Genomic DNA, 72,089 nt, shown 5'->3' on the forward strand with positions numbered 1-72,089 from the left:
ATGTTCCACAAATGAAGGGCCATAAAAGGATCATGCTTGCAGGAAAAGGGTGGACAGAACAGGTGACCAAAAATTGACCAATTAAGGTATTCCAACCCATACACATCTTATTTGGTTTAAAACTGAGGCATCATGAGGTGCTGGCTCTCTTCTTTCATGCCTGACATCTGAAGAGGACCCTTCCCCTTTTTCTGCCTTCAATCCCAATCCAGATTCCAGTCCATGCTTTCTTGAATCCAGTTTCCAGCTACTGTGGAGGCCAGTCCAGGACTTCCTGGTGTCCACTTTGCAGCGACTAGCCTGACAGCAGCCACCACACCACACAATTCTGTGATCATTTGGGAGAGTGACTATTGATTTTGTATTTTGCACTGTTTCTCTTATTACTATGTTTACTAGTAAAGCTGTTGTAACTTTCCAACCCATAAGTCTCTCTTTTCCTCCATTCCCTGGTGGGGGGGGGGGTGGGGGTTAGCAGAGAACATCTGGTTAACACCTGTTAATTGCCTGCCCAGTCTTGAACAGTGACACTTCAGAACAATTGGCACAAGGTGAAGGGAAAGCAGAAAATCACCCTCTAAATAACTTCAGCACATAGTCAAAACCATTCAGAAAGTCCATCTGGGAAATTAAAATCAACTGCATGACCTGTGCAAGAAGACAAGTGCAACATATGATAACTTATCTGATACAGAATGGGTGGATGCAGATACAGGAACTTACCAACCATTGCACAAGGAGAGCATGTGCTTGGTAGCACAGCTTGGTTTGGATCCTGCTTGTGTACATCAGGATCCTGGTACTTCCCAGCTCAAGTATTTAGGTTTTCTCCTTGAGGAAACCAAGGCATAAGGAATGATGATGTACTCTCTGGATCTTATCTCCATGTAGGACTGGGAGGAAAGAAAGGAGTGCACTTATGGCTTTACCAGCAGAGGTACAAACCACGTAAACTGCAGCCACCGAAATGGCATATTTTCAGATTGTGCAGTCTAAACTAGGGTTTAGTTTTGATTAGGAAAGAAGCCAGAACAAAAAATAGCAAAAAAATCTCCAGGATTAGAAAGGAAAATAGAGTGGAAAATTTGATCTATAAAAGCATCAGTAACAAAATATCTGCTTGTCCCTGAAGAAACAAAAGGAATCCCCATTTTTCAGGTTCTGCATAACAGGCTTGTGTTTACGAAATGCAAAATTAAACTAAATCCTAAATGTGACTAATATTCTTAAGTTAATTAGAGAAGAAGAAAGTGTTACTTGTGAGAAGAAAACTTATTTTCCTTCAGGCTAGGATTCCAGGTCTAATGGTTCACTGGCTTGCACCTCTGAAAAAATTTTGTATATAGAAAGGGTTTCTGTGAGGCAAGGCATTACAATGCATTGTTTCATATTGCTAAGTTCCTGCAATTTGCAAACAAAGATAGATGTTACTAAAACCAGCTGGAATTGGGACATGACTCATTTTAGGACAAAGAAATCAGTGAAGAAGCCTCAGAAGCAAAGGTATGTGGTGGGCACGGGGCCTCAAAGTGGTCTGTCCATGTTAGAGATTACTTGTTTCCAAGAAATATCTCTTGCCTTGTATGGCTAAATATCCTAGGAAAAGCTTCTGTTTCAATTCAAGAGGTGGTTGAGTCAGTACCAGCCCAAGGGTGTTTCATAAAGACTTGGAAACAGAAGCTGGTGTGGATGCTGGGAAACATGAGTGATCTTATGTTATGAGGTTTTTTTAGCACCACCATTGTTTTCCCTTGTGAAAGCAGGGGCTGTTTTAAGAGACTTTCTTTAATTAGGACCGCTCTCACAGGTATTTTTTTAACTTTGTCCTTTTCTCATTTGTTTTGAAAGAAAACTGTATTGATATAAAAACATCCTTTGAAATGATTAACTGTATACCGAAGTTAGCAATAGTTCACGATCTATGTGGATGACACTCCTGGTCTGTCAGGCTGCCTTTTCTGCAAACAAAAGAGATGTTATAGCAGGGCTGACAACTGTATAATGTCAGGGGCCATATGGACTGCACCAGCTTTGCTAGGATTCACTTATTTTCTTTTCTAGCTGAGCAAACTAGAATTACTAACTTTCAACCAAGAGTCCTAAAAGAGTTGGCTGAGACCTTTCAGCTTGTGACTTTTTTGCTGAGCATACAGAGGGAATAGGGTATTGGTACTAGAGCGGACTTCCAATCATGGTATTATGTTCTCTTCACCACAAATGCTTCACATGTCACTCCACTATCATATGAGTGCGGTGGGTAAAGAAGAATAATATTAATTTCACTCTTTTGAACCTGCCTGAGAAGAGGGTTCCCATTCCACCCAGCCACTCTTTTCATGGGGACACTGGTGTTATTGGTAAGCTGGATGATGTTATCCCCTTTCCTGCGTATTTATTTCCATAGTTGGGAACTTTCAACTCTTGAGGCAGAGCTCAACTTTATTCATATGATAAAACACTTAAATACCTATCCTCATCTTTTTTACTTTTGTGACATGATTACCATTCCCAGTAGCCTCTTCTCAAAAAAGGAAAACAAAAAAGAGATCTGAGTACATTTTCAGAAATGCTGAAAACTCTGAACCTGTTGTCACCTTCAGTGGGTTGAATATGCATAACCTGGCAATGCTGTGTTTATGAACCCATCACAGTGGCTTCAGGTAATCTGTAATCCTTGATTTAGGGTGAGATACTGTGCTGGTTTGACTGAAAATTAGTTAATTTTCTTCATGCAGTTAGAAACTGGTTTTTTTCATAGCTAGCACAGTCATTATTTGGACTTCCTTTGAGAACAAGAGATAACACCCCAGAACAGAGTTAACGATTTTAATTCCTCTGGTCTGAGAGCCAAGGACATTCTAAGTGCTCTGCCCACAGGTGTGAGGCATTGAGGAAGGGGATGGATGGGGCAGAGCTTGACTGACATCCAGACTAATCAATAAGACTTGCATCCCATTAGCGTCATGCTTTGTATTTAGGGAGAGTCAGGATCTTCCAGTTACTCTCTCTCTCATGTTCTTCTTTGGTTTTTTTGTCAGAGCCGGGGCAGTTCTGTTTGGGATGTTAGTTTGGCCTTTTGCCATTTTGTAGGGGCCTCTGCACCTTTCTGCCTTTTTTCCTCTTTTCTCTTGCCAGGATCAGCTGTTTGAGAACAGGTGCTGTATCCTGGGACTGGCAGCTCAGTGTGGATGGAGTTTGTGAGGAATTGCATTGAGTATCTTTTATTTTAGATTCTATTTCTATTTTATATATATATTTACTAGTAGTTTATTAGTATTTCGTTATTTTATCTCAATCCAAGTTTCTCCCTTCCGTTTCAATTCTCTCCCATATTTGGAGGGGAGGGGGTGAGTGAGCGGCTATTGTGGTTGTATTGCTAGCTCGGGTTAAACCACGACAGATACCAGTCCACGTTGTCAGGTTATACTTTTGTAATGCATATGTGCTGCACATAGATATTTTAATTTACTGAGAGTATAACATCTCGCTAAATAAAAATGATTTGTAATTTTAGCCCGAGGTCATTATTGCTGTTCTTTGTTTTGTGTTTATTATAAAAAGCCCATCGAGTGTATCTCAATGGTCCTAAAACCTGCCTTGGGATTGTCTACTCTATTCTGCATCTTAAATTTATAATATTTTCTTCTTCTGGTTCATAAGATGAAACTTTTTGTTAGGGCTTATAGTACAGTGATGCATACTTTTGCAACTGATTTTAGTATTCTGACTAAATATCCTTTTTTAGATGGCTTGTGAGACTAATAGGCACCTCTATAGATTTTTTTTTGTTGATATTGTTGTACCTCAAAGGATTTCTGTAAGCTTTCAGTGTATGTAGTGTAAATGTAACCTGCTGTTTGGATCTGTTAGACTGAGACCCAGGAATCATGAACAAATGTGGTATATTGACCTATTATACTTTCCTGTATACTGCTGCATTGTAAGAATCTGGAACACAATCTTCTCTCGCACACACTGAAAAAAAAGTAAGTAAGAATGATGTTTAATTAGACAAAACTTTTAAAAAATAAACAAAGGTGAAAATCAGATCTCATTAAATTTGAAATAAAAAGCTTGCATGAGTAAGTGAATGTCATATTCTCTGTTAAACTGGAGATATTGACCTTTGTGTGTATTTCCACGAATTCTATCAGGAAGACATTTTGAGAATGAGTGGGTGTAAAAGGCAAAACCATACAAGAAAATCTTCCTAGAGATTTAAGCATAAAAATACCACATATTGCTCAAAAAATTGCTCAACTGCATGTTCTAGAAAGCTTGCAGGCTCAGCTGGAAACATCACACTCCTTGAACATGGTTTGTATGCTGTTCCTTTGCATTTATTACTGTTCCCTGTGGGTTTTGGTATAGGGATCATAAGAATGGCTCTTCTGGGCTACATCAGATGACCAGCAGGACTAGCAGGCTGGTCCAGTTTCTCATTTCTCTCTGGAAGCAGGCTTGTGGGACACCAGAGGACAGCTTGCTGCTGGCTTTGCATCCCCTTGCCAATGGCTGGAAGGAGGCCATCACCAGCACCCATCCTTCATGTCACCATCTACTTAAACCTCATGGGGTGGGGGTTAGTCCCCCTGAGTGGGCCTTGCTAGCAAACCTGATAAAGGCAACAAGATGGGGTCCTTGGAGGAGGGAAAACAGGAGACTGCATGGAGCAAAGGAAAGGAGTGTTTACATATTCTCTCCTTCTCAGGCCAGCCTTCCTTGCTTGTCCCTGTGTGGAGTTGCCCTGAACCGTCTCTGCTGAACACCTGCACACATATCTGTGACCAGATTGGGTACTTGGATAAGGTACAAACAGAGCAAACGTAAACCCAAGCATCTGCTTCCTCCTCTGGGATGAGAGGTCTCCTCCACCTGTACTCCTGGACCTACAGCTGTGTCCTGGGTCATTGCGGGGAGCAACGAGAGGAGGTGGTCTGACTCAGGTGACCACAAACTGACCAGTTGGAGTATTCCATCCCATTCACAACTTCCTGTGTATAAAAGGTGGAGACCAGAAGGACTCTCTCTCTCTCTTCTCTTCTGCTGGGTCTTCTGCTGTTTGCTTCATTTCTGCTTCTTTTCTGCTGTCCCTGCAAGCTGAGGCCTCATGACAGACTGAGTCTAGTTCCGGTTGGCTGCAGGGTCCTGCTGGAGTAGCTGCTGGGAATTGCAAGACTGGTTCTATAATATTTGTTCTGTGCTATTATTCTCTATGTTTATTTAGTAGCATTAGTAAAACGTTTTCAAATTTTCCAACTCTCTTCTCTCTGTCCTTCTTTTCCTTTCCTCTCAAAATCACCTGTCCTTAGTGAAAAGGGGGAGGAGACAGAGGGGCGGAAAATGCGAGGGGGGAAGAGGGTTAAGGAAAATACATCTGCTGTGGTTTTTGATTGTCTCCCCTCGATCAAACCACAAGCAGCTGTCCCCGGCAGGGTCCAACGGGTAGGCTCATCTGCAGTGATGTGAAAAGCTCTGGAAATAAATGCAAATACCGAAAAACATGAGTCCACTAGCCCAGCTGCTGAGTGGTGGAACTGGGTCTACTCCAGAGATCTCTTTGATATCTTCAGTGGTCAAGTGGTCTTATTCTCTTCTGAGAGGCAGGAGGTCACAGAAATGGTGGCAGCTCACCTACTGCACTGACAGTGCTCTGGTGATGTTACTGTTAACCTCGTTGTGTGTGTGGCTGCAGAAGGAAGCATCTGCCTTCCCTGGTGTTTTACATCCTCATGGGCACCTAGTTTTGGATGAGGATTTTAACTTGCCCTTATGGAGGGTGGATCTGGACAGAGATATCAGGGTTTAGCAGATATGTTCAGGCAGTTCACACCTATGCGAGACCACCCCTTTCACATGTATATAGGTGGGAAATGGCATACCAAGCCAGTGTTAATGAACCTGTATTTAATGCTGTAACATCATGTGGGTCTGACATAGGCTGACATCTTCCACAAGCTGCTGCCTCATATTCACAGCTTTTTATGTTACATTTCAGTGCTTGGGATCAGCCTCTTGACAGTTTAACAAAAACTTGGCAGAGGATGTGAACCTTCTAATTGCCCTGTAGAGTTCTGCCTTTCTCAGAAAAAGGAGAGACACACCTTTCTCTCAACCTCAACAGCAGTGAGACCTTTGCTCCAGCTCATTAGGACACATCTTATATACTTACTCTCAAAGGATTTGAACTACCAGCACTGACGCTGTTGTCGTCTTCTTTCAGCTTTTGTACTGGCACCTCCATTCTCCTTCCTGGGCAAGGGTACTCTCTCCAGACACATTCTGGACACTCCTTTCAGCCTTTCCAGTGGAGTCATCCACTCTTCAGCAGGATTCCTGATGTGCTGCACAGTCAGAAACTTTGAGGCTCCTCATGCTATGGACAGCCATTTTCATCCGTTCAGTTGACTGATGATGGAAAAAGAGTGGTCAGCAGAGGATGAGGTCCTTATTGCCTTAGGGATGAAGGGTACCAGGAGGGAGCAAGTCCATGTCTTTAGTAGGTAAAGAGGAACTGTGGCACCGGACGGGGAGGAACCATGCCTGGAGACATGTCTCCCGAGATAGGTGGTGCTGCTGGGAATCTGGCTAACAAAAGCTGATGGTTGGACTGAGACTGTGGACAAGCCTCTGAAGACGGTCCTTGTGCCCTCCCTGGACATGGAGAAAGGCCCAGTAGCAAGGCAGGGGAGTCCGTGCCTGAGCCCGGCAGTGTTTCTTTCTCTGGGCTGCCTTTGTTGATGGGGAGAAAGATACACCTTCTGTTGGTTTTACCCTAACACCAACCATGTTAAACAAAAAAAGTATGTTTATTATTTCATAAACAATTGAAACCTCTGCTTACCTGGGCCCAGGTTAAATATTTTCTATCACATTACAAAAGAGTGACAACAACCCCTGAAGTGTTATTCTATCCCATTTTTAACAACATTACCAGAGAGTCTTGCAGACATGCCAGAATGGGGTGCTGTGACCTCGTACAAAGCATACTCCCCCAGCCACAGAGTCTGCCTGGAGCTTGGGATGAACTATTTCCCTTTCTTCCCCTAATTAGACTAGATTTTCTGGTTCTATTCAATAAGATGGTAGCATAAGTTGTTGCTCACACCTGACCGTAACAGTGTCTGTTCAGCCCCCTTCCCCTGCCATCTCAGCTGGCCCAAAATTCATTCTGAGGGCCTCTGGCATTTGATAATATTTAGCAACAGATCGTATAGAAGGTGTTTTATGATTAATGGTATTTGGAAAAATATCATATACCCTAAGTTTTACACCCTGTCTATTCATGTGCCAGCAAGTGAAGATTTGCAGAGTGAGGTAATGTCTCTAATTAAATCAACAGATACAACTGGGAAAAAGATAAATGCTCTGGAGCAGTTAACATCTTCTTCAAGTCTTAACCAGAAACTGCAAATTTCTAGTGAAGTTCTGTCTGAGAATAGTTGTGCTGAGTTTCACTTAATTTTTAAAATCAGTTTGAAGTAAAAGGCTGGTTGGTGAAAATGTGAGGTGTGATGAGGGGTGCAAGGAGCAAGGAGCAAATAGTCAGTGGCTATCCAGAGTTGTTATGTGAATTAGCTCTCTGGTGATCTTGTGGACCAATTGCCTATCAGCAGCTCTGGACCGTTTTTCCTTTCATTTTCATCCCAAGGGAATTTTCTGTGCTCTGAAATTACAATGCAAGCCAGTCTCCTAGGAGAGGACAGTCAGTAGACTTGCTTAAAAAAAATGTGCCCTTGGTTTGAACTAAAAATAGATGCTCCTGATGAAGCCAGATTTTCATTCAAAATTTCCAAAGGGCCCGAGAGTTCTGATTAATTGGTTTTCCCCAGAAGGTGAACAAAAGTGCTAAGCCTTCATGCTCTACTTCAACCACAGATCCAGATGGAGACAGCTCTTACAGAACAGCAGATTTTTTTTTTTACAGCAGGATGCTTTTAAACTGCAGGTCAATGTAGAAGGAAGAGGCCGTCAGTGAAGGAACCTTGGTGTGGATCATCACAGGCCCAGCAAGTTAGAGCTACACCAAAGCCTGTGTTTCCCAGAAGAAAATAATATTTAAAGAAAAGATCAGAATCTGAACACCCAAAATAACTGAGCAGAGGCTGAGTAGAGTTCCTAAAATGAAAGACGACAACCATAAGGATGCAGCTGTGAGAACAGGTCAGATCTGCCTTGTCTTTTAAAGCATAAGGGCTCTCCTTTCAGAAATGTCCTCTGTTGAGAGTGGTCTGTCCTTTTCTGAAGACAAGGGCAGAACAAAAGCCAGTGTTTGAAGCTTTTAAGGCTTCAAAATTGTTGTGAATTGTATTTTACCAATGAATGTAAGCTGATGCTAGATCAACTAAAATCAGGTGAAGTCTCTGTCTTTGGAAAAGAAGATCAGACTGAAAGGGAAGTTCTTTTGTGTTATAGGCAACAAGAAGATAACTACAGACAGAAGGGACCACATACTGCAGGGCACAAAACACCAACCAGCACCTCAAACTAAATATTTCTTGTGCAAAACCCCAAAAGATTCATAATGTAGTGTGAGAAGAAAAGAGAGGGATCAGTGATGTTTCAGTGCTATGTGTACGTGCCATGGGCAGGTATGTGCAGTTCTCGAACAGCTTCAGATGTTGAACCATGTCTCATTCTGCAGGAAAGACAGAACATCCATAACAGTCCTTGACAAACTGGTGAGAGATGATTCCTTCCTGAGGGTTCTGGAGGAATCAATGTAATCATGAACATCGGGCTAAGTTGTGGCACCCTGCAGATGTCACTGCTGCACCCATCCTGGGCTCCAGAAGATCTTCTGGAGCTCACAGGAGCTCTGAGCTTGCTAGAAGATGCTTTATTGCCTGTGAATCAATGAACTAACTGCCTTTCCACACATTAGATGTTTTGTTGTACAAAGTCTAAGGAAAGACAGAAGAAGATAGGAATAGATATTTAGACATTTTAATGATCTCTTCCCATGCCTAATGGGAAGGAGGTTAAATGCTGAATTTCATAACTCTTCAAAAAATTTTTGATAAGTACTGACTGGAGTGGTTACAAGTAGCCTGTGAAACTGTCCAATCTCTGCTTGAAAGTTCTGAATTTACCAGAGTTGTAAGATCTCAGGGCAATGAACTCAAGCTGGTAATCTACAGATGACTGAAACCACCTCTGTGTAATGATACTTCATGACTAGGCATGTTTGTATCTATGTGATGCAAGCCATGCATGCACAGATCACAATAACTCCAGACTGATATGCAAATACAGATGGAGAGTGCATCAACTAGTCAAATTAATAAAGCAAATACAATTTGCAACTGTTAAAAATTAACAGTGATGTTCTGTGCTTGGCATGTCCTGTGCATTTGGTGTCTGTCTTTGTCTCTACTATCTCAGGAATGTTTTCACCTCTGTTTGCTTATGAGACTGTCTAAAGTTTGTGGACTGGGTGGGATGGAGTTTTCTTTTGGGAGTTTTCTTTGCTATGGTAACCCCTGAGAACTCACAAACTCACAGGCCGGGATATCTCAGATCATAGCTCTTCAGCTTAAACAAGGTCAGCTTCTCTCAGCCTGTTTCCCACGCACATTCACTCTTATATGGACTTCATAAATACTTCCATAAAATATATCTGGCCTGTACTGGACTATTGACACCTTTGAACTACTCAGTTGCTCGAATCATGCAATTTGAATGCACCAGTGAGAAGTTTGCTGGAATCTCTCCCAGCACATCTGGTTCTCACTTAATGAAGTAGAGGTGATGATGAAGGCTCAGCTGGTTCCCAGACAGTACTAGGAACATGTATCCCCAAAAAATCTGTCTGTTCCTTTGTGTGCAAGTACTGCCCTGCTGTGATCACCAAATTGCACATCTGTGCCAGACCTAGGACCTCCCCCCATCTCCCCGTGAACTGGTGCTGTCTATAAGCTAGGATCTGCAATATGGACTCATGCCCAGTGTGTTTGTGCCATGGTGAGTGCACACGGTGATGATAAAGGACTGTTCTTTTAAGTGAGACACTGTTGTTTCATCTGTTCATCAAATCTGAAAGTTGCACCCCTTGGACTTTGGAGCCTGGAGCTCTGTGTGCATCACAGAGCAGGGAAACTCACTTGATTGCCTTCAGTGAATGAACTAAGACGTCCCAGAAACTCAGCTTTTCCTTTGGCTCTTGCTTTTGTTTACAATGAAGATGCCTCTCTGAAGCCAGCCTTGATCCAACCTGGTTGCTCACAGAGTGAAATCCTGTTCAGATGGAGAGGCAAGGGGCTGGAAATTCAGAAAACAAGCCTTATGTGACATGTATCATTGAAGGCCGCACTGAATAGAGGGACTGAGGTTTCCCTTTATTGAGAACTCACTATGAATGTAATAATTGTAGACACAAGAAAAGGAGTTCTAAGGACAGAGTAAACATTCAGATTTTTAACTCATGGACTGTAAATAGAATTAGGATCTGTCTCTCATGTATGTACTCTCCACCCAGCAGCTGATCAGCCGCATGTTCATGCTGCATCAGCAGTTATTGCTGCCCATCCTCCCATACTAGTCTGAGTAGAAGATTGAGCAGATTGGGTGTTGCGTGCAAGATGAACTGCTGACGAGTCAAACGACTCAGCAGTGTAGCTTGATACAACTTCTTTTTTAATCCAAATGCAAAGCTGGAACAATGGTAGTCACCTTCTGCTGATCCTGGCCCATGGATTTCTCCTGCTTTAAGCCAACCTGCCTTGAAAACAGGAAAGGGATCAATCAAATGAACAGCAAGCCACGTAAATCCTGGGAATGCAGAAGCATCCCTGGGGAATGTCCTTGCTCAGCAGGACCTGACTTTAGCTTGCTGGATCAGATGTCTTTTTATCACCTTTCCTTGCCTGAAGCAGAGGGTGCAAAGGAAGGGAGGCACCTGTTTTTAACATCTCTCCCCACAGAAAAGTCTTCTTGGGTACCATAGAGCTAATGTAGATCCAGGAAAAGAGGTGTGAGTTCATGATCTTTGCACGTGTAGTTTGCACACTGATGGCTAGAAAGGCAGAAGCGAGAACGTATTTCAGGATAGGGTTCCACACAGGGGCAGGAAGGAGAGGAAGGGACTACTTTTACAGTAGGTTTTACTGGCTTCGTTTCTGCTCATTCTGAGCTGGACAGGAATTGAATATGTTTTACTTAGGGAAGTTCTATTTTGTAATTGGTGTAATTAGTAGAAAAGTTGTAGAAGATTATCCAAATCTTATCCTTTGTTCCTAGGCAGGCTTAGATTTAGGTATACAGAAAACATTTGTGTTTTCCTACCATTGCAAAGACATAGGGGGACCATGAGCTACATCACAAGTGTAAATGTCCATCTGAGGCAACAAATTTATCAAAGTGCCTGTCAGTATTGCTTGAGCACGAACTAGAGGAACTGTCTAGGATCAAGCAGTCACACTTATAGTCTTTTTGATAGCTTTTCAAACCTTACTTCTGCATTAGAGCAGGCTAGAAAAGTGCCAGGGTGAGAACTAGGAGATGACAACGCAAATAACTAGTGATATTTCAGTTCAGATTGATTTAAACGGTTTGTAAGAAATTGACATATTTTCTTAAAAATATCCTAGTAGTAATTCTGTACAGTAACGTGCATGCGGACATCACAGGGTTGGGGTTAAAGAGGAAAATACACTGCTTTCAACCCAATATATTTTGCTTGTCTTGTTAAATTGGTGCCTCGTTTAGACTGGGCTTCATACACAGATGAGCATTACTTTTGGCTGGGAAGTCTGTCTATAACCATAGCTTAACCGTTAATAGCCTAACATTATTTTTTTTTTAACCCAAGAGGCATAAATAAATTATGTAAGTGTTAGAACCCCTTGATTGTTTGCTTTGTTTTTTAACATTCAAATTCTCTTCTGTAACTTTGGGTCTGCTAACGCGTCTTCTTGTGAAAATCCGTCTTGAGGCTGTTTGCACCTCTCTGCCAGGAGATGGCAGGACAGCCTTGATGATGGCGGTTAACAGTCACCCTAAGCTGTCATTTTGCTGGGTGACTGATGTTTAAGCAGGGGGAAAAATCAGGGAGCTGTTGAGGTATGATACAAACGATCAAAACTTTACAGATTTACAACAATGGCTTTTCATGCTATCTCTAAATTTATGTCCTCATGCTTTGCATATAGTGATGTGTTATGGCTTGATTTCATGTCATCCATCCCTCCGGCTGAAACAAAGTGAAAAGTCAGTTCGAATGTGTCAGCTGGGAGCAAAGGAGGTTGTAAAGGGCTGGGCTGTCAGGAAGACCTTGGGTCAGGAAGGATGGGATGATAGTGTCAGTTTTTAGCTTAGAACTCAGACTGCAGGACTGAATTCCTCAAAAAGAGGTCACAATAAGCACATTTTACAAATCTGTGGGTGGGAGACAGCATCAAGTGGGACTGAAGGTGCTGCACTGCTGCGCAGTCTAGACAAAGATCCTGAACCTACCTGCATGCAAAATGGGACTCTGTATGTCAGGAACAGGGTTACCAGGCAGCAGCACTGGCTGAAAGCAAATCAGAGCTGCTCCAGCTCACGACTGACACCTGCTAAAATGTCGCAGTGTGGTGCTGGAGCACCTTGCAGTCATCAGGCTTCCTGGTCATCCACCAAGCAACAGTGTCAGTACATCACCTAAGATGCACCCAGCCCATGGAGGAGTCAAAGGACCACACATGACACAGCCAGCACAGCAAAGGGTGTTTTAGCTGGCCAACCTAAAGGGCATGGACATCACCCAAGCTGTTTCACAGCTGGAGCAATTTTCTGCTGCACGGGAGACCTGGTTCAAATCCCTCCCTCTCCTGAGCCACCTCCTGGAAACACACCTTCATCGGCAAGTTTTAGGCTGTTTTCCAGAAAGGTGCTCTTGATCTACCAGACTAAACAGTCTCTCTTTAGCTCTATGAGTATTTAACTACTTCATAGGAAGCTGAATAACAGGCAGGAGAGGAAAAGCCTTATTGTAAGACATTTCAGATCTGCTGTTCAGGGTTTTGCGTGTAGGGGAGCAAAGACTGATTCTGAACAAATTAATTGTCTTCTGCTCTTAGCTATCAATCAGCTTTTGAAACCTACAGTTTCAAAAGTAAGCTAAGACATATTACAGATCTTACAGATCTACACAACAAAAATAAGGAAACTAAATACTAAGGCATGTTTTAGACAAGTGCAGAGTTCATTAAGCAACAATCGCCTTAACTCTGTTGTCTAACGATACCGTGATGGGAGAAGAGTAAAACCAATCTACTGTATGTTTCAAAACCCACATTATCTGAAACTATAAAATCTGCAGTCATAGCAGTGGTTGTTCTGTGGTTTCCTTGTACAAAAGAATTAAGATTTAACTAGGTAACTTAGTCATGCTGCATTATTTTTTTAAAGTGTTGATTTTGTTTTGTTTTGCCTGTGAGGTCTTTGCATTTACTGCTGCACACCTTGCCCAGCCTGTAGTCTACATTTGATTAATTCAAGAGTTATAAAAATCTTTTCTTTCAAGATATAAAAATAGCTGCCCTTACATTTTAAGAAAGACCTTCTAACTCATTTTTCACAGATAAGTATAACATTATTGCAAATAAAGATCTTGTGTGAAAAAAATCTCACTTACTGGATCAAGAATCTAAACTATTTAACTGTTTCCAAGATTTCCATTGAAAATGAATTTGTACTTAAAAAGCACATTACTCTGTCTATGACCCTGTAATGATATAGTCAATGATTTTTGTTGTTACATGTTATCTCTGCCCAGGAATTTCTTAAAGCATTTAGGATTTCAACATTACCTGCTTCTGATGGTGAATTAGCCATGAAGTTGCCTCCACAAACCTTCTTGCATATCAAACCAACACACAAAACTAAAAGAAAAAAGGAGATTTTCAGTATTTTCAAGCTGCAGTTTGCATGATGCAGGTGCAGTTGAATCTGGCTTTTGCTTGGAAATATTTCTGCTAGAACCTCACTGGCAGCCGAAAGCACCAAATGCAAAATTTAGCAGCCACTGGATTCATCTCTGCTAAGTTTAAACCTTAAGTTTAAAGAAATTTAAAATAAACTGGTGTTCACCTGGCTCAGCCTACCTACCGAGAAACAATAAACCAAAGATCTCAAAGAAGATCATCTTTTGAGTGGGGGGCAAGGACAACAGAAAGATAACTTGCTTAATATATATAGAAAAAACCCCCAGAGTTATCTTTTAAAACTTTTAAAATACTGCTTGGCTATTTTCTCTGGCATTTTGCTGAGGCAGCCGCTAGTCCCTCAGCCTGCTGTTCCTCTTGGGCAGTCACCCCTTGCCCAGAGCACGGAACCACAGGACCAAGTGCTCTGGCCCAGACCCCATGGAGCAGAAAGGCACAATCTGAGCTGCCTGGACATGACCATGTCACTCCATGGCTCACAGTTTGCAGCAGAGGCAGATGGCTGTCCTGGTTTAGACTAGGATGGAACCAATTATCCTGACAGTAATTTTTCGTTTCAGTTAAATTTCTTCTAAGTAACTGCACTTTTTGAAAGTGACTACAGGTTTTTCAGACAGTGTCTGCTCCTAGAATTGATAATGCTTGATGTTTATATTTGTTACAAAGGTAACAGTAGGATTTATAAGCAGAAAGGCTCATCACTTATCACTATAGGAACCAAGGACGCTGAAAAATCTCTTATGTTCCATAAGTGGAAGTAGATGAAAGGATCACACCTATGGTGGCGAGCGGACAGAACAGGTGACCAAAAATTGACCAATGGAGTATTCCACCCCATACATGTCATACTCAGTTTAAAGCTGAAGGATCATGGGGGGGGTTGTGCTGTTTTCTTTCATGACCAGCATCCTTGAAGTACTCTGCCCATTCTTCTGCCTCCAATCTCAATCTGTGCATTCCTGAATTTGGTTCCCATCTGCTGCTGAGTCTGGTTTGAGACCTCCCAGCACCTGTCCTGGAGCATCAGCAGTGCTCACCACCACACGCAGTTCCATGATCATCATCAGGGAAGCTCAATATTGGTTTTGTGTATTTTTCGTTGTTTCGATTATTATTATACTCTTTTATTATACTCTTTTTCATTGTTATTCTTTTATTGAGGTGGTTTTCATTTTCCTACTCATAAGTCTCTCTCTCTTTTCTCCTTTCACTTTCCCTTCTGGGGAGGAAGTGGTTAATAGAGAACACCTGTCATCTGTTTGAGTGCTAGCCCAACCTTAAATGGTGACAATGGCCCACAAATTACACATCCTCTTCACTTCAAAATGTCTTCTGTGTCCTTGCAGGCTTCCCATATATACAAATAGAGATCCTTTTAAAACACATTTTGATTAATTTCTGCCTTTTATTTTTTTCTGGCTGCTCTCCCAGTTGGGGGAGGCTTCCTCTGCAATCTCAGCTGTGCCACAGGGATAGGGCAGGGCAGGGCTGTGCACAGACCTTTATGTCTCTTGCTGTCACTAGTCACTTGGGTTTTCTGCTTAGGACAATGAATTTCTAGATTTCAATTGAACTGGAGACTTTTTAAACTGGTTTAAGCTTAAAAGCATTCCCGTCTTCATTGGAGTAAGAGGTCAAAGTTGTGACTAGTGGGGAGACGCGCCACGGGATGCTCTGAGGCTCTATGTAATTCATCCCTGAGCAGAACAGTTGCCTCCCTTCAGGAAGAGATAAAAGTTTGCACATTAACACTTGAAGATGTCAGAACTAAGATGATGACGTTGTATAAGGGGAATATGTAGAACAAAGGTCAGAAAAAGGGTTGAACAGCACTAAACAATTAGCAGCCTGGAATGGCATTTGCCTTCTCTCTTTCTTCTGCAGAAATTGCTCTCTGCTGGAAATGAGGTTAATGGCCTTCTCCCCACAGCAGGGATCTTGGATACAACCTGCCTTTCACCAGTTCAGGGATCACAGTAATACAGGAAGCTGTATTTGTAAAAGGAGCTCATTCATCTCACTATGTTAAAAATTGACTCATTTTGCCGTAATACAGAATTATTAATTAACATGTCACTGTTTTTTCAAGGGATGACTAAAGCATCTGAAGTATTCCCTAAGATCTTTGTCCTAGTTCACTTGGAATTAGTTACTCAGAAAAACCCATAGAATGAAAATTGTTCCCTTTGTCTGTGTGTCTGTGTACACATGCACACCGGTTTAGCTGTGGTGATCGCTCTGTGGATAGAAGCTTTTCTTCAAGTCACCAAAACCCTGGGAACTGTATGCCTATCATCACCAGTACCGTGAAAGTTACTTTCAGAAATTTCATACTTGAATTGAATGAGTACTTTGGGATTTAAAATATCAACACATCTTCAAGATGTACAATGCACTCCACTGAATGGCTTTGATTATTCATTGGTTGTTGATGATAGATTATTCATTGATTATTAAAATAATTGATTACTATTTTTATTAGGCAAGATGACTTCTGGGGTTTGGTTCTGCCTTTTTTCACCAGCCCCTCCAGATATGTGATGAACATTACCAGTCCTATTACTCCTAATGGAGGTTTTATCTGAAATAACTAATCAATGCTCACTGCTGAGTGCAACTCTTGGAAGACTTTTCGTGTCTTCCTCATGGCAAGATTATACAGGCTGGGAGCTGACAAACCCAGTACCTACGTAGAATCACACGTGCTCTAGATCAGTAAACTTGTTTTTTTGCTTTTCAACTAAACTTCCAAACTGAAATTTCACCTGCGCTTCTATCTACTGAGTTAATAAAAAATATTATATTTTTCTAACAGGTCCCTGAGATGACATCTTGAAAGAAGAAGACCTTGTGTGAAAGAAAAAAAAAAAAGCCAAGAAATATTGGAAGTTTAATTGGTGGTGTTCTTTTTATTTCTGTCAAGGTAGAAAATCAAAGGGAAATTGGGAAGAGCATCCCAGGGAGTCTTTGCTCAAAGCCATGGCAAGAGTTGCAGAAAATCATTCTAGATGACAGCATTATTATTATTTAAATCTCTGTGGTGGCATTGTTTAAACAGTGGAACTATTAAACCAGGCTTGAGAGTTGGGTGGGGAAAAATTTAATGAAATATAACGCGGGTAAGTGTAGAGTCTTGCATCTGGGTAGGAACAACCCCAGGTTCCAGTATAAGTTGGGGAATGACCTGTTGGAGAGCAGTGAAAAGGGACCTGGGGGTCCTGGGGACAGCAGGGTGACCATGAGCCAGCACTGGGCCCTTGTGGCCAAGAAAGCCAATGGTACCTGGGGTGAATTAGAAGGGGGGTGGTTAGCAGGTCAGAGAGGTTCTCCTTCCCCTCTACTCTGCCCTGGTGAGACCACATCTGGAATATTGTGTCCAGTTCTGGGCCCCTCAGTTCCAGAAGGACAGGGAACTGCTGGAGAGAGTCCAGCGCAGCCACGAAGATGCTGCAGGGAGTGGAGCATCTCCCGTGTGAGGAAAGGCTGAGGAGCTGGGGCTCTTGAGCTGGAGAAGAGGAGACTGAGGGGTGACTCGTTCATGGGGATCAATATGGAAAGGGGGAGTGTCAGGAGGATGGAGCCAGGCTCCTCTGGGTGACAACCAGTGATAGGACAAGGGGCAATGGGTGCAAACTGGAACACAGGAGGTTCCACTTAAAGATGAGAGGAAACTTCTTCCCAGTGAGGGTGCCAGAGCCTGGCCCAGGCTGCCTAGGGAGGTTGTGGAGTCTCCTTCTCTGCAGACATTCCAACCTGCCTGGACACCTTCCTGTGTAACCTCATCTGGGTGTTCCTGCTCTGGCGGGGGGATTGGACTGGATGAGCTTTCGAGGTCCCTTCCAATCCCTGATGTTCTGTGATTCTGTGATTCCGTGATTCTGTGAGATGGGAAAGGAAAGGCAGCCATCATGGTCTTCATGCTTCAAATACCTGCTTCCACAGTGCTTCTCACAGGGCCCTGAGCCCTTCTGAAAAGGGACTCTTAAATAATTAAAATCTGCAATATGCTCACTGGGAAACTAGCAAAGAATGAGTAGACTCTTACTCTCCCGTTAGGCATTCTGCCTAGTTGTATGTCAGACTGCAATGCTTGTCGGTTGATATCCTGGGTCTAGATGGAATTTTCCAACAAAATTTGCATTAAACCTATATTAAAGCAGAGTTCAGACTGAAAGAACAAACCAATTGGGGAGGGTCAAAAATCACCACAGGGATGTTGTTGCATGTGTGATAAATTCAAGAATTTCAAAGTGAATACTGTACATCAAAATAATCCACCCATAGTTAAGGAACAAAATATGTTAAAGCACTTCAGATTGCCCTAAATCTTGCCAAAAGTGATGAGAAGTATTTTTGTGGCTCTGCTGCCAAATCATGCTATTTTTAAAAAGAAACACACATGTTCTGCAATATTTTGTGCCTAAGAAAGTAACTTGGCTGTGAAAAAATCCCTTATCTGGCTGTATAGTTTGTATACTTCCCACTTATCCATATTTGCATGTCTTTCAAGCGTAACCTTAACTGAAAAATTTGAGTTTATTGTACTTTTTTGGAGAAAATTATCTCATAATGGAGTAATTACAACATCCTTGTAAGACTGATTGGTGGAAGACACACTCAGAGAGGAGTTATGAATGGTTCACTGTCAAACTAGGGTGTTGTATCAAGTGTGATTCTGCAGGAGTCTGTGTGAGCCCGCACTATTCAATATTTCCACTTAACACCTTGTATTGAACAGATTTTGCTTACATTTGCAGATGAAACCAAACTGTGAAGGATGACTTCTACAGGGAGACACTTTGGAGTAAGAATAGTCTTTCCTGGCAGCCTGGAGATTCAGTCCTTTGGTTTTTAATGAGTAGTGTTGGTCATGGGCGGGTACCGTGTAACTTCAGCAGGAGTACACGGCTCCACGTAACCACGTGGGAACAAGTGGCCATGGAGCAGTTTTTAAAAATCTAGGGATTACAATGGATTAGAAATTTGATGTGAGACATGAAATTAAAAAAAAAGAAAAAAAAAAGGCAAATAACGTAACTGAGGGCTTTATAGGAGATAGCATTTCCTTGTCCAGGAGAAGAAGGAGCACAGTTCAGTGACAGGAGAGCAGGCAGGCCAGGCTGTCCAGTGGACACTTACTGACGGCATGTACCTAAGCAAGGCCAGATCTCGTACGACAGCCTCATCACACAGAGCTGATGGTGACGTACTAACTCTGTGCAAGGCCTTTCCAGATATTAAGACCAGCTGTTGGTGTAAGGAATCTTTCCAGGGAAGTGTTGCAGAAGAAGGAGGGACGGCAACCTGGTGCACCAATATTTGAGGCAAGACACTTTCATTGCCTGCTAATGCTGAGGTGAATGCCTTCTTCTAGGCCAGAGGAAGGTTGGTCATTAAAAATCACAGACCCAGGTGGCTAGTTTTGAGTGTCGTATTAGGCATCTGGGCGCACAGAAAAGACTGCTTTTGGACATGGCATTTCCCTGCAGCTATCTGAGTTAGAGTGGAAACCACCCTGTTTGGGCTTCCCATGGCCCAGGCTACCCTGCCAGACGCTGCTCTTATGAACATCAAGAGATGGGCCCTCCGGTTCATGATGGACATGGTCAGGCCCGAGACACAATGCCTATGAGGAGAGGTGGGGTGGGATGGGCTGTGTTAGTCGGGGAAAAGGAGGCTGAGGGGGATCAAGCTGTGGGAACAGTTTGAAGGCAGTTACACAGGGGGACAGAGGCAAATGGTTTTCATTGTTTCCAGACAACATAAAAGGAACAACAGCCACAAGGTGTGTTTGTCCTGGTTTTGTTAAAAACAAGACCAGTTTCTCTTTTAGTGAATTTTCCTTTCAGCTAAGTTCTTCTAAGTAACTGCACTTTCCTGAATTTGGCTGCATGTTTTTCAGACACTGTTCGCTCCAGAGCTGATAATGGTAGCAATGGTACGCAGAAGACCCCCAGGTTTAGACTTATTGCTATGGCAGCCAAGGTTACTGATAAATTTTGCATGTCCCGTAAGTTAGAGGGGCGTATTTGCAAGGAGAGGCAGACAGAACAGGTGACTAAAATTGACCCAAGTATTCCATCCCATCCACGTCATACACCCTATAAAAGTGGGAGATCACGAGGGTCTCGCTCTCTTTGACCATGGCCGGCATCTAAAGAGGACCCTGCCTGTCATGCCTGTGATCTGAGGCCTGGTTCCAGACCCTGCATCCCTGAATCCAGTTCTGGTTTGCTGCGGAGTCCAACCCAGGACTCCCAGATACCTGCCCTGCAGCCGCTGGAGCAATTGCGCTACCCCAGGAAATTCAAGATTGGTTTTGTATTATTTTCTCTATTTATTAGTAGCATTAGTAAAGCATTTTTAACTTTTCCAACTTGCAAGTCTCTCTCCCTTTTCCTCCTATTACCTTTGCTAGTGGGGAGGGCGGAGGGTTAACAGAGAGCATCTGCCACGGTTTATTTTCACCCTGCAGTAAAAAGTGACAGTGCTTTAAAAGCTTCAAGCTGGACATCCGGGGAAAAATGTTTCCTAAAGAGGATGGTGCAGCCTTGGTACGGGTCACCAGAGACGTGGAGGATGTCTGTCCGTAGCGAGATTCATTTGACTACACAAAGCCACGGCTATCCTGATCTAGTATTGTGAATAGTCGTACTGCGAGGAGGAGACTCCAGTGATCCTGTCACACGAGCCCTGTTGGGATTATGCAATTTTGTTCTTTGAGGTCACTATATTTCCAGGAATCTGTCTCAGAGCCACAGAATCACTGAGTTTGGAAGGCACCTTTGGAAATTGCCTAGTTCTCTCCACTCAGGGCAGGGTCAACTAATGCCAGTTGGCCAGGACTGTGTCTGCTCAGGTTTTAAATATATCCAAGGATATATTCAAAGAACCTCTCTGGGTAACCTGTGACGATATTTGACGAACTTCACGGTAAGAAATACTGTTAGTGAAACTCTCTGTATTTAAGTCTGTGCCTATTGCCTCTTTTCCTGTCACTGGTACCACTGAGAAGAGTCTGACTCCATCTTCTGAACTCCTTCCCATCAGATATTTATGTATATTGGTGAGACATCCCCTGAATCTTCTCTTTTTTTTAGGCTAAAGAATCCCAGCTCTGTCAGAGCTCCTTGTAGGCATAAAGAGTGCACTAAATAAGGGAGCTGAGAACAAAATACTTGCTGCATATATCCCGTTGTGGTTTGACCGCGGGGAGACAATCAAAAACCGCGGCAGATGTATTATCCTTAACCCTGTTCCCCCTTCCCCCTTCCCCCACCTCCCCCTTTTCACTAAGGACAGGTGATTTTGAGAGGAAAGGAAAAGAAGGACAGAGAGAAGAGAGTTGGAAAATTTGAAAACGTTTTACTAATGCTACTAAATAAACATAGAAAATGATAACGCAGAACAAATATTATAGAACCAGTCTTGCAATTCCCAGCAGCTACTCCAGCAGGACCCTGCAGCCAACCGGAACTAGACTCAGTCTGTCATGAGGCCTCAGCTTGCAGGGACAGCAGAAAAGAAGCAGAAATGAAGCAAACAGCAGAAGACCCAGCAGAAGAGAAGAGAGAGAGAGTCCTTCTGGTCTCCACCTTTTATACACAGGAAGTTGTGAATGGGATGGAATACTCCAACTGGTCAGTTTGTGGTCACCTGAGTCAGACCACCTCCTCTCGTTGCTCCCCGCAATGACCCAGGACACATCCTTATTGTCAAAGCGTGGGGTGGGTCTTGCAGGACAGGGTGGTCCAACAACATGTCCCAGGTGTCTGCATCCCCACAGGTCCTGATTGTATGGATATGAGGTCCTCTGAGGCACTTGGCCAGGACTAACAGTGAAGATAGAAGGATGGAGTCTGGTGATCTTAGAAACAAGCAGAGGCAAGAGGGAATATTCCTAGTTTGTATTTTACCCCACTGAAATGTTCAATGGGAAAGGAAAGCCTTGGTCTTATGTTTCAGTGCAGAAAATGTCTATAGAAAAGGAGTCTGCTGTCTGAAATAAAACACGTGAGCTGCAAATACTCACACAGATGTGGCGTACAAAGGATTGAGTAGTGTATAACATTTTCTGTTTTTTTCAGCGATAGGGAACAGTTTGGGAAAGAGGAGTGTTCTTAGAAGACCCTACTTTCAGGTTTGTTTTCAAGAACAAACAAGGACTGGATGGGATCCTGTGACTGAATTCAGATTCACAGCTGTACAAAACTGATACAGCTTAATAGACTTCATGGGAATTGACTCCATGAATATTCAGAGAATGTACTAAAAATAGCTTAGAACAAACCCAAGATCCAGAATGAATCTTCAGACCCTGATTCACAGCAAAGAAAAGCAGCTTGTATTCTAGGGACCACTTTTTGACTGGGCCCACAAAACTATGACTAACTTTGACACAGCAGCAGATGGCACTTCCCACAAGCCTGTAGTGACAGGAGCGAGATTTCTGCATTCCCATCTCTGTGACCTTTGCTATACCCCACACCTTTAGTACATGCCACCCCTTCCAGGAGGAACACAATGCTTGCAAGTCTGCAGCTTTTACTGGAGCTGTCTGTGCAAAACCCCAGACCTGCAGTGCTGCAGGGTTTAACGAGCCACACTCCAAATCCAGCTCTCTGCATAGTGATTTGTGTCACCTTCCATCACATAGCTTGGAAGCTGTCGTCACTCTGGTAATTCCCAGAGAAATCTGGACTCACTAATTGTCTGATGTAAATATAATCCTCAGAGAGGCTCATATTATCATCCCCTCCCACAAGTCCTAATCCTGTGAGTTGAAATTCCCCATAGCTCCCAGCCTGTGTGACCCTCTAAAGTGGAATAGCACTCTCTCCATTGTTTCAGACTTTGAACATTTATTTTATGGTTTAGTGTGGGGGTTTTTGTTTGTTTGGGGGTTTTTTCTTTTGTTTTTGTTTTTTTCCCAAAAACTGGAGCTGGGAGTCACAGCCACCATGATATGTTCCAGGTCCATGTTCTGTAAAGCTCTTGGTCAATGAAGGCTGAGCTGAAATTTTGATTTAATCTTTTGTGGGGTTACACAAGGCACATCTTCCCAGAGCAGTGGAGCACACCATTCAGGAGAAGTATTAATCCTAATTTTGAGGTCAAGATGAATGTGGGGGACAGGTATCATATAGGTTCTTGACTATCTACCATGATATGCCACAGATGATCAGAAGAGTGGTCTTTTCTTGGTGCAATGAAGGTGAACCGTGTAAGGAGCCATTGAAAGAGGAATGTTGTTTCAACAGCTTGGGATCTGAGGCCTGACCCCAGTGAGTAGGGACTTAGAGATATCCAGCTATCAGATCTTGAATGTAAACCAAAGTCTTTTTTCACTATTCTCAGAATGCAAACTGATTCATGTGGTTAAAAGTTAAGCTAGGGGGAAGGTTAGCCAGAGAGCCAAGAAAGTATACCTTCAGTGGAAATAAATAAATAAGGGGAGGGGATTGTTAACATTAGATTAGTGAGATAGGTAATCTAAGGCAGGGCATCTTGGGAAGCATTGGGTAGTTTGTAAATCCTGCAGTACCCAACCGATGGGGAACAGGAGAGGGAACTGTGGCCAGGATTCGGAGGGGATATAAGCAGCAGCTTTCTGCCTTGTTCCATGTGCCTATCTTCGGGTAGAACACCCAGGTTTGCAAAATCGTTAATAAAATACGCTTTGCTAAGAGATCCTGCCTGAGCCTATTATACCGGCAAGGTAATTGTTTCCTACAAACTGTAGAAAACTGGGGCTTTCATATCCTGACAAGCATCAGTTCAGAGCAAAGCTGGGCTAGGGTGGGTCACTGTACACGTTGAAGAACGCATCAGGTATACCAGCATCACTGATACCTCCAAATCTTCTTTGTCAAGTATTCTCAAAATTTCAGTGAATATCATCTCACAAATCCCTGTGCCAAAGCTCACCAGCGTCTCTGCCAGACACAAAAGAAACATGGCTAACTCAATTTTTCAGTTGGGGGAAATGAGAAATGTTGTATTGAAAAGCTAGTGGGTAAAATGTTATGGTAATGTAGGGTTCCACTAAAAAAAACAAGATACAGTAGGCAAGGGAAGATATGTAAGTGCCCATATATGTGTTTAAGCCACTGGTATGCAAAGCAGTTAGCCCACGGATCTCCTTTAAACCACAACAGGCCACATATAGCTCCCTGAGTTACCAGTCTTTGCTTGCAAAGTATAGCATCATACAAAGGCTTCCAAGGCTTTTCAGTTGGGATCAGTTTTACTGTCTATTCAAGTTGCCTGGGAAAAAGGAAATCTCTCTGCAAATCTCCAGGCTCCTTGTGTCTGACACCAACATTTCTTCATTGATCCCTTGAGACAGGCACCTTTGCTTCATTTCAAAGAAGCATTTCTTCATGGCCTTCAGCCAGATTAACAGTTAAGACTGTATGTTTTACACCCTTTTCATCCTCTCCTGACCTTGAGGTTTATGGCTGGAGTTTATGGAGTTGGGAATTTCTTTGACGCAGACTCATGTTCTGGCAAAGATTTCCAGACCTTACCTTTTCACACTAGTAAAGTCTCTTCAGCAGAGATGAAGCGATGCTGACTTGGAGACCTCTGAAGATGTTGGTTGTGCAGGGATTTCTCCCCCTTTCCACAAGGAACATTTTCCTGGGGCAAAAAGATGAGCTTGAAATGGGAACCCAAATTCTCTAACTTCTTCTAAGGTCTAAGTGCCTCTTTTTCTTAGTGAATTTTCAGTTTTCTTATCAGGTGAAAAGCTCTGAAACTCACTAAGCAGTACTTTCTATATTGTTTTGGTTTCTATCACAGGTAGGGAGAGCACGGTGTTCTGCTTGTTCCCTGGCCAGGAGCCCAGATGAGGGAAGACCACAATAGAACAGCTTCTTGTCCACCTAAAATGTACAATGGGGCTGGATATGGGAGTGTGGGACACGGCAGAGGGTCCATAGCCCACATCACGTGTAGCCCAGCGTACCATAGTAAGGACTATGTTCCACTTACTTGCCCATTTGTGCGTAAAGACAGAAGCGATTGTGGCAGTTGCACATACCCGAGACGAGATAGACCCTTCGATAGAACAGTTGTTGGCTCTTTAGCAGCTTTTGTGCCCCACTGTGTCTGTGCCCACCTACACGCCTAGGATGGCGCTGGCAGTCACCTCCTCACACACCCGGGGGCAGGGTGACTTCACCTCCCCCAGCTGGGGGGCACGAGGGGCGGGACCCTCAGTCGATTGACAGGGTCCTCAACAAAGGATGTGCCCAGAGAAGCTGAGGAGCTTCTGGACCATGTTGTAATGCCCACAGCCAGATCTGACCAGGCTATAAAACGGAGTCCCCACCGAAGACCCCCTTGGAGTGGTCTTCTCGGAGCAGCGAGCCTGTGAACTGAGGCCCTCCCCTTAGACTGTGACACCATCTAAGGAGACTTCCCGGGACTGAGAGTGCCTCACCTCCTCCTGTGCTGAGTGGTTATTTACTGGATATATCCTTGAGTGAGCCCTTGCCTAACCCAGGCGAGTGATTGTTTCTTCTGGGTAACCTTGAGTGAGAGGCCTCTGGTTTTGTTTCTTGTGAGTGAATGTGTGCACGTTGTGGATCCCCGTTATTCTTATGTTGTGGTACCCCAATAATCTCCTCAACTGGTATACAAACCTGTATTTTATGTTGTTGGAGTGCTAAATAATTGTATAAACCCTGTTGCTAGTTGGTTTATTGGCTACACTTTTCCAGCTAGAATAAAGTCTGGTTTGGAAGTTATTGTCCACCTAAAATTGACTTCTGGGGTGCCTCCATGACAGGGATCAAGCCTGGAGATAGCACCTCTTTTCTCATCTACCTGCAGCCTGAGCAGTAATTCCCGTAGTGTGTTTATAAGGATGCCTGAAATTGTGATAGTGAGACCAGGAGAGAAATCAAAAGTGGAAAATTCTGGGAATTCCAGCCATTATGTGCTGTTGTATTATCTCTGTAGTGCGTGATGTAAGCAACAGCAAACAGCTTCTATCATATTCATTAAAAACAAACAAACAAACAAAACGCACAAAACCCAAACACCTTAATAGGCAATTTACATTAATCTATTTGCATGAATTTACAGGTTTTTATATGCGTTTACCTCCACATACCAAATATTTTTTTTAAATATATTTACTACAGTGTCTCACAGTGTAGGAAGAAACTGCATTTGTTCTCAGCTTCCAAACAAAAAATAAGGGCCATTGATTCATCAGGAAATGCTCCCCAGCTGTTCAAATAAAATAAGCATTAGCAAAATACATCCTAAACAACAACAAAAGAGCAAACCATATCTTTAAGCAATGTGATTTAAATCTCTTCCCATTTTAGTAGATGTGACTTCATTTCCGCATTACCTACTCTTTTCAAATATTGCCAAAAAATCAGCACACGTGTCACAGGAATTTCTATTGTAACACATAAATAGGAAAGATTTTACTGTAAAACCTTCCATGGTATTTTTTTTGCATGTGAAAACCACAAAAATTGAACCTTGCCAGACATACAGCCAAAGAGCTTTTCACAATAAAACTAGCTCCCCTAACTTCTTTGGGGCTCTGCAGAAAGCACACACAGTTCTTCCTTTCTCCTACTCTTCTTCACTTCTCTCCCACAGCACCTCCAACCTGACCATGAAGTACTGTGGGCAGCTATCCACGTGGAGCAGGAGAACTCCAAAGACGTGTTGTGGGAAAGCTCACTGTTGACAGCCTCTCTAACTCCCCAGATTCATGCTTGCTGCAAAAATATAAAGACACCTTTTGCCATCTAAATGTTCTCTCTGAGGATATCTGTTTCTTGTGCAAGGCCACTTCTACCTTTTGCCATTCCCATGAGTTATATGGTTCAAATGGGTTTGTCAGGAAAAAAATAAAAGAAAGAAAAAGGCGAACTGGCTTGTGAATACCTTCCTACATGCTAAATTGAGTTATAGATCTTTAGAAAGACATGAGTCAAAACTGTAAAAAGAATTCTGTATGAAAGATAACTGACAGATGAAGATGTACCTACTATGATCATGGATGCAGTTCCAAAAGCAAGATGCCCTGAATTGGGTAATTAACCCACAACACTGCTGTATTTACGGTGACTAACAGCCACTTTGCCAGAAATCTGAACTGTAGGCATTACTTTGCCAGTACTTCAGGTACAGGGAGTGATAAGAAATCTGTTCTATTATTCAGGAATCCTGTATTCTGCCTGTTCATTTTTCAATTAAGAAATTTTAGGGAAATGTCTGCCTTTGCCAGAAATGTCAAAATTTACCCCATATCCACAATAACAGAAACAAAATCTAGTAAAATTGCTTCCAATACAATAAAAATAAATTGTTTATTATTAAACTCTTTTGTATAGAATTCATCTAATAAATCTGACAATTCTGCCATAAAGTCCAGTGCAGTTCCGTCCCGGTTAATACCTGACTGCATTTCACAACATCACATGAATTACAAAGAGAAAACCATGGGGAAGCAGATATCTGAGAAAGCATAAACCTATCTATTAGGGAAGAAACTGTTTTCCTGGCAGTGTCAGGAGAAAACTCTCCTTTCTGCAGCAGCTTTGTGTTCCAGCCTGCACTGTCGACCTTGATTCCCAGTGTAAGACATGAGCCTAGTGAGATCTCCATCAACACTGACTGAAATATGGAGCTCGATCTTCAGCCAAGAACAACTGGAAGGCCTCCAACCACCCACCCCAGATGTATCTGGCATTTTTTTGAAGTAAAGAGGCTGAACCCACCTTGCAGAAAGAAAACACATGGGCAGTGTTTGTTCTAATTCCAGGGAGGTTTGTGAGATAGTGTCCTGAGAATTGCCAAAATGCTGTGTACTGAAGTGGGTATCAACCAGTAATTTTTCATATTGCTGTGAGATGAGTAGTGTTGGTCAGATTTATTCCATGACTCTCCACAGAAATAAATACTCATGTAGTTTGAATCAATTCTCCAAAGCCAAAAACCAGATTAGTGGAAGAGCTGAGCAGAGGATCACAGTCTTTATCTACCTGTACCACATCTACATTTGTCATGAAAGTTCAAGTTTCAATGTTTTAGAAATGCTCCTACTGTTTCTTTCAATTCTAAATTGAGTTCATCTGACTTGACTACTGAGATGACATAAATTTCTGTGGATGATGGGCATCCCACTCCCAGCAGGGGAGAGTTCCCTCAGCTAGATCAGGGTGACTGAGGCTTTGCCAGTCCAAATCTGGAATAGAAGACCTCAAAGAGTGGAAATACTTCACCTCTTTGACGACCTGTCCAAGGGCTGCATAAACATTTGGGAAGAAAGCTTTTCCTAAAAGCCACCCTGAACCTTCCAAGGTAGAATTCGTGGCTATTGCACCTTGTGGTACTATCCGGTAACACTCAGTTTTCATCTGTCCTCTTCATAATTGTCCTCCAAGTAGCCATAACTGCTAGTAAATCAGTCCTTCAGCACTCTCTTAATCTGACTTACCCAGCTCAGATCCAACCATCTCTCCTTATAGTTCCTGTGATCCAGGCATGATAATTCTGGTCACCTTCCACTGAATTCTCCAGTTTTTCAGCATCTCAGGGTCTTCCTGAGCAGCTGGGAAGAAGCCAGGGAAGATACATGGTAGAGCAATGAATTAGAAAGGTCTTGGCCAACTGCTGAGAAATGATGGCCCTGTTGACCTGGGAGACTTGACCCAAGTGCCCTTCAACTCTGAGCAGGAGGCTGAATCCATGGCCTACCTTGTAGCCTTGATCTCTTTTCACAAAAGAACCCAGCTGCTCTGCACTGGACATAATTAATGCTTAGGGCCTTGCTTACAGGAATGGTTTGCTATATCTTTGAAAGAAAATATATTTGAGGTCTATGGTCCCTTTCAGAATCTATCTGATATTCTTCAATGAAGACAAAACAGCAGTGCTTCTATTAAGCTGGCTGGACATTTTTATACAGCAGAAGGCTGGTCTGGCTGAATAGAGAGCTGCAGCTGGAACTTAGGAATAAAAGGAGAATTCATAATCTTTGGAAGAAGGGGCAGGATACTCAAGAGGAATTCTGTGAGGTTATGCAGGGAGAAAATTAGAAGGGCCAAAGCCCAACTAGAGCTGAGCCTAGCTACTGCTGTAAAAGGGAACACAAGATGTTTCTATAAATATATCAGCAACTAAAGGAGAGCTAAGGATCCTGTGATGGATGCGGGGCGAAACATAGTGACAGAAGATGAGGGAAAGACTGAGGTACTAAATGCCTTCTTTTGCCTCAGTCATTAATAGTCAGAACAGTTGTGCTCCAGGTAACCCAGCCCCCTGAGATGGAAGAACAGGGATGGGGAGCAGAATGAAGGCCCAATAATCCAAGGGGAAAAGGTTGGTGACCTGCCACACCACTTGGACACCCACAAGTCTATGGGGCCAGATGGGATACACCCAAGGGTGCTGAGGGAGCTGGCAGAGGTGATCGCTAAGCCACTTTTCATTACCTATCAGCAATCCTGGCTAACTGAGGAGGTCCCAGTTGACTGGAAGTTGGCTAACGTGATATCCATCTACAAGAGGGACTGTAAGGAGGATCTGGGGAATTACAGACCTGTCAGTCGGACCTCAGTGCCAGGGAAGGTTATGGAGCAGATCATCCCAAGTGCCATCACATGGCAAATACAAGACAGCCAAGTGGTCAGGCCCAGTCAACACGGGTTTATGAAAGGCAGGTCCTGCTTGAGCAATCTGATCATCTATGACAAGGTGACCCACGTAGTAGATGAGGGAAAGGCTGTGGATGTTGTGTACTTAGACTTCAGTAAAACCTTTGACACTGTATCCCACAGCATTCTCCTGGTGAAGCTGCATCTCATGGCGTGGATGGGTGTACTCTTTGCTGTGTAAAAAACTGGCTGGATGTCTGGGCCCAAAGAGTTGTGGTAAATGGAGCCAAATCCAGTTGTTGGCCCGTCACAAGTGGTGTTCTCCAGGGTTCAGTATTGGGGCCAGTTCTGTTTAATCTCTTGATCAATGATCTGGAGTGGGGGTTGAGTGCACCCTCAGGGTGGGAGTCTTGATCTGCTGGAGGGTAGGAAGGCTCTATAAAGGGATCTGGACCAGCTTGATCATTGGGCCAAGGTGAATTGTACGAGGTTTAACAAGGCCAAGTGCTGGGTTCTGCACTTGGGTCATAACAATGCCATGAACGCTACAGACTTGGAGAAGAGCAGCTGGAAAGCTGCCCAGAGGAAAAAGGATCTGGGGATGTTGATTAACAGCCAGCTGAATATGAGCCAGGATGTGCCCAGGTGGCCAAAAAGGCCACCAGCATCCTGGTGTGCATCAAGAATAGTGTTGCCAGCAGGACTAGAGAAGTGATCGTTCCACTGTACTCAGCACTGGAGAGGTCCCATCTTGAATACTGTGTTCAGTTTTAGGCCCCTCATCATAAGAATGACATTGAGGTACTAGAGAGAGTGCAGAGGAGGCGATGAAGCTGGTAAGGGGTTGGAGCACAACACTTATGAAGAGCGGTTGAGAGAACTGGGGCTGTTTAGCCTGGAGAACAGGAGCCTGAGGGGAGACCTTATCTCTGTCTACAACTACCTGAAAGGAGGTTGTAGCATGGAGGGTATTGGTCTCTTGTCCCAAGTAGCAAGTGATAGGACAAGAGGAAATGGCCTCAAGGTACACCAGGGGAGATTTAGATTGTATATTAGGAAAAAATTATTCCCAGAAAGGGTTGTGAAGCATTGGAACAGACTGCCTAAGAAATGGTTGAGTAACCATCGCTGGAGGTGTTTAAGAGGTGCACAGGTGAGGTTCTTAGGGACATGGTTTAGTGCTAGTGTTAGGTTATGGTTGGACTCAACGATCTTGAGGGCCTCTTCCAAGTGCTTTACAAGTGTCATACTGCTTCCACTAAGATTCCTTTGTTGATTAGAATGGGGCCTGTTCTGATTCATTTGTTAGGATGTGTATTTTTTTAAAGGTGAATTGTTGATTGTGCACAGGATTTTAATTTACCTATTAGTTTCCTGGGATCCTGAGTGATGTCATTTGTCTGGAAAAGGTCTTTGTAAAAATAGATCTTACTGGGCACAATGGATTCCCTGATGTAATGCTTCGGTGCCTATATGCAAAGATTTCAAAATAATCAGTGAAGGCTAACCTGGAACATTATGAGGTTATGAGTGTTTCCTCCTAGTAAGTGAAACAGGAAGCAATTTTTTAGGGAGAAGATGCAGACAACTGTGGATAGCAGAAAAACAAGTCTTCTATGTATGCATGAATTCTCTGTAGATATCAACCCTGCATTGCTAGATGGTGCAAGATCACCCTGCTATTCTCTGGTGGGGCAACTTCACATCCTAGAGTCTTCAACTGCTGTGACAAAAGCAATGTTTTCTCTCTCTAGATGATCACAGAATCACAGAATGTTAGGGATTGGAAGGGACCTCAAAAGCTCATCCAGTCCAATCCCCCCACCGGAGCAGGAACACCCAGATGAGGTTACACAGGAAGGTGTCCAGGCGGGTTGGAATGTCTGCAGAGAAGGAGACTCCACAACATCCCTGGGCAGCCTGGGCCAGGCTCTGGCACCCTCACTGGGAAGAAGTTTCCTCTCATATTTAAGTGGAAGTCCTGTGTTCCAGCTTATACCCATTGCCCCTTTTCTTACCATTGATTGTCACCAAGAGCCTGGCTCCATCCTTGTGACACCCACCCTTTAGATATATTTACAAACATTAATGAGCTCACCCCTTAGTCTCCTCTTCTCCAAGCTCAAGAGCCCCAGCTCCCTCAGCCTTTCCTCACACGGGAGATGCTCCACTCCCTTCAGCATCTTCGTGGCTGCGCTGGACTCTCTCCAGCATTTCCCTGTCCTTCTGAAACTGAGGGGCCCACAACTGGACACAGTGTTCCAGATGCGGTCTTATCAGGGCAGAGTAGAGAGGGAGAAGAACCTCTCTTGACCTACTGACCACCCCCCTTCTAATCCACCCCAGGTCCCATTGGCCTTCCTGGCCACAAGGGCCCAGTGCTGGCTCATGGTCATCCTGCTGTCCCCAGGACCCCCAGGTCTCTTTCCCCCACACTCCTCTCCAACAGGTCGTTCCCCAACTTATACTGGAACCTGGGGTTGTTCTTGCCCAGATGCAAGACTCTACACTTGCCCTTGTTCTATTTCATTAAATTTTTCCCCGCCCAACTCTCCAGCCTGTCCAGGTCTCTGGATGGCAGCACAGCCTTCCAGTGTCAGCCACTCCTCCCAGTTTGGTGTCATCAGCAAACTTGCTGACAGTCACTCTATTCACTCATCCAAGTCATTGATGAATATATTGAATAGTACTGGTCACAGTACTGACCCTTGAGGGACTCCACTAGATACAGGCCTCCAACTGGACTCTGCCCCATTGATCACAATTCTCTGGCTTATTTCCTTCAGCCAGTTCCCAGTCCACCTCACTACCCGATTGTCCAGGCCACACTTCCTCAGTTTAGCTGCGAGGATGCTGCGGGAGACTGTGTCAAATGCTTTACTGAAATCAAGATAGACCACATCCACCGCTCTGCCATCATCTATCCACCTGGTTATGTCCTCATAAAAGGCTATGAGGTTGGTCAAGCATGACTTCCCCTTGGTGAAGCCATGTTGACTGCCCCTAATGACCCTCTTATCCTTGATATGCCTTGAGATGGCACCAAGGATATGTTGTTCCATTACCTTTCCAGGGATGGAGGTGAGGCTGACCAGTCTATAGTTACTCGGGTCCTCCTTCCTGCCCTTTTTGAAGACCGGAGTGACATTTGCTTTCCTCCAGTCCTCAGGCACCTCTCCCATTTCGCACAACTTAGCAAAGATGATGGAGAGCGGCCTAGCAATGACTTCAGCCAGCTCCCTCAGCAACCATGAGTGCATCCCATCTGGACCCACAGATTTATGGATGTCCAGATTGCTTAACTGGTCCCTAACCCAGTCCTCATCAACAAAGGCAGACTCCTTCATTGTCCTGACTTCCTCTGGGGCCTCAGGGGTACGGGGCTCCTCAGGACAGCCTCCGGCAGAGTAGACAGAGACAAAGAAGGCATTCAGTAACTCTGCCTTCTCTGTATCTTCTGTCACCAGGGCACCCACCTCATTCGTCTGTGGGCCTACATTGCCTCTAGTGTTATTTTTATCTGCACTGTATTTGAAGAAGCTCTTTCTGTTGTCCTTGACCCTTCTTCCAAGGTTTAATTCTAAGGAGGCCTTAGCTTTCCTAGTTGACTCCCTACATCCTCTGACAACAGCCTTATATTCTTCCCAAGTGGCCAGCCCCTCCTTCCATGATCTGTAAACTCTCTTCTTCCACTTGAGTTTGGGCAGCAGTTCCTTGTTTAACCAAGTAGGTCTCCTGAATCCCTTCCTTGACTTCCTACATGTCAGGATGCTCTGATCTTGAGCTTGGAAGAAGCAGTTCCTGAATGCTAACCAACTATCTTGGGCCCCTTTACCTTCAAGGACCCTTTCTCTTGGGATTTCCCCTAGCAATTGCTTGAAAAGGCCAAAGTTGGCTCTACTGAAGTCCAGGGTTGTGATTCTGATCTCAATGTCTACACCAAAACTGGGCAGAGAAGTCCTTCTAACAAGCAGCTAAGATTACTCCAGCAGGCCAGGAATTTGTATGGTCTCCTACATTGGAAAGAACATTCTGGAGAGGGTGTACAGTTTCTGAGGACAGCATGGAAATGGGAAAGAGGCAGAGAAGAGATTAGTCTTCAACTTCTTGTTGGGCAAACATCCGTGGGGCTCAGTGAAGATTTTGCAGGTGGATTGTGTTATATGGTTGTGCTGTTGAGACACTTAAAGATTGTTATTTACTTCCAGAGGTCACCAAAAAGTTTCTGAATGCACTGAGGGACCAACGTAAGCAATGACATCTAAAAAGACTAGTCCCTGCAAGCTTGCCCCAAATCTAATAACTTCTTTTTTTTTTTTTTTTTTTCCCCCTAACGAAAGCCACTTCAGTAGAGCACTAGCCATGTCAAAAAAGAGAAATGTCACAGCCATGAGCACATGGCACACACCAGGTCTTCCCTGCAAGTGTCTTCAGGATCTTTGCTGCCCTCACAGGTAGCCCTCTACACTCACCACATCAGACTCTGCTTCTCTAACATCTGCTTTCACTGCCATCTCTTTCTCCCCTATCTTTTCTTAGCTTTGTGTACAAACATTTATCTGTCCTTTTTCTTTCTACTCCCTTTCACAATCCCTTTTCCTCCATTGGTGGAAAACTCAATGATATATTTTTAATTAGATGAAAAAAAAGGTGCTGCAAGTATGTTCATTTTAAGCATTGCTTTGACTGTTCGGAGTGGGTTCCAGAGGACATTCTCGCAGATGGTACATAGTATAAAACGACCACATCAGCATGTAATGGCTCTAGTTACATTAAAAAATTGTCTCATGTGTCTTGCCGTTGTGTGGAGAGGTAATTGGTGATTGTACCTATGACTATCTTGACCGTTTGATTTATGAACCAGGGAGCACTAGGTGGTTTCCAGTGGACTGGCTTACTGCCATACTGATCATGTTCCAGGCCATTGGAGCGACAGCTTGAATCCGAGCTGCATGTCAGCAGGAGCATGCTGTGATGCCCTAGCTACCCCTGAAGCTTGTGAAACTCCACCACACATGTTCATTCTCTTTCAAGTTCAGTAGTGTCATGTGCATTTCATGAACGTGCTTATGATCTGCTTAGCCTTGGACTCACATAGCAGATAAGCTCCTGATTGCTGCCAGGAGCACCACAGTTTCAACTTCAAAGGATCACACTTGAGAAATCCCCCAAACATCTTGCAAGGACCTCACTCTTTATCTTAGAAGCGAGGGTGTCAGGACAATAGTATGTTACCTGTGTTTCCTCCCTTCAAGCACATGCAAGAAAGAGATGAGGACAACAATTCTGTTACTGAAAGCACTGATTCCTGGAAGAATTAAATTACTCTCTATATATATATCAACCAATGTGGGCTACAAAACTCTAGGAAGCCTGCCATCCTGGGCAACATCCAAGAGACTATGCACACACTTCTGTGTGGGTATCTCCCACTTCTGGATGCATTGCCATAGAAAAAAGTGACCGTTACCCCAGTGAAGTCTGGCCCCTCCTGACTCATATAGATCAGTCAGGAGACCGCTAAGCGTAGATACAGGAGTTTCTGTGGCATGAGATGACACTGGGATAGGGCCAGACTGTGGGCTGACATCTTCCAGATTCTACAAGGCAAAGGGAAACTGGAGGGTCTTTTTATTCCCTACCCCTTTATTTTCCCATGTTTGTACCTCTCCAAAGCCCCTTGATTCCTTCTTTTCCCCACCTCCCCTAAATATTCCATAATAAGTCTTGCACAGTCCTCGAATGCTCTTCCCGTATGTCTTATAATGTGCCCCATACCCCCAGCTAGTAATCCCCCTCAATCTGCAAGGTGATCCAGAGACAGTGTGCTATTTTTTGTCCCAGTTTGTCCCAGTTTTCCTGGCATGCACTGGGGATCACATATACACGTGGACAGTGTTAAATTATGTGACAAAAGGCTTTTCTGCACACTCACAAGGAAAGAGAACAGAAGTGCAATGGCAGGTGGGGGAACCAGAATAACACCCCTGAGGGAGTTTATCTCTTACAATAAGGACAACGTCAGCAGACTTCCAGGGATGATGAGACTGAATCCAAAACAACTGCACTCTAACATGCTGGCCTAGCAGAATCTGCATTGCACACTACCACAGTGAAGAGTTTACCAGATATTGTAGGAAGAGATGTCGCAGCTTAGGGGCTCTTTCTTATGCATCCCGTTTTTCATTCTGGAATTGGCCTACTATTGTCAGCAAGAGATCATTTCACCTACAGTTTAGGTGAATGCAGAGTGTAATGTATTTCAATTGCCTGTTTGGAAGCACACCACTCCTATCTTTCAGATTTTCTGTTTAAGCAACTATTTTTGTTACATCTTCATCAATATATTAAATAATTATCTAAATGAGATTGGAAATTATAACTGGACATTTTTATTCCAGGGAGCATCTCAGAATCACTTTGCATTTAGCTCCCCTTTTTGCTCATTTCATCCTCCTGCTGCATTCTGTCTTCCTATGTTTTTCCACAACATTTTGTTAGCAGGATGCAATTGCATCAGACTATCTAATCCATGGTGCTCAGGTGGAATAGAAATTAAAAGAAATGTGCTTGACCATTTCTAGCAGAAATATCACTCCTTAGAGGAATAAATTGTGAGCTAAATGAAAGTAGACAGAGCAGCTTCCAGGAAGAGTTGGCATCAAACCATGAATCTGATAATTGGGTTCTGAAAAAGGAATGGCTATCAAGAGAGGCCTGGCATCTGCCTGAAAGCAATTATTACCAGACCACAAATGGGTAGGATGAAGGCACTCCCCTCCCTCTCCTACTTTACTGATGTGGCACTATGCAGCGCAGAACCTGTGATAAGGAGGACAGCATGGGAATGAGGAAGAAATGCAGAAATCAGGACAGGCAGACCACTCCAAGGACCGCCAAGCTGAGAACTGAAGGAAAGGGGAGAATGTGTGATATCTCTGTGAGGGGCTGCAGGACACTGGTCAGTCCAGACTTGCAACCTCCATCCAATTTCCTTCCAAAAGCCTAGTAAAAGCTGTTTGATGAGAGCAACAAGAAGGAAAACTGTCCTGATATGTAAGTCTTTCTCTCATATTGATCTTTATGTTTTGATTTGGGATGAATGACAAGAGGTCACCATGGCCAAATGCTCTGAAGATAGGTGACTTTGGGTATGCAGTGGGCTTCCAGTGGGATGAGAAAACAGGAGCTTGCAGGCTGTCAGGATGCAGGTCTGTGAGTTTCCCAAGTGACACTGGTCAATAATTAAACTCTTAATTGCAGGTTAAACACACCACTTCAGTGTTGGCTGGTGACTGCATCATGTACTTAAATTATTGTTGCATTTTTGCAATTCCTGTTTGTACGTCTGACAAAGGGCCTTGAATCTTCCTGTCCAGCTAGGAAAGTGAAATTTCGGGGGGTAGAGGGGCATGAAAGGTCCTTTATTTTTTTTTTTTAATCCTTTTTCAATATGGCTAATGCTAGAGACTGTAGTATTACTGTATTTCAGCCTGGCAATGTCAGCCCTGTGCAATAATTCTAACTTTACCATTAAAATTATGTCTGCTGGTTAGCGATGAGGGGATCGACTCGGTGTGCCAGAGTTCAGCAAGCTGAGAAAAAAAGTGCTTTCCAGGACAATGTGTGGGTATTGAGCTTGGGGGATATGGTCTACTTTAGGCTTTGAGAAGAAAGGGATGGAAGGTGATTACACTGAGTGCTGGAGTAACCAGAAGACACATGAGCTTGAGAAGCAAGTGCTGGGAACAAATGAGACAGCTGCAAAAGAGAACGAGAGAAAACTCATTTCTGTGTGCAGAGATGGCAGTTGTGAAGAGAAGCTGAAGCAACTACACTGTGTCTGAAAAGAAGTGAGAAATCTGACAGAAAGCTGAGGGAAATGAGCAGACAAATAGCTGGAAAGTTGAGTAAGTTGTTTAGTCCCATCTGGGACATGTTGGGTGGTCACTGGGTGAGAAACCGAACTGCCTGAGCTAGGGACTTTCTAGTCTCTTTCTGTACTGATGATCCTTCAGGTTCTGTCTGGTAGAGATCTATTCGCCTGGCTACTGGGGCTCCAACATTGAACAGGACAGGCAAAAATGTCATTCTTTGTGAACAGGGTACTGATCTGAGAGAAGTGCATTCAGGCTCCTTGGACTCATTGCTGTAATGAAAAAAACCCACTTTGTTTCAAAGGAAAACCATGCTATTGGCACCTCAGTGCAGAAATGAAGTTACAGAGAGATGCTGATAGAGAGTCATCCAGGCTGAGAACAAGAGTTTTAGAACCTCTTCTGGCTTCAGCTGTAGGATACATAATTTGGATATGGGCCTCAGGACATGTCACAGCATTTCAGCATAATCAGGCAGATAGACACATCCTCTTACTCCCATAATTGAAACAGAAAAGCTCTGCAAAAAATGCTGTTCAGTAAATAACGGGGCCACATTTCTCTGGTTCAGAAGTATAAGTATGAAGAAATGAAATATGTATTGAATTGCAGTTCTCAAAATGTAGGTTGCAGCTTGAAGCTTGATATCATCCTCACTTGAGCTAATATTCCAGGAGGTGGAGTTCTTCTAAGAGAAAAAGTTGTCTTAACTAACGTTGTGTTAGCATGAGATCACAGCAAACGTCACCATGTTCTGCTTTGGACTTGCTAATCAGTGAACTTCAGGTGTTCGGGGCAATGTTGATGTAACAAATTGAGAACTTGTCCTTACCTGGTAGGCAGATTATGAAAGTGTTCACTCCTAACTGAAGAGCTGCTTGTGACAGCAAGCATTGGATCCATCTCAACCAGCTGGAGACTGGAGGTTGATAGAGTGTAATTCATCAACTTATTCTAGATACGTGCTTTAAGATGAGATGAATCAACTCTATCGCCTAGAATTATTAAATTTCACTGCGTAGAAGGGAGTTTAAATGGGCTAGCTCAGATGTAGCTGTTTATATTTTGCCAGATTGAGCTCATTTTTTGTGGTCCAGAGCCTTTAAACTTGTAGACTAAATACAATTTTCAGGGACACTACTACACTATTCATCGGTGCTCCTTAGGGCAGAGTTTGGTCTCCTGAACCAATTAGTAAGTTTTGTACTTGTCTCTTTTTGATTCTATGAATGGTAATGAAGCATATTCTACTCGTTTGGTAACCTGATGAGTAATTATAAAAACATTTTTAAGCACGCTGTTTCTATAGGCTGCTGTAGATGTACATAGTAACCTTTTAAAACACACATTTCTGTGAAGAAGGGGCAGATGGGTAGATTTTTTTACATGTTTGCTGTACCTATTGTTGGACCCAGTCTCTGACACAGATGAAATGACATTAGGATATTTTTAAATTCAGCAACAAGCACACACAAAATCTTAAAAAAATCACTCAGAATGCTTAGATTCTCTATTAAAATTGAAAGTTTATGAAGAACTGTTAAAGCTGGTGTAAAGCACCTGCTAACACGAGTCAGGTCACACCAGGTCACAGAAGCTGGTTCTCCTCTTAGGATACTGTTAGCCATGAAGTGATAGAAAGAAATTGGACATTTGTGTTTGTAGCATTGACTCAGCACTGTGACTCTGGCTGCTCTCTGTGGATGACTGGGGTCCTCCAAAACTCCATCTTCTCTTGCCTGCCACATACAACCTCTCCCAAATCCTCTGTACAGATGTCCCAAGGTCTCCTTTCTCCTCTTTGTATCAGGTAAAGCTTCTCTCCTGCCCACATGAAGGGGCAGTGTAGGAAGCTCTTGTTCACCTTCTCAGTGTGACCCAAGGTCTGATGAGATGAGCTTTACTGCAGGTGTGTGTTCATGCTATGAATAGCAAAGAGCTGTACTGTGCTGTTACAGGAATGAACAAGAGCACCAAAAAGTGTCACTGTACAGATTTGAGGGTGACTCACTAGAAAAGGAAAGACTCATTACTGTCTGCATTACTGATGGAAAAGTAAAACATCTTAACCTTTCCATCAGACAGAAGGAGACAGTATGGTGTTTCATCCTGACCTGTGAGTGACGTGGGATATAAATCCTAATTTTTCCTGGAAGCTTTTAAAAGTAACTGATGGGTAAACAGTCACTTCTTTTGTTCCAAAGGAAGAACAGACCCTACCTGTCACTTAACTCTCACTCAAAAAGGCCAGGGTTACACCGCTCAAATATCTTGCAATCAGACATTATATCTTGTGAGCTCAAAGCCTGGAGAGCACTGTTGTGTCAGGCATGCCGTGACAGAGTGTAGTGACATCTGCAGGAGATCAGCCATAGTGCAGCATACCTGCCTGCACACATACCTCTGGTCATGATGACACATGACAGCAGTAAAAATTTGCATAGAGTTTATTTCTGTTGCTATAGCCCAAATTAAATACTTGAACGTATGAGGTTGTACAAGGTATGGAATGTAATCACCTACAATGTCCAGAAGAAACCGACACAGCAGCAACCATGACTGCCTATAAGACAAGGTTTACATTGTTTCATATGTTTACCAGGGAACTGAAATTATCTGAAAAAAAAGACGGGGAACCAATATTTCTAGGCCTTCAGAGATGGTCTCTCTACTCAAAATGGAAGCTGAAGAACACACAGAGTGAAAACAGTGAGAGACAACAAGAGAGAAGAGAGGCAGGGAGATTTATTTTCTCATCCTCTATGAGACTTGTCCACTTTCTAGACTCTGCATGGACAAGCAGCAGAAGGAGGTCACTCTGCAAGAGCATCCAACCTCATACCAGTTATGGTATGGGAGGACATGCACTTTGAAGGGTCTTTGTGCTAGTATGCCTACCCTTTTGCACTTCCTTAATGATTCCCATGCTGTACAGCCATTGCCATACTCTGCAGATAGGCTATTCATTTTAAAGTAAGAGTTGTCTTGCCCTGACCCTCTGCTTGCTTTGATTTTAGGCTTTATTTAGGGCTACAGTCACAATACTCTCCTATACTTGAAGGGGCATCGCAAGAGCCAAGACTCCTCAGGCAGTAGTACTTGCCCTGTCTTGCACTCATGCCTGACACTGCTGCCACCACAACAACATGACCATTAATGACATATCATCTGTCCTGCCTGCCTTGGCATTGAGTGGGCACAAGAAGGGAGAAGAAAATGCACCAGTGGCTTTATGGATCGCTTGCAGGTCTACCTGTCCTAAAGGTAGTGCTCCCCAGGCTAATGCACATTTTCTTGGCATCTTCCCTCACATCTGCATAAACACAGTGGGTACATATCCATACAGATACCCTGCCCAAAACACACATAAAGATTTCCATGCATTCCTGTACTTAAACACCACCGTCACACACTTGCTTATATACTAAGACAGTCACAAACTGTCCAGCTGGAATATACCAGTATATGTTCATATGGCCCTGCTCCAGGAGTAAGCTTTGGTTTCTATATGTAAGTGCTACAATGTCCTTTGTGTGACCACTGCTTTTGCAGAAATCCATGGAACCAAGACATAACCACATTGCTGTTTGCACTTTTTACAGTTTTCTTGTTGTGATGCAGGAAAGAAATTGATCTTCACTTCCCGGGTATGGTAGGGCCTGGTATCAGATTGATGCTGTTTTCTAGCACATAATGCTTTTGGCAAATCCAGGTGAGGAATCTTGTTCATAGTAGGCTGGCTCCTGAAGAACCCTGGAAAAACCCTTGGGGTGAAGAAGAGATATTTTCTGAGAGACACAGGAAACTCTCAGCCCTTTGATGATAACTGTCAATAACGAGAATGGTTATCAAACATAAAATGTAAATGTGGTGACTTAAGTGCTTGGGTTTTTTTATGGCATCCAAACACCATCCATCCAGCACATTCCCACCTCTTCTTTCCACAGGTGTCCCCAGTTGCTAGCTGGCCTTTCGCGCACTGCCAGGGATCATTGAATTAATTTTAGAAGAGGGACATGATATATTTGTTGGGCAAAAGAGTCATCTGCCACCATCTTTCCCTTTTAAATAAAGTCACAAAGACAGGAGAGTCTGGTAAGACACAGATTAGGAGCCACCTCCCAGACATGGACAGAAAAGTAGAGGGAATATTTAGCTATAGAATACAGGTTTACGAGGTACACGCACCACATTGTATGTGTTCAGCCCTGGTGCATCAAAGCCAGGAGACAAACCCTTGCGATCGAATGGGTAAAAGTTAAAGAGCTGACCATTTTGGGTCTCCAATGAGATGGAGGCAGAGCCCAGGTGCAGAATACATGGAAACTCCTTGTCAAAAACAACTTGGAAAACACGATCTTCCAGGTGGTTGAGCTTGATTGTCCGGTACTTTTCAGGAATCAGCTCTTCCACATGAGGCCCAAACTGCTGCATGACCAGCACACCACCAGGTCCAACTTTAATCTCATAGAAAGTCAGGTTGGAATAGGTATAGTAGCCAACATAAGGGCCTGGACTTGGAGCAGGAACCAAGCTTTTCTCTGCCTCTCTGAATGCTGTCTCCATGGCAGGAATGAGATACTCATATGTCTGAGTCACAATATCTCCACCCTGAGGCCTGGGCCCTGCCATCAGTACAATGAAGCTCAGGCGGAGCTTGGGGATAAGGGAGAAGGTAGCTGAATAACCGTCAAGGTCTCCATCCTTCCTAATGACATCATATCCCAATTGCTCATTAATCTCCCAGGGTGTACCAGTCTTGTTAGCAAAGTATTCAGTGGAGCACTTAAACAGAGGGGTCAGCATCGTCTTCACTGTGTCAGGCTCTAGGAGACGACGGTGGTAGGTGCCTAAGAAGACCATTGCCAGCTTGGCAAGGTCAGCAGCTGTGGAGTACATCTGGCCAGAAGGCCTGTACCAGCCAAGGTCATAGAGAGGAGCTGGCTGCTGGCTGCCATAGAAACCCACAGCCATTTGAGAGCGGATCGGTGGTGTGATGTCAAAGCCAGTGTCCTCCATGCCCAAGCGGTCTAGGATGTTCTCTGAGATCCAGCGCTGGTATTGCCCCTCAGCTGCATGGTCAGCTAGCACGTGTGCCATCAGTGAGAAGGCCAAATTGCTGTAGTGGCATCTGAAAAGAAAGAGAAATACATCTGGGTCACCCTTACCTCAGTGGTGCAGTGTGGGTATGACTACGCAATAGCAGTGGCTAGGTGTCTCTTTTCTGGAATAAAATTGTCCTTTTATCATATGACATGCTATAGAGAGAGGAGAGATGAAGGAGGGACAGAAAAGCTGTGTGTTGTTGCTTTGATTTGTTGTTAAGTCAAGAAGGATAAATTTCTTGCAGGAACATAGGCAGAGCTATTTAACCACTATGTATAGAAAGAGAGCTATACTATGTAAAGAAAGAGACCCCCAAACTTTATGCAAAAGCCTATATATTTGCATATCCTGACTTATTGTTTATAATTGTTCAACAAATAGTATATCCACATACAAAGCAGCATCCAGCAATGTTGAGTCATTAAAGACACCTGAGTGCTTGAGTCTTTAATATCCATAAAGTGATCCAAGTCTTTACACTTGAGTGAAGTTTAATGACACAAATACATGAATGGACAATTTTTTTCAAAAATTTCAACCATTTCCAGCTCATCTAGCTGGATAAAAGCATAATGAGTGTATGTATTTCTACTGCAACGATAAATACATTCTGGATCTAAAATTTTATACCTGAAAAGGAGTTGAAGTTCAACATACCCAGAAAAATATGTTAAAATTTCTATATCAATGAATGGAAAATTTCTTTAGGAAGAATGCTGTGAAGCATATGCAGAAACAGGGAGACAGAGTTAAAACTATCAACATGTCAAGCAATAAGGGATTGAGATGCTATTACTGTATGTCCTTATGTATCTTAATGATTCGCTTAATATAAATACCAAAGAAGGTGATGGTATCCAAGTCTTAAAATCCTTTAAGGAACATCTATTGTAACCTTCTACACGACATTGGATGGAACTAATACAAGGTTGCCATGATCAAACCATTGAGTTTTCTAAAAGTTTTCTAAGCTCGCAGACTTCAAGTCGCAGCTAATCCTCAGCAAACATAGGCAAATTATTTCAGAATGTAATTCTATTCCCTAAAAATTTTGCAGACTTAGAAATTTTTTCCCAGTTAGTCTGAATCCTTTCTCTCACCAGCTGTCTGCAGGATCCTGTTCATAGTTTTGAGTATAATAGATATTTAACAGGCTATATAAATTGTAATGAACATTAACAGAACTTACAGACAATTTAGAGACAATGTCTACAGACACAGCATGATTTTAAGCTAAATTTATGTGGTTTAAAGTGGTAAAATTAACATGCCTTTCCACTTCTGAAAATCTGCATCTTTCATATTTTGAGTCTCATTGGACATAACTCTAGCAGTTTAATTTGCCTCATCTAGGCTTCTAACTCAGGTTCTTTACACGTTGTAAAATCACAGCATCACAGAATTATAGAATGTTCTGAGTTGGAAGGGATCCACAAGGATCATTGGGTCCACCTCCTGTCCCTGCACAGGTCACCCCGTGTGTCTGAGGACGTTGTCCAGTCTCTTCTTGAACACTGTCAGGTTGGGGCCATGACACGTCCCTGGGGAGCCTGTTCCAGTGTCCAGCACCTCTGGGTGAAGAACCTTTTCCTCATGTCCAACTGACCCTCCCCTGGCACATCTTCTGCCGTTCCCTGGGTTCTGTCACTGTCACAGAGAGAAGAGCTCAGCTCGGCCCCTCCTGCTCCCCTGCTGAAGCTGCAGCCCCATGAGCTCTGCCCTCAGTCTCCTCCAGGCTGAACAAACCCAGGGACTTCAGCCGCTCCTCATACGGCTTCCCCTCCAACCCCTTCACCAACCTCATAGCCTCTTCTGGACACTCTCCAGCAGCTTTATCTCCTTGTCTCCTGTGTCCCCAGCCCTGCACACAGTGAATGCTCCAGGTGAGGCTGCCCCAGAGCGGGACAATCCCCTCCCTGCCCGGCTGGCCGTGCTGTGCTGGATGCACCAGGACACGGGGCCCTCCTGGCTCCAGGGACACTGGTGGCTCATGTTCAACTTGCCGTTGACCAGAACCCCCAGATCCCTGTCCACAGAGCTGCTCTCCATTAAAAAAAAAAAAAAAAAAAAAAAAAAACCACAACAAAACCCAAAAACCAACCAAAAAAAAAAACCACCAAAAAAACCCAAAAAACCCCAACCTTACAAAACAAATGAACGAACAAAAACCCTGGCACCTCCAACAGTCACTCTTTCTAGACTAAGACAGGTTTGTGAGTAGATGGTTGAAGGTCTCTTTAGGAATGGCTGTCTTTTACCCATTGGCCATGGAGACTGCAGATGGGGCTAGGATCAGTGGAGAACACAAACTCAGACCAAAAGCTTGTAAGTGAATATATCTGACCTAGTTCCTGGATCAGCAACCAAGACATCATCTTTCAGGAGAGCTAGAGCATCTTGTGTACTGCCCTTCCACAGCAGGCTGGTAGATCGCAGCCTCCTGGGCAGACCTGTTGCATGGAAAAGAGAAGTCAACAATTTGAAACAAATCATAGAATCATTTTGGTTGGAAAAGGCCCTCAAGATCATTGAGTTCAACCATTAACCTAACACTGTCACTAAACCATGTCCCTAAGAACGTCATCTATACATCCTTTAAACACCTCCAGGGATGGTGATTCAACCACTTCCCTGGGCAACCTGATCTAATGCCTGATAACCCTTTCTGTGAAGAAATTGTTCCTAATATCCTATTTAAACTTACCCTGGTGCAACTTGAGACCATTTCCTCTTGTCCTATCACTTGTTCCTTGGGAGAAGAAACAAACACCAAAACAGTGAAGAGTGAGCAAAAGGCAGAACTCAATGGCAAGATGGAAACAACAATGATGCACACGTGTGCTTTATGCACATAGCAAATGTGCTGCAAGGACCTGTTCATACTGGCCTGCAGGGTACAGTAGTCAAGTCATGGACCACTGAATCAGAGTAATGTAAGACCTACCCCAGCACCAACTTTGGGTTGCCACATTTCAGTAAAAATACCTTGGTAAATAATTTTTAAAAACCCTGTATCCTCAATGTATTTTGGAAGAAAAAGGAATATCAAATGTTGGGAAAGTCCTTGTCTGTATTTCCATGTGACTGTATTCCCTTGACTACAAAGGTGTGCTACTGTCACTTTAAAAAGGGGTTTTTGTGCTTTCTGCCTCACCACAGAGAGCTTGAACTTATCTGAACTATTCCAGACTTGGCCTAAAGTATTTTTAGCTTTTAACTTTTTAAATCCACAACACTGAACATGGATTTCCTAAAAACTTTTGGATGGGATTTTTAAAAATACCACATCCCCCTGGCACAGAACCTATGGCTCACCAAGTCCAGAACTTGAATTACATCTGGTATAAAATCCTCATTGCAGTTTACAGCTGACTTTGATTTAGAGTTTAGGAGAAAATCAGGAAGGATATCTGACAGAAAAATGACTTGCAATCATCTGCTCAGTGAGCATGTGCTTAATCATGGCAAAGCTGAATGAGTCTCTATTCTTTTGTAGCAGCAACACGTTTTCTCAATTGGCCTGACCTGGGGATTTGAACTGGAACAAGAACACTTTTTCTGCTTCTGGTCTGTGGTTATTTGTGCAGCTTAATGACCAGATAAGAGATGCACTGAGTATTTTCCAGTAGACAATGGGCTCCTTCATTTCCTACTTGCCACAATGACAGTAAAGAAATATTGCACCACTGGGAGAGCTCACCAGCACCATGTCAGCAGTGCAGTGTCTCTCTTGAGGTTCACTAGAAATGATAAACCAGAGAATGTGTGAGCATAACAGAAGATCCATAGTTGTTGATTTATACCTCATGGGCTGCTAATTGATGTGACAAGCATGCTGTTAATAATTTACAATAGCATCTCTTATTGTCATTCATATACATTTGAAAATCACAGTTTTAACAAGCTGGAACTTCCCTCTAGCAATGTACCCATCAAGTGTTGAGAAGAAAAACCTTTGGAGTTACTTTTGCAATATGTGATGTAGAAAAGCCCAGATAATGAGGATATATTATAGATCAGTTTCCACTGGAAGAATTTAGATGAAAACCATTTTACAATATGTCATGCAGTGGCTTTGATCTCAAAGCTAAGCAGAACCTTTTCCTCTTTGGGTTTCGACAGACAGGAAATGTAACATGTGACCTCAACATCGATTTAAGTCGGGATTTTGAAACTGTGCTTGTTCTTCTGCTAAATTGTCAAGGTCCAAGCTGGTTGGTGTGCCCTGCTGGTGTGGTCTGGGAAATTTGGGCCACATTCTAAAAAAGGAAAAAAAAGACATAGGAACTTAAAAGGAACTAAGCAGAGGCACTGCAGAAGGGCTGCCTCAGCACACACTGCTCCTGCAAGGAGCAGCCAGACCAGCTCCAGGTGCTCCTGAGAGTCAGAGGGGACTAAGCAGATTTGGTGCCCCTGGGGACATCATCAGGCTGGGCAGAGCAAGGACTGTGTCTGCAGGGAGAGGGGCTGGGCAGGGTTTGCACACATCTTTCTTTCCATCTCCTGCCACCATCGTTTGTGTGTTCGTTTCTCGATTTCAGTATACATCATTCCTTTTTGGGCAACCCTTATTTTGATACTGGGTTGCTTCAGGTGATGCTGTACCTTGTCCTGTGGTACTGCAATTTGCCTACATGCTATTTTGATCTTAGGTCCCAGTTTTAGAGCATTTATTCCAATCTGGAATAATGCAGGTGCTCCAGTTTAATCAAAATGCCACATAAGATAGCAGCACAGTCTCTTTGGCCATTAAATTCTGGAATTTCTAAGTCAAGTATTACCAGCTTTATTTCTGAGAAATGTTAAAGTTCTCCTGAGTCCTGTGAGCTCCTTCTAATTTAATATAAGAGTTACCCAATTATGAAGGTAGCAGCAGATTAATAGTCTTCTGCCAGCAAGTACAAAGCTATTAATAGCTCAGGAATCCCAGATCAGGAACCACACTGACAGCTAATTTTATCTCAGTGATCAAGGTCTATCTGTTCAAAGCAAAGAGGTTTGGTGCCACTTTGACCCTCAACTCTACATCTCGGAAAAAAGAGAGCACTCTGGGCTGGAGTACAAAAAACTGCTATGCAACTGGAGCCTGATTTCAGGTCATGCTACTGTGTTGAAAGAAATATATATACACCTTGCACTGGAAAAACAATTGCCCAGCCCAAAGTGCGGCTTGGCCCCCTTTCCTAGCAGGTGGCCTGGACAAGAGTTTCCTTTTAGCACTCAATGAAGCTACTGACAGTTTTAATCAAAGGGTCCTGCCTGACCTCTGGAAAGTGCAAAGGTGCAGGGTCCATACCAGGAAATGTCCTCAACAGCAACATTTTTTATCCCTGGCACATGGTCTGTTCTCCCTGTTTTCCCTTTCAACTGGCATAGTGACGGAGAAAGGGCAAGCAGGTAGTAGTGTTGTCTCACCTGAGAGCTGGCTGGCCATTCTGCGCAACGTGACAGGTGATGGCTTAAGTGGCATTGAGCCTTTTTCCAAAAAAATGAGCCCATCTGCTGTGTATCTCTGTTCTGATTCTTTGAGCCTTCCCAGAGGGTTCTTTATAACAAAGTTCTGGGCATAACGTTCCAATGGGTCATCAAGAGATGTGACTTTTCCTTCCTCCCACATCTTATACAACATAATGGTGGGAAAGATCTTGGAGACACTAGCAATTCTGTTAAGGAACAAATATTTATAGAGATTAAGAGTTAAGAAATCCATGAATCAAGAAGATCAATGGTCAGTACATGACATCACCCAACTGACCCACTGCCTGTAGCTTTACATGCAACACCTTTGCTAATTCAGAAGTGAGTGGCTAAAATGCAGGTAAGAAGCCTGAATTAGTATCCTTAAGTCTGGCCTTTATGGACTGCAACATAATCTTCAGCAGTAGCTCCCTAATAGTGCAGTGGGCTACAGAACTTCTGTTTACTTGGTACTCATGACAATTTTTAAAAAATATTGTTTAGTAAATACCATAACAAGTTGCAAGTAATTTATTGGAATTTTAGGGTTAAAATGCCACAAAGGTTCACATTTCATATTCAGTGTTCATATTTCGGTGGCTTCAGAACAGAACCAAACTTACAAAAGGTCATCTGGAATAGGACTCTTATTCTGCTTTGTTGGTTTTCAGAAATGGAGTCATCATTAAGAGAAACTGCCAGGGGCATTCATATTGTGCTGCTAGAGGTGAAATTCTTGGACTAGTGCATGACTGAAGGCATTTGCCAAGAATGTTTTCATTAATCATGAATGAAAGTTAGAGGTTCAAAGACAACCAAATGTCATAGTAGTTCCAGCCATAAATTATACCTACTGGTGAAAAAGTTTCTTGGGGGCAGTCTCTGTGGTGCAATGGATCAGCAGATTCAGCTGTTAACAGGCGAGGTTGGTGGTTTGAGCCCACCTAGGGACATGTTCTCTTTGCCTGCCAATGGTAGGAGGGTTGAAATTAGATGACCCTTAAGGTCCCCCCCAACCCAAACGACTCTATGATTCTGTGATTCTGGAAGAAATAGCACGAGGTCATCTACACAGGGATTTAGTCACAATACAGAGGGGGAAAAAAGAGGTAAACACAGCTGCTAAAACTTTCCAAAATTTTTTATGCTGAGGACAACACTTGACAGTCGGAGTGCAGCCCACGTGTTTCAATATAGCACAATTATAAGTCACTGAAAGGAGATCTTTAAAGGAAGTAAATACTTCCTTTGTATTTGTTCTTGGGTTTTTTTTAACAAAAAAATCTTCATCTAAAAAATAATGGCCAATATGGCTTTGACTTCACTGGGGGAATAAATAAGCATACAAGTCTACTTTATGTTCACTAGATACCCTTCCCAAACTGCATTTTTTGCTATACTGAACTTTTTTTTTCAATCCTGTGACAGTGTTTCCTCTCTGTTCACAAAATCTGTGCTAGCTCTCAGTCTTAGATTTGTGCCCTAGGCCTCCTCAAATTATGGATACATTCCTATGTCAGGAGTAATATGTTTTCAGGTTCTCCAGGATGGTCACCACTATTCTAATTTAAAATAATGTCAGATCGAGTTAAAAATTTAAAAAAAATATATCCAAAGTTAGCAACTGAGTAAGCCACAAGTATATGATAACGTAGGGACTAGCTGAAGCACTGTCTAACAAAGTTTCAGTGAAACCCAGAAGAGGTTTCTGCAGTGGACCTGAACTGGTGGAATATGCAGTTTGTGACAGTGGCTCTATTCCCACATATCAGATCTCTGTATGTGTACCTGCCCTTTTTCTAGATCTCATGGCTGCGATACATCTGTCTCACCTGTAAATAGTGTACTCATTGGGCACCACTGAGGACGGGTCCGAACCATTCTTCTTCCCGAAGTTGCCTGTCCAAAGCACAGTGTCATTGTAGATGACAATGGCAGACATAGCAGGGAGACCAGAACTATGAATCTTTTGGCGCAGCATCATATCTACCTGGAGAATGAGGGGAAATTATGAATTTCCAAATGAAGAACACTCTTACAATGCATCTATTCTGCAACAGGCAGTAGAAGACCCAGACCACCAGCCCTCCTCACTTCCAAGCACTTGAGAGTGATTTTTTCAAATGTGTTTTGGCAAAAGAAAATATTTTAACTGTACTCTTCCTTTGAATAGCTTATACTGAATTATCCAGTATCTTTCATTCAGTCTACATGTCCCCTGTGTAGAAGAATGTGGTGCTCGTCCTTGTAATGCCTTTGGTGCTTATATGATTAAAAACAAATGCTAAAACTTAATAATGTTACATTTCTTCCTTTTTAAATTGTACTGTGCACATCTGTTCTTTGCACTAGTCTTCTAGGTTCAAAGATGTATGAGAAAATGATCTAGACTTTTCAAATATCCCATGACACTTTTCACACCATGGAACATGTTAGAGCTTGGACTCCTGTTTAAACTGCAATCTGAGAAACAGCACTGAGCAATTAGAGGGCTGTGATTACTCTTTCATCCCTGTTGTGCCAGGGTTGTGTTGACCTAATCAGCCAGCTGTTCTCCACCCACCTCCTGCAAGCAGAACGCATTGGTCCTGCTCTTTTATGACTTTTTTCAAAGCTATGTTATCATCAAGCGTAAGTTATCTTTTGTATAGAAAGGTTGAGACATAAGAAATGGCCTTCCAGGCCAAGAATTTGAGACAAGAAGGCCAAGCCAAGTCATGTCCTCAGAACCTCTTCATTGGATTGACTAGTGAGGTGCACTGACAGCCAGCAGTGGAAACATCCACATTGTGCCAAGTCCTTCTGTAATGATTCTTTACCCTCCTCATGCACCAGTGGCCCATCTATTATGGTTAGGTACATCAGCACCTCCAGAGAACAGAATGATCTCATGTCAGCAAGCATGGTCCACCTTAGAGTTTTGTTCAGAGAGACTCTGGCTTGTAGACCCGCCTGGACCTGCAGAAAGTTGACAGAAATACCTGATGCTCTTCTAGACTCAAGTGTCACTGAATCCAATAGTTCACATTTGGATCTGGCCACCAGCAAGACTCTTCTGAGGAAAATGTAGGTCTTTCTGATAAACAAAAGTATTCACCCTTAGAAGAGAAATATTTCCTTAAGCCTCATGCATGAGTGAACGTCACTTTCCAGTTTCAGGCTGCTAGGAAAATGTCTGCCCTGTGCGCAGTGGCATCTGGTACTGTCCAGAGTACCAGTGCCAGGGTCCCTGGCCTGGCAGAGGTCAGTAGTTCGTCTTAGGTAGTGCAAGATCTTTAGTATGGGTTCAAGTGTCTGCAGACTTTGGGAGAACCTTAGGGTGCCTGAAGATACACTTCTGAAGTGTTGGTGCATAAGCCCCCTTCAAATACCTATGTCTTCCTATGTATCTAGTGGTCAGGTTCTCCATGCCTTATTCCATCTGCAAAACAGGAATAGTTTCACCAGCCTACTTCGGAAAGGTGCTTGCATACTTCAGTTCTGAGGAATGCAAAGAAGGGAGGTTAGATGAATCTCTGATGGACACTCAATGTTCTGCACATTTCCCGACCTCTCTGACTTATCTTAATCAAATAATAAAATCTCTCTCTACAGTAACCCCAGAGACAGCAGCAGAGACTTCATGAAAGTGAATGTGAAGTGATAGCAATTGAAATTCAGTGTAGATAAAGTGATCTGCATGCAGGAAAGCAACCCTAACTTCACTACACTAACACACAGATGGGCAGTGAGTTGGTCATTAGCACTTAGGAACAAGACCTTGGGACTATGATGGATGCTCCTATGTAAACATTTGTGCAGTGTCCTATGGCAGAAAAAAAGGTAAAACAAATATGAGGGCTTAATAGAGAAGTAACATAAAAAACCCCAGAAAACACCATTTTATCACTGTATAAATGCCTGATCCACTTGCACCTTAAATATTATATGCAGTACTGATTTCCTGCATCTCCATAAGAGTATGCTAGAGCTGGAAAAGATTCACAGAAGGGTAAAAAGAATGATCAGACTGGTGGGACAACTTCTATTATGAATAGTTAAGCTACCCATGAGAAAGAGACAAATGAGAGGCCATATTATGTGATAGGGGTCTACAAAATCAGGAGTGTCCTGTTACAGCATGGCTGTCTTTATGGTCCATACGGTCAAGGCATGCTGCAGTATTTCCTCATTGCAAACAGAGCCTCCCAGAATTTTAGACAGCGCTAAAATTTCAGAGACAGTATGTCATACTCAAGAAAAGCAGACCTCTCATTCAGATGCAAGACCTCTTCTACTCCTCCTTCTTTTTCTCCTTCCCTTTTTCCTTCCTCTTCCCCTTCCCCTCCCTCTCCATTCCCTTCATTGTAGTTATCTACAAGTAGCTTTCTAATTTTTAAATAGTGGCATGGGGAAAGCCAGCAAAGCAATAAAATAGGGAATTGACAGTCACTGATGAATAGGAACGAGTTACATGAGTCACCTGCTTTCCAGGACATGAAGGTTGCCTGATAGTAGACAAGATGCCAAGAGCCATCATTTTGTGCTGATGTGTGCTCACCAAACCTTCTGATGGACAAGTAATAATGTTTCTTCATCAAAGCTTATGCTTTAGATAACTGCTTATTTATCTGTTGTGTATGTTCAGTGAAGGAGTTTTATATACCCACTTCTAGATTCACATGTTCTCCACCTCCTCAATTCCCCACCTCCTTCCCCAGAGATGCTACGGGGCAAAATACATATTGTCCCCTTTACACCTTCAGAAAAGCAGTCATGAGCTTTGCCTCCCTCTGTTCCCTTCTCCTTACAGACCTTCTCCAACGCATCCTTCAGAATGGGGATTGGGTGGTCCAGCGGTACGGGTTCAGGATAGCGGGGGCACATCTGCACAGCTTCTGATCTCACTTCTACCACAGATGGGCCTGGAAAACATTTCAAAGATGGCACGCATGACTTGAATAGACACACTAGGAAGCTTCAACATACCCAGAAGTCAGCACTAGCTTTCTTGCTTGTGTTGTCCAAAGCTGAAGGACACTTCTGCAGAGACTAAGAGACAATCTTGAATTGTTTCTGTCTCATGTAAAATTAAACTTGAAGAGTTCACCGTGCTCTGTTATTGTTTATTCCGACACGGTGTAGCACATGGGTTGGACAGGAGCTGCAATAGGCTTCAACTGACTCTGCAACCTGGAAGAGTAAGCAACCGGGACTAATGAAGGCTCTGTAGGGCTCCTGGCAGTGGGTTCAGATCCCCTGAAAGTGCCCTGCCCTGCCCTTTTTCTAGGGCAAAGTCTGAGTCTGGGTTCAGGAGGACAGAGTTGTCCCATGCATATTGTAACCTCAGAAAACGTTTGTAGAAGTGAATTGTGAGTGCCACATGAAATCTAACACTATAGCAACAGTTGATAAGCTCATACCTAGTATATGAGCTGTCTTCTGAATTAGCTGTATCCTCCATATCCCAGAGACATATCTGAAATTTCTGTAGCAAGCTAAAATATTTAAACTCATTGAGAGATGGGAACCTTTCTTACATGGAAGCACTATTTTCCTGGTTGATTCCAAGCTGTTATAGAATTGCAGAAGTATAGAATGATTTGGATTGGAAGGACCTTAAAGATCACCCAGTTACAAACTCCTGTCATGGGCAGGGACACCTTCCACTAGACCAGGTTGCTCGAAGCCCCATCCAACCTGGCCTTGAACACTTCCAGGGACTGGGCAAACACACACAGCTCATCTCTTCACAGACAGAGGTCTTCTGCTCTCTAAGTTGTAAACAAAATGCTTATCTATCTTTTCACTTACCAACTGAGCATGAAGCACTGGAGATACAGATAAGAAGACAAATAGCACTATGAAAACTTTGAGGTGAATGGGGATGTATACACAACCCAGATAGCCTCTGATACTCTTCGATATAAAGGTAGGGTCTGAAATCTTTTCAGACATTGGTCTATGAAGTACCTCTGGAACATTCACCGTGGATTTTATTCCACCTTTGAGCTACTTAAAACTCTGATCCAGTTACACGGTATTCTTGCATGTACAGTGCTTTGAGTCTGTTGAGCTTTGTATAATCAACATACAGGAATTCTAGTGTGAACCACGGACTTGAGTTAGTTCAAAGATCTAAGATTAGGTGAATGGGAAAGGAAGCAAACCCATAAGCTAAAGCAAATGGTAAGGTAAAAGCCAAAATCTGTTCTAAATTGGAGTGACTTTTACAACAGGATGCTAAAGAAAAAGGTAATGTAAAATGAAATGTATCCTTGGTATATCAATTAACCTAGGTTAGTGTCAGAAGTAATGGAGGTTCTCTGCACACCAGCAGAGTTACATGGTACTCCATGAACACAATGTTCATCTCCTCTGTGTCACTGCACCAGCTAGGACGAGGTAAATATTTGTGCTGTTTGGGGAAAACCTCTGAGGAAAATCATCCACGTGGGTATAAAGGCATTTATTGGTCTCACAAATTTCTGTGTCAAACCGTGGCCCAGTTTAAAGATGACTACTCACTGGGCTCTGCCTTGGGGAGGCTGTACTGCCACAGAAAGCAGCCCATCATTGCAACAGACAACAGGAAGAAGAAGATGACCAACACGTGAATCCACTTCACCTCCATAATAGTGAGCTTGAGAAGGCTGCGGCTGCTGGATGCCGGCTGTAAGCAGAAAAGAGATGGTCTCAGACAGAGAAAAACTGCCTCTCATTCACAGCAGCTAGGTGAAAGAGGCACACTACATTGGAGAAGCTACTGCAGGGACATGGACTAATTCCAGTACTATTGCGGCATCAGAGCTGTGCATACCGGGCCACATTGAAATAACTGGAACCAGATATTACTTCTTCTCTTCCAACAGGGTTTGCAAGACATTACTCTCCCTACCTTGTTGGTTCTTGTAGATGAAAACCATCCACTGCTTTTACCTTTTCCCCTCCCTGCAGAGGAACCTCTCTAGCCCAGGCTGGATTTTCTGTTACAACTCTCATATAATCCCTTCTCAACGATCATGACTTATTCCTGGATAGTTTTCCAACCCCTTTTTTCCAGAGTCCAGCATCTGTTGATGGCATCCACCAGCCAGATCATCTGATCAGATCCAGCTTTTATAGATGAACTATTAATTTTTTCACCGTGTACTGCCCTTGCCCTTCATTTTTGTGCCTGCAGTTCTCATTATATCATGTACCATCTGCAAGCTTGGCATTTACAGATGCCATGTTTTGGAAAACTGGGTAATATTTTGGGTTTGTGCAGCTCTCATAACACTGGAGACCATCCAGATTGGTGATACTACCATATAAATATTGAAGAAAAACAAGGAACAGGCGACAAATGATGAGGTGTCTAAGCATGAGCTGTGCTCTCTCACTGACTGTAGGAGGTCAATAGGGTGCTTTTGAAAGTTTGACAATTAATGTTAGAAAACATATGGCCTACCATTTGCATCCAATATGGTCCACATTCCAAAGCTGTTTCAGGTTGTGTGGACCCACTTGTAGAATAGACAAACTAAAATACTCCTTTTAGGTTTCCAGGTGGCCCTTTTTTTCTCTTTTTTTTTTTTTTTTTTTGAGATATGGGACAGTTAATGCAAAAGCTTCTGCAAGTCAACCGAGCCTTGTGGCTCACAATAAGGGAATCTGCAGACCTACTTCCAGACTTGCCCATGGATCTGTGGCTCTGTGAGGATCTGGCTGGGGAATCTAGCCCCTGCTGAAAATCTAGGTTGCAATTCCTCTTTCTGTACAGTAACAGAAATACGTCACAATTATTTCTGAAGGATTTTAGTCTGTTCAGGCATTCCCACATACACTTCTGAAGGCAGATTACTTCAGGGTCTTCCATAACATAATTAAGACTTCAAGGATGGTTTAAGACCACACAGGTGCCTGCAAATCCACTCAGACCTGAGCCTGCCATAGCACACATGCAGTCTGTATTCCGGTTGTCAGACTAAGTTACATGATTTCCTGAATAAGCAAACTACATTTTGACACCAAAACCAGCTTCGTTTGGATATGCACAACCACATATAGTGCACTGGTAGGCAGGAATTCATACCAGTACAAGGAGAAGCCTGTGTATTGAGAACTCTTAAATCACCCTCATGCTGGCAGGCTTCAGTTTATGCAGGATGTCGCCTAGAACTGCAATGAGATGCTGTTTTCCTGCAGCAAGGAGTGGGAGAGGACCCACTTTGCCCTGAAGTAGTCATAGGGTCACTTTCATGGATTTAGTCCCATCATAATAAGGTGAGTCACCTGCCAACCTGCAGGTCCTCTGACTATTTTTCTGCGTCCTTCCTTGCTTCACTGAGAAACCCTGATTCCTGGGTCCCTAAGTGCTGGGTGAAAGGAAAGGATTTTCTGGCATATGCCTCATCTCATGAACTCCAGACTCCGTGGACCACTGAGGACCCAAAGATACCAACACTGAACTCTCACCCTTTAGGTAAAACTCCCTTTTACCTCCTATGGATGATGAGCGCCCTGAATGTCTCTTTTGTTCTCTGACCCATAATCTAGTGGCAATGCAATGAAACCATAGCAATGTTATGAAACTAGAGACATGGATCTCTCTTTTATTGATGGGACATCAAACATGCAAAAGCGTGAGGAATACTCATCACCCTGAGGAGGTGCTCTATTCTCTAAGCTACCTGTCAGGAAAAATTTCACTCTTTCCCTATACCTGGAAGGCTGTCAGACAGACAGATAACTACAAACAGAACCCTCACACTTCCCGCTGCAGGACCCGTCTGGTCTCACCTCTCCTTCAGGTATTTCTCCATCTCATATACATTGCTCAATGACCGTCACTGCTAAGAGCACAAAAACAGCAAAGCAGGGGGTGGGAGGCTATCAAGCTCTTCGACACATGCAAATGAATGCAAACACATGCAGGAACAGGTGCACACAGCTCCCCATGTGTAGGTGAACTCTACGCTACATTTTTTCCCCCGAGCTTTGAAACTTTAGGATGAGGTGGGGAAAGAAATGGGTATTTCACATAGACCACCTAGGTACACTGTCCTGCCCCACCATGCCCATCTAGACAAACCACCACAGACCCTGCAAGCTGCTCAGAGACACAGCTCAACACCAGTTAGGGACACCCAGAAAGAGCCCCAGTCCCCTGCACATACCATCGCCAGAAGGAGTGTCAGTCCCAGAGGCGGTTGTCAGGCATCCCAGCATGTGCGTGCTGTAACAGAACCACGGCGTCTGATCTCAGCCCCAGCAAGGGGGAAGCAGAGTGCCTTGCCATGCTCCCAAACACAGCTGCTTATTGTTGGCGGGTGCTGCTCAGTCACTCTGGCTGAAGTGGATGTTTTTAGCACCCCGACAGTCCTGCTCTGGGTTTCCCTGTCCATTTGACCTACTCAGAGCCTCCAGAAAGTGCTGCTGACCTCCCCTGCGCAAGGAGATTAAGTGACAGGGACAGAGTCGCATTTGCTCTCAGGAAAGTGCCTGAGAGATTGAATGTTAATTCTTCCTAATGCTTCTCTGCCATGTGTGTGAATCACAGCTGAAACCATGAGGGCTTCGCAATCTATTTATAGCAGCTTCATCTTCTCCTGACATCTGAACAGGAGGTGATTAACTCATGAGATGGACAGCCCCTGTGTGTCGCCAGCCGCGATCCCTGGAGGGGTTTGGGAGGGGGCAGGCTTGGCTGTTTGCGGGAAGGGGCAGTGGAAGAGCTTAAGCCGGGAGCTCAGGCACTCTCTGGGCTTAATCCTGAACAGCCTCCTGGAGTTCCCCTGCAGTGACAGACAAGAGAGTAATTCCCAGCTAGCAGGCTCACTAGACATAGATGGAGCTGTTATTTTCTTTTCCCTTGGCTGCTGGGGACTCTGAAGGGTGGTGGAAGGTTGTGATTTGCACGAGGTGAGCCTTACCCGCAGCTGTAACCCATCCATGGCTGCTCAGAAGTCTCTTCTCATCTGCTGTGCTGCCGGTCTCCAAAAAAAAAAAAAAAAAGCATATAAAACCCTGTGATGAAGAGAAAGAAAAAGCTAGTGCAGGAAAAAAAAATAATCAGAGCACAGAGGGAAGCCCAGAGTAACAAATCCCAGCCAAGATAAGCAGAGCAGCAGGGAGGGACTGGTTTTGGTTAGGGAGATAAACCACAGTAACCACATAAGTCCCCAGTAACCCCTTCCCTCTCTCTACCTCTGTTTTGGCAACACATGTTTACTGCAAAGGCTGGACCCAAGCTCTGGGACTCGCTAGGGCCCATGGTCATCCTCACCCCAACTCCCAGACACAAGGAACCGGAGCTTCGAGAACCTCAGGGCTGACACGTTTCTATTGTGCTTGCTCTGCAGTGTCCTTCCAGCCCTCTCCCTGGCTTCTCAGCCTTGCTCTCTCTATACAGCCAACACGACCCTCCTTAGTCTTGGGAATCACAGATATAGCCAAGAAACTGTGCAACAGATTGGGAAGTGCCAAGGTAATGGCATGGTTGCCACCTCTCCCATAGAACCTCCTTCCTGTCTGGCTACCTGGTGGTGGCAGTTCAACAGAAACAACCCCCTCCCCTCCAGTGTCAGCTCTTACCAGCCTTGCTGCTACCCTCCGGCTTCCAGTGCTGATGAATTTGGGGCTGTCCTGGAGCTGCAGATGTTAAGAGCATCTGAAGCACTAATCCCAACAGTCAGCCTCTCTGAGCATAGATTAATCAGCCATGCCTCACCCCTCCTTAAGCAATACAGCATCTGTCCAGGGATGCAGCCAAAAGGGAATATTGCTGGTGATTTCACAGCCCAAACAATACAGCAGAGTGGAAAATGGGGGGGAAGGAGGGAATCCTTAGTACACTGAGCTGGGAATATTGGTAATGAACTGTCATTATCATGTAAAGTACATTGCGAATACTCTCCAAAGAGGAAGGCATGGTTATGCCCCCAGTTATGCACTAAATCCATGCAAGAAACAACCACAGGCGTCCTGCCACACTATTAGCTTCTTCAGATGTTCACAGGTAAGGGTATTCTCTTCAGTACCATCTCTTCATTTTGGTATCTACAGTAGTGTGCCAGGCTCTGACAGTGCTTAAAATACTGAAGTGGAGTCTATGCACGATGTGCCAGTGCCCCAGAGTTGTGCCCAAATTTTGCTGAACAGGGCTGCAGGTGACCTACTCCTACTTGGAGTAGATCAAGCTCCTCACAGTTTTGTTGATCCTCATTTCTGGGAATTCCTATTTCCTTCTGTCCCTGCTACCAAGCTCACTAGGCTTTCTTTCACAGTCTGTGCGGTGATCCTCCCTCAAATCCAAAGAGTGGTAGGTAACTCATGCTCTTTACATATTACATATTGTCATCCTGTTCCTTCTTAATTTTCACTCCATTTCTGCAGAGTTCATTAAAAAAATTAGATTTTTCAGTCTCCAACTTAGTGTGATTTGCAGCAATTCACTCACTATCCCTGTATTTCTTGACCTTCTCTCTGAGAGCTGTTGGCTCTGTGCTTCCCCTCCAAAAAGGACCTGTGTACCTATAACCATGATGGAATCTCAGTCTTTCCTGGCGCAGCAGTGTTCCATAAGTTTCACTTTCATGTTTTTCAGTCCCTCCTTGCAAAGAAATCACCTTCCACTGGCTCAGAGAAGAGTCCCATCTTAGAGAAACCTCAAAAATGTGGCAGAAGTGAGGGTAAGCAGAACTCATGCCCACTCTTTCCTGAGGAGGTTTCCAGGGCAGTTGCTCCCTCCTGAGTTGCTCTCACAGCATCCCTCTGACTCAGAGGGCAACAACAAGGAAGGTAAAGAGCAATTGTCCTCCCTCCTGCCTAATCAAACATATACTGCACAGAAGTGGCTGCACACAAAAGATTTCATATTTTGTAACACTGGTTACAGCAAAGCAACATAGCCCAAGGCTGGGCAGGTCAATCCATGAAATAGCTTTGACCTGGCAGCATCCAGCAGGATAGGGAATGACCAAATCAGACAGCTGTCTGAGGGGTTTTTAGGCTTCTCTACCCCCTCAGCTGCAGATTGATGCAAAGACCTCTGCATGTCCCAAACCACTCCGGCAGACAGTCTAGCTCCATCCCTCTCCATTTCCAGCTTGTTTGGAGCCAGCCATGCAACACCACAATCACAGGCACGTTGCATGGGGCAGGCTGTTCCTGAGCAGTGGGCCAGAACACCTGGCAGGCTCTCTGCAGCTAGACTGGTTGGACGGCCCTGCCCTGAAATGGGCATTGGAACCAACTGGGCTAATGAAGGGACATTGGAAAACAGCAGCATGCGATATCACCCCCACACAGAACCCCTTCCCACCTGCAGCATCCTGCTGGGCACTCCATGCATTTCAGTCTTCCAGAATCTCATTCTCCTCCTCCCTGAATTCCTCTTTCGTCTCCATTTCCCTATCTGAACTGGGAGGGATACAGCTTGCCATACTGTGTGGGCTATATGCAGAAAGGGTTTGGTAGTAGGGGGTTGCGGATGTGGACTCTGGGAAAAGGTCCGGGGCTGCCTTGTGCTGGTTCCAGTCAGCTCCATAACAGACCCACCACACGCCAAGGCTGAGCCCATCAGTGAAGCTGGAGACGCCCCTGTAAAAACATGTTTAAGAAAGGGTGGAAAATGCCAGATGGAAGGAGGAGGAGGGAACGAAGTGAGATACAAGAGAGGAACAGCAAGGTCAGAGGAGGAGGAGGTGCTCCATGATGGTGCAGGTATTCCCTGCAGCCCATGGGGGACTCATGCCAGAGTAGATATTCCCTGCAACCTGTGGAAGGGACCATGCTGGAGCAGATATTCACACAGCGATGCATGGGGGAACCACTCCAGGGCAGACTGATATTCCTGAGGAAAATGCAGCTCATGAAGGACTCAGACAGGAGAAGATTTTCCTAAATGACTGCAGCCTGTGGAGATCCTGTGCTGGAGCATAGTAAAGGTGAAGAGGAAGAAGCGACAGAGACAAACCACTTTGTACCAACCTTGACCCCCTGCCCCCAGCCCCATCTGCACCACTTTTTGAAAGGGGTTTGGGTAGGGGAGTCTGGAGTGAAGGAGTGAAATTGAGCCTGAGAAAGGAGGCGAGGAAAGGTGTTGGTTTAATGTTCATCTTTTTGTTTCCCACTACCCAAATTTGTAATTACATTATATTTTCATTGGCAATAAATGAAGATATTATACTTTTCCCCAAATTGTGTCTGTTTTGCCTGCAATAGTAATTAGTAAGTGACTTCCCTGACTTTATCTCAACCCATGAGCTTTCTTGTTCCTGTTTTTGTTTGTTTGTTTTGTTTTGTTTTCTATTTTCTCCCACTTTTCTGCTGAGGGAGGAGGATGAGTGGGCAGCTCAGTGGGAGTTTTGCTGTTAGCCAAGGCTAACTCACCACATGTATGTGAAGAAAAGCTCTCCCATAGGACTTTTTCCTGGTACTGTTCTGCAAGATCTCCTCCTTGAAGGGTATTCCTGTCATTTTCCTACCACAGGCAGGAAAAAAAGATGCACCTAGAGGTCTTCAGGAAGGTCTCAGCTGCTTCCCAGGCCACTGCTTCTGAGCAAATCCCTATACAGAGAATTTGTCAAAGTTTGATCTTGCTAAGTAGCAGGAACTGTTGTGAATTTTTGTGCTCAAAGGTGCCCTGGCTCCTGCACTGGGAGAAAAACAAAACAAAACAAAACAAAACAACACCTCTGAGCTACAAAGTAAACAGGACTGGTGACTAAGCAGAGAATAATCATGTCTCTGTGAAGTATGGCAGTGAAATGCACACAGAAGTTCAGGCTTAAACAGACCCTATCCCACTGTGGGAATACCTTTTTCCTGCTCTATGTATCTGATGATTCAAAATCCACAGAAATTTTCTGGGTGAAATTTTACCCCAAATACTTGCACAATCTCAAATTAAACAGCCTGAGTGGATGAATCAGGTCCAGGTGTACGAGTAGCTTAAAGGGAAAGAAGGAATTAGAAAATGAATGGAGGCAGGCCCTCAAATGGATGGTCCAGGCACTTTCTGTCTGCTGGGGAGGGCAGTGGGCATGTTTCAGGGATGTGGGTCCAGCTGCACTATCATCTCGCTATTGGGCTGTCAGTCTTTTAGCAGGGACAAAGGGGAAGCTGCAGCAGGAAAAGCAATTGGCAGCTCTAATTGCCCTTCTTTCCATGCCAGCCTTTGAACCAGCATGGGGGTGAAGGGGGATTTTCCCTCTTCCACAGTCCCCCATTGCAAAGCTCAGCCAGGGACTTTGCTGTCCCACTGGGTGTCCTACTGGGCATCATTGTCAGCCTTTGTGTCCCATTACCAGCTGGTGCATTTTCTTGAAAGTTTTGCATAGTTGAAGTGAGATTTGAAAGTCAAAAGATAAAGCAGAGTGCCAGATGGGATCTGGCTGCATGCTCCTGTATCCAGGCAAGCTAGCAGCAGTGCAGACTTGGATGATGATGGAGGGGGTGGCCAGCGTTGACATTTGTTGGCATTATCCAAGTCAGGAATTCTCAAAGCAAGAGTCAGAAGCCTCAGAAGAAATATTCAGTAATGGAGACAGCCTGGACATGTTTTCAAAGGTTTCTCCAAAACAAATAATACAGAGGCACACTGTTTCTATTATACTCATTTGTTCAACATGTCATGATCCCTGGACCCAAGGGTTTGGGAATTTACTGAAAAACTGTTCATCAACAGATTTATGATAAAATCAAACAAAAACCTATAGAAATGGGGAATGCTGCTCCATGCTACAGTACGGGATATACTACATCATGTTCCAGGAGGATTTCTGTGCCCTGAGAGCATGAATGTCCTGGACCAGCATCACCTTGAGCCTCCACCTACATGCCCTGCCAGTTGGCCCAAAGGGCTGCATTTAAGCTCAAGATCTGAGCCTTTAGTCCTTGCCTGAGGTATGTTGTAAGGAATACCTCAGTGCAGTTGTGCCCACTCTAATGCCTGGCCATGGACTCCACTGACCCTGGCCCTGATGTGTGGATTGACCTGATGTGTGGTCGGTATTGAGACCAGTGTTGTTTAACTTCTTTGTTGGCAACATGTACAGCTGTGCAGTGTGGTCAAGATGCTGGAGGGAAGGGATACCCTTCCAGAGGGACATTGACAGGCTTGAGAGGTGGGCCCGTGAGGTTCAACAAGGCCAAGTGCAAGGTCCTGCACATGGGTCAGGGTAATGCCAAGCATAAGTACAGTCTGGACAGAGCATGGATTGACAGTAGCCTTGCAGAGAAGGACTTGAGGGTGTTGGCTGAGAGAAGCTCAACATGACCCATCAATGTGCACTTGCAGCCCAGAAAGCCAACTGTATCCTGGGCTGCATCAAAAGCAGTGTGACCAGCAGGTCAACGGAGGTAATTCCACCCCTCTACTCCACTCTGGTGAGACCTCACCTGCAGTGCTGCATCCAGCTCTGGGGCTCCCAACATAAGAAGGATATGAAACTGTTGGAGCAAGTCCAGAGGAGGCCACAAAGATGATCAGAGTGTTGGAGCAACTCTTATGTGAAGATAAACTGAGAGAGTTGGAGGTGTTCAGCCTGGCGAAGGCTCTGGGGAGACCTTATAGCTGCCTTCCAGTACCTAAAGGGTCAGGGGACCTACAAGAAAGCTGGAGAGGGACTTTTTACAAGGGCATGTAGTGATAGGACAAGGGATGATGGCTTTATTCTGAAAGAGAGTAGATTTACATTAGATATAAGGAAGAAATTCTTCACTGTGAGTGGTGAGGCGCTGGAAGAGGCTGCCCAGAGAAGTTGTGGATGCCCCATCCCTGGAGTGTTTAAGACCGGGTTGGACAGGGCTTTGAGCAACCTGGTCTAGTGGAAAGTATCCCTGCCCAGGACAGGAGGATTGGAACTGGTTGATCTTTAATGTCCCTTTCAACCCAAACCATTCTGTGATTCTATGAAATTGGACCTGTCCCATCAACACCAACTCCCCTTATGATGGAGACTCTTGATTGAACCTGGCCACAATGTCTGGTGCTGCCCTGCTCACCTCGCTCAGATACGGTGGAGCTGGGTCCTGGCTGGTGAGGTCCCTGCCTCGTTGGCTGTGTTACTGCCCTTGGCTCCTGACTCCCCATCCATTAGGAAGCAGACAGTCTTCTTTCTCCCTGACAACAGTAAACTCCTTTCAATGCATTTGATTTATTTAGTGCATTTAAAGAAAATGCCTTATTTTTCTTTCTCAACTTGCCAACATACCAATGCAAAAGTACCCTGCTCCTGGAACTGTACACAGACAGTCACAACCTTACTGAATCTCTGCAGGTTGTTAACACACGTGAGGTAGTCCAGTCTTTCTGTGACTGAAAATCTACAGACTGCCTACTGTGTATTGTGAGAGTTGTGATGATTACCTCAATCTACAGGTTCTGGAGTCATGTGATTATTATCCACCATTTCAATGAAAACCTGTATTTCTAACCCTCTTGGTTACAACATGAAAATGCCATGCTAGACGCTGTTTCTACAAAATAAATGAAAAGCCAGAAACTGTCATCCTAAATGCCATTCATTTCTTTTATATTTTAGATCTGCTTATGATGAAATTGTTTTTTAAACACTGGGAATTTCCCTCCACTTTCTGGAGCATAACTATGGCAACCCAGTACATCCTGTTGTCTTCCTCATCTAAAGCTTCACTGAGCTACACTGCATTTAGACTTTACAACTCCAGAGATATAAAAAAGTTCAGCATTCCAAGCAGGGATCTTTAGCATGTCTGCTTCAGGGAGAATTTCATGCAACCAGAGGGACCACTGCTAGCATGGGATCTGTGATGCAAAGCATATTTGCACTGCTGATAGGACCTTGTATGGGAGTGCGATGCTCAGAGGCATGCAGTCCCTGTGGCAGTGCCTGCTGCAGCCTGGGCATCCCTCCAGGCTCTGCCAGGGAGCAGCAGAGCCCTGATGTTTGGTTTCCTCTCTTTTTCCTCTATCACAAAGCAAATGAAGATTTTCTCAGGAAGGGAAGGATGAATGTGAATTCCCATCAGTGCTCTCACAACACAAGCAAACAGAAAGGAAGAAGAACAGTAAAACTGAAAGCATGGTAGTTGCCTTATTTCATCCAGCTGCCTTGGGCCTCAGAGAAACGGCTTTCCCTGAGGATTAGGCCTGATAACATGCCACTGTGCAAGGATCTTCGCTATATACTGCAGATTTAGTTCAGTGGAGAGGAACAGGAGGACCGTGGCATTTCTCTTGCTTCCTTTTTGCAGCCTGGTGAGACAGCCTTGTGCTGCTGAGGGATGCTGGGCTGGTGTGTGGGTGTGCAGCTCCTCCATGCAGTGAGCAGCCACATCTAGCTGGATTTGCTGCTGTCCAAGCTCCTCTCTGCTGCTGGGAAGGCACAATGAAGAGACCAAAACCCAGCACAAGTAGAAGAATCACGCTGTGAGGTAAGAATTCTTCACACCCCATGCCCTAGCTCTCATGTGTTAAAGACACCTCTGTATGTTCTTGGCTCAGCAGGATGCTGGTCTTGACTTGGACCACAGGAGGGGGTCTGAGCTCAGGGCAAAGAGCTCTGACCTGTGACAGGCCAGCAGAACCCCTAAAGCTCAGAAAAAAAACCTCTTGTGCTGGGTCTGAAAGGGGCTTCCCTCAGTCCATGGAGCAATAGTGAAGCTGCCACCACCCCACGTCTGTGCAGATCACAGCTGGATCCAGCTTTGGCTCCCTTTCCTCTTTCATACCTGTCTCAGAAGTCCGCAGGGAAGCTGAATTTTTACTGAGTCGTTTCAAAGCTCTCTCATTAACTGCTTGCCAGCAGCCAGTTCTGTGATAATGGGTATCGCCTGTGGAAATTGCAGCCCCATAGCAACAAGGAGTTTAATGGCTATTATTCCTAAATGAAGGACACAGCGTTAGTAATCCACCTCTTGCCTCTAGCAAAGTCCCTTAGAAATGGTGATTTCCCTTTGCAGATAAGACAAAAAAACACACACAATCACCAGTATGTTAAAAAGACCTGGCCTGGAAGTGCAATTTTTAACATTTTTAAATACTGCCTTTTTTTTTTTTTTTTTTTTTTTTTAATGTGATGATATGGGAATCCTGTAGGCATTTTGAAAATTGAAAGTTTCTAGTCTTCCTTACAAGAAAGAAACCTGATTTCAAGGGTAGGACTCATTTCACCTGACTTCCAACAGGGGTTTTTGGGACCATGTTCCAGTTATTGTCCACTTTCAAGCGGAAGAAACTTTTCTATATGTCCCATCGTATGGCAACATGTGCCCATTGCTGCTGTACTTTCTCTGTACACCTGAATCTGTCTCTGTCCTTTCTTCAGGACCCTCTGTCCTTTCTTCCACTCCCCTTCAGGCAGTGGAAGATGCTATTAAATCCCCTCAGCCTCCTTTCCTTCTGTCAGACCAAACCCAGCTCTCCGCTCCCCTCATACGTCCTGCAGTCCAGCTCAAACCATCCCAGTGACCCTCCTCTGGGCTCATTACAGTTTATCAACAACTCTCTCATAGCAGGGTGTCCCGAAAGTGGACATGGTACTCCAGATGTGTTCTCGTGAGTGTCAAGTAAACGGGAAGATCACTTCCTTTGATGCACCAGCTATGGTTGTGTTGAAACAGCCCAGGATTAAGTTAGCCTTCAAATGACAGAAGGACACATTCAAGGCAAGGGCAGAAAAAGCTGGAAAGATCATATACAGCTATTCTATACCATCCTTATCCAGGCAGGCAGTGATGGGCAGGCAGCGTGCGTGACAGTGACGAAGATGCTTCCAGGCCTCCTGAGGGGTTGTGGGCCTCATCAGGCACTCAAGCTATTTTTCTGTTTCCAGTAAGTCCAAGCTGGCAACTTCCTACTTCACAAGGCAGACACAGAGACCATCCTCCCCTACTGCAGGGATCTCTGGTGCAACTCTGCTCAACCTTGTCACCAGGATCTCCATGCCACCGGTTCTCACAGATAAATTCCCTTCCCCATTGATTTCTACCCATGCAGCAGATCAGTAACCCCTGACACAGCCAGAAGAAGTTTTTTTATCTTCATCAGACATGATAAGACTGAGCTTGGCGAGACAAATACCCTGACTGGCTCCAGCCAGGTCATCCCAGGTCATCCCAGATGTGGCCTCATCATGCACATGCCCAGGACCACCCCATTAGTCTCCTTCCCTGCCTCTCATGTGCCACCTTTCCCCACTCTGTCACCAGTGGAGAGAGAAATCAGAATAGTTTGGAGCTACAGAGAGGGCTGGTAAAATGGGAATTTCAGCTTGCTTGGGTAGAGAGAAAAGGCTTAGAAAGGCTACAGGGTGGGAAAGAGTTGGAAGCCTGATCCAAAGGTGTGCATGGATAAGCAGCAACCCTGAAGAAGGCTGAGAGCAACCGGCAGAGAAGATACTGGCCTGATGCAGTACCCAGGCTGCACTCTCTAACCAACCTTCTTCATCACCAGGGAAATCACAACACCCCAGGTTTATCCTTTCTCGCAAGTACAACCCCACCTGGTGAAAGCACTGTCATCCTGAAGGCTGAGACTGACACAGCAGGAACTCGCACCTGTGGGTCTTGTGTGTCTGTGACGCCCTGTGCAGGACTGGGTGCATGTGTGGATATGGGAGCAGCTGACTGTGGAAGCAGCATCATACAACACTTGTCCTGGAGCTCTGGCAGACAGGACAGGATGCACAGCAACAGTACCTGGCCCCTGTGGCACCTGCACTCACCAAGACTGATGGCACTGAAAGTCCTAAGAAAGATACAGCTTGGAGGCTTAGAAATAAGAAGTTTCTAAGAGTTGTTTCTGCAGGTGGCTTTTGGAGCTCTCAAGATTGTATCACCTGCCTTTTTCCTGTCCCAACTGGGCTGCAACAGCTTTCCAAATTTTTTAACGAAAGCAGCATTCCTCCCACAGTCATTATTGGGCTTCAAGAGCTGGGAAACACTGAATATTGTAAAAGTCATAATAATCTTTTAATATCCTTGAATATCCTCTGTAGAGTGGACACAAAGCTTGAGCTCCATGTTTCCCTGAAGACCCACCTAACCCAGACAGGCAATTCCTGATAGGTACCAGCATGAACTCAGGGAGGGGTTTCATAGCAGCTGTGCATCCCTTCTCAGCAGAGAGATATTCTGTGACATTTACAGGATGATTAAGCTGGTGTCTGAATGCCTCCAAGACTGACTTTCAAGCCAATTACATACCAGCATACAATTAACCACTACAGCCAATTTCCATGGTTGTGCAAACCAAGTCACTGCAAGAATTTATTCAAGACTTAAAAGCACCTCTTGAAAAGCTGCAGATCCAGTGGCAGCTAATGCAGGGTAGCTTCTCCTTCCCCAGTCCAAAGCAGGATGGAGGGATTTGGGCAAGTGCTGAGGAAGGATGCGCAGGGTTCCTCAAAGCCTGGCTGGGCTCTCTGTGCTGGGGAGTGGCCTCCCTGAGCCTGGGCGCAGCTGGTGGTGGCCATGCTTGTGCAGCCCCAGCATTCGCCAGGCAGCCCATCCTCTGACAAGCAGCACACCCACTGCACAGAGCCTGCCCAGGGGCAGAGGCAGAGCAATGCTGCCAGCAGCACCAGCTTGCCTGCTTGCACCGTTCATGCTCAGAAGAAGGTGTGAAGGTGTGGGCATCCCTTTCCCCAAAGAGGTGGCACTGGGATGCCTCACCTGCAGCCTGACCCTGGCTGCTGTGGGCTGAACCAGCAGCGACTTGCTCTTCCCTGTCTCTGGGTACTTTAAATAGGTCAGCAGCAGGTGACTGGATTAAATTACCTTTCATTTTTCAGTAAGGGAGCTGCAGACAGGGTCCTTCCCTGTGGCTAACAGCAGGGTTTTTCACTGACAATGTAATGATTTTAATCCAGCAGTTTTTATTAACTCCTCACATGCCATGTGCCCATGCCAGTTCAGCCTTGCCCTGAAGCACCAGCAGCCAGGTCAGGAGGGTTTTGTCACTGCTTGTAAAGGTGCATGAGGACATATCCTAGACATCATTGTGGGCCGCAGCAATACAAAACTGTCACTGGGGAGCCAGTGTAAAGCCTTTCCCTGTGCTCCCCTGACCCACTGCATAGACCAGCAGCTCATGTGGAGGTCTATAACACTGAAGTACCAGTTTAGTCTACAGATCAAAATCTTCCCATTTCTGGAGTTAAACAGAGGACAACACTAGTCTTCATGTGTCACTCCAGTAGACTTTCATTGTAGCAGAGAGCAAGTGGAGTCGACAGTAAAGGGCATGGTGACCATCAGAGTATGGACACTGTGGGGTCAACCAGGAAGGCAGGGGTAGGGATTGACTGGTGGACAAGATTAAGTCTGATGGTGAGTGAACATGAGGACAGGGATGTCTTACCAGGGAAAAAGAGCAGGATGAGATCTGAGAATGAGTCTAGAGCTACAGAAGGCTCGTTGTAGTCAAGTGCTCAATCAGCTGCATGGGGCAGAAAGACAGTTAATCATGATACTATGAATCAAAGAGGACTGACATGACTTTATCCTCTGTGTTCTGATGTTAAATCTGCCTTCTTGTTTTCCCAGTCTCCGTCAGACCTTTAGGAGAAGCAGGGTTGACATATCACCTGAGATAGCCCTGAACAGCGCTGCTGGAAACCACCGCCATTTGGCTGTGGTCGCTTCTGCTCCTACAGGAGCTAATACTCCAGTGGGAACCTCTTTCCTTTCCTTTCCCAACAGACCAGCTGACAGTGACGGCTGAGAAGAATGGGGTCAATGAGGAAGACTCCATGTAGTTTCTTCCAGATATCTGCACCCAGTTGTTTCCACATGCCCTCGTCACCCAAAGCTGCTTTAGCAGACAGCAGAGATCAAATCAGCAAACCCAAGGGAGCCCAGGGCACTATTTCCATGTTTTAAGGCAGATATTTACAGCAGACATATGAATGGTGCACTGTGACTGGCCATAGTACTTAATGGGATGGTCTCAAAAATCTGTCTTAGCTGGTCCCAAGAAAAATAAAAGAGGGGCCTGTGGTTCTGCATGTCCCACAGTGCCTACTAGGAAGGGTGGGAACTATCCCTGAGGACAGCAGTAGTAACGCCTTGACATCAGCTCCAGTTTTCATCTTTGGATTTTCCAGTCAAAAGCAATGTAAGTGAAATTCCTGAGCAGGGGCTCCAGTCTCTCATACTGCGCACTGTTGAGCACTGTTGAGGCTGAAATTCATGCAGCTCTCATGCATTTCTCCATTTTAGCAGTGAACTGGTCCGCAAAAGTCTGAACATTGAATGCTAGGCCTTGACAAGTGCAGTCAATAAATGCTGAAAAAAACATTCTCCCTCTGTAGTGAACATGTAGGACTTCCAGCACAGCCAGCAACACGAGGGACCGTGGTTGAGCAGGTGTGGCAAAGAGGCAGGAGACAGTCTCTGAGAGTGGCAGATCTGCCAAGGAGAGTTTGGCATAAAGAAAATGGCGTTCACCATGTCAGAAGCTATCCCAGGTGAGGTACTTGGAGACCTGAAGCAGGAATCCTTGCACATGCATGGCCAAAGGAGGCTGAACTGACTGGAAGGTGGCTGAATAACACTGTTGTCGTTGAAGACAAAGCCAAACTCGTTGGCACACAATTGTGACCCTGGGGGAGAAGTGGTCTGTTCTGAACAGGTCAGAACAGGCCCATTTTGCCTGAAAACATTCAGAATGACAACGTCTGGGGCAGCAACTGGCAATTAGAAGGGTTAACTAACAATTTTGTCACCCTCCAGCACACAATGCTGAATTATATCTCTCACTGGGTTGAGGACCCTCTTTATTTCAGAAAGGTGTGGGAGCACCTTCAGCCATGATAATTTATTTGAGACTGGAAGATATAAAACTGGGGTTTCCCATGAGTATCTTGGTCTTTGAGTGTGCACAGAGGCATGACCCTGTTCCAGGGGATTTGCTCTGGATCCCACCTTGTACATTGAGTCCCCGAGTACCACCATGGCATGTTTTCGCTGCAGGAGTTAGCTTCTGACTACTCTGAGACACAACCCTCTGGCCTTGCTCAATTCCCTGGTCTCAGAAGAAGCCTCTGCATTTTACTCTTTGTGGCTGAGAATAAATGAGGTCCATAATGACTGTGCGGGGCTGGTGTAGTGCAGCAGAGCTTGGACTGGAAGCAGGAGCAGGCTGCCAGGGGCAGAGGAGGGACAGTGCCGGCAGCTGAGGTGGCCTCAGTGCCAGACCAGACCATAAGAACAGCTGTGCTGGGACAGTCCACCAGTTATTTCTGAAACTGGGGCACTCCCAGATCCCAATAGTTAGGCCGGGGGACAGAGACAAAAGAAGCTGTATCAGGGACAATTCAGACAGTCTAGTCCTACCACTTAAAAAGGGAGGTCTCCTCTCCTCTTGTTCCTCTTCCTGACTCTCTGGTTCTTTCCTGACCCTAGTCCCTGTCACCTCCCTTGCAGTAGCTCACGTGCTTGTCAGTCTTTCTGTAAGGGGATTCAACTCACAAACCTACTCTTGGATTGCCCAGCACCACTGAGGTGTCTTCTGAGCACCTCTGGAGGAGTGGAAGGTAAAGCAAGACCTCCCCCTTGTGCTGAGCTGTCACATCACCGCATCTTTTAAAACTGCATCCTTGGACAAATGTTGCTAATTTGAAATTATTAAAGGAATAGCCTTACAGAATCCAGAGAAGACTATTCCTTTTGCTTCAAGAGGTAGGACAAGCTTACCCAGGTCCTGTGACAATATGGCAGAGACGCTGTGCCAGTTCTCCCAAGCTATGGTTGGGTTTTCCATGTTTTTTTCATGGGATAAGAGGATAACACAGTCCATCAAGCTGCAAGGGACCTTAGAAAGTCATTTAGTCCAACCTACTACTAAATACAGGCTCAGGTCTGAGGTGACACTAGGTTACTTATGGCTTTTTCTTATAAGGTCTTGGTAACCCCCCAAACCTTCTGTTTTTCTGACAACTGCTTTTGTATCTATATGGCACTTTTGAAGTTTCCTTAAGGAAGATTAAATGCTGAAAGATATAACCAATGACTACTGTTTCCCATTGCCTCGGGTTTTAGGGCTATGACTTAAAATCTTATTAGCTTGCCCAGGTGATAACCTGTATGTGCAATTTAAACACTATAAATAGTGGCATCTCCTGGCTCTCAGCTGGGAAAAG

At 44.3% G+C, this 72,089-nt stretch overlaps 1 protein-coding gene across 1 annotated transcript; it reads right to left on the reverse strand.

Moving 5' to 3' along the window:
• Positions 1-41,586: 41,586 nt before the first annotated feature.
• Positions 41,587-57,938, reverse strand: LACTBL1 (lactamase beta like 1). The gene is given in 7 exon segments (XM_065650197.1): positions 41,587-42,565; positions 44,885-44,990; positions 47,956-48,203; positions 49,830-49,987; positions 52,792-52,901; positions 54,505-54,649; positions 57,894-57,938. Coding segments are annotated over 7 exon segments (1,791 nt in total).
• Between the last annotated feature and the right edge of the window lie 14,151 nt (positions 57,939-72,089).

This window comes from Caloenas nicobarica, chromosome 22 (genome assembly GCF_036013445.1).
Source record: "Caloenas nicobarica isolate bCalNic1 chromosome 22, bCalNic1.hap1, whole genome shotgun sequence".
Lineage (NCBI taxonomy): Eukaryota > Metazoa > Chordata > Aves > Columbiformes > Columbidae > Caloenas > Caloenas nicobarica.